This window comes from Thermobia domestica, chromosome 8 (assembly GCF_964235325.1).
Source record: "Thermobia domestica chromosome 8, izTheDome1.hap1.1, whole genome shotgun sequence".
Taxonomy (NCBI): domain Eukaryota; kingdom Metazoa; phylum Arthropoda; class Insecta; order Zygentoma; family Lepismatidae; genus Thermobia; species Thermobia domestica.
In genome coordinates, this window is record NC_137461.1 from 90,177,056 (window position 1) to 90,228,226 (window position 51,171).

Below are 51,171 nucleotides of genomic sequence, written 5' to 3' on the forward strand. Positions count from 1 at the left end.
CCAAACAGGGACAACTCTCGTATCTTGGCTTTCCCAAACAGGAACACATGAGTATCGAATTCAAGACCGTCGCATCTTGGCTTTCCCTCACAGGAACATAGAGGATCAAACCCAGGGTTGTCATATCTTGGCTGAGCTCCCCCCCCCCCTCACGAGCATAACGGCACCCAAACCCAACACCATCGTATCTTGGCTATTCCTCGTAACAACCCTCATAACCTCTGGTGCATGGAGTCCCTGATTCGATCCCAGCTCGCGCCAAGTGAACTTTGTGATGGATAAACACCATATGCGTGGGGTTTCTCGGGGTTCTTCCCTTTCCTCCCACCTTCATTCCACCATTTCATTCATTTCTCACCATCACTCTCCTTAAGCCTAGCCGGTATAATCGTAGGACGTAAAACTGAGATTTCATTTTTTCCCATACATATACTACGAAATGTGTTCTAGACAAGGGGTGACCCACTATTTTAGGTTTGAAAGTTACTTGTCTTATCTGTTTTATTAGCTCGCTTCAGGGAATCATTAAACCATAATAACGATCGATACATACAGCACGACAGACTACGGAGGTCGACTGGTAAATCGCGATTGACACACTGCCCAACCCTGTTTTGGAAATACCGTTCATTACAAAAATCATTACTTCATATCATTTACGAAACTGAAGTAAACTAGATATAAAATGGAGTTAAATAGCAAGCAAAAATACATTCATTCATTAAAAGATAATCTTTATTTAAATCGATTTTCACTCTCACAATTTGTAAGCATACGCCCAAACTCGGATCTTTCATATTCGATTTTCACCTTTACATACAATCTTTGATTTAAAATTACGACAGTGCCACTGCGAGTCTTTATAATTAGATACTGGTGCCTTGCTTTCGTCCGATTCAAAATCATTGAATACTGGCCTCTAAATCTTTTGAGTAGCTTGCTCACATGGCTTAGTTTCTGCTGAAACTCTGTCAAACATTTTGAAGTCAACGTTTTACAAGTTAACGGATTCCGATTCCTTAAGTTATTGTTTCCATCCGTCGTTTCTTGGCTTCCATTTTAAACTTCGCCTGATTTTTCCTCTTTTTCTTTGAATGTCGTTTTGGAACTTCACCATCTCCATCGACTTCAAAACGTTCAGTTTTCACAGTAGTCTTTTCCTTATTTTCTTCATCTTGATTATTTCTGGAAATGAAGACAAACTGTGCGTTATACGGTTTAATGAAAAAAATCACATAAATAATAGTAACATTTATTCCACTAAGTATTCATTATCTTTTCAGAGGTGCTACAGTATTCACTTTATAGACTCTTTAACGTAATAATGGCTTTATTAACATTTTTTTGAATATGAATCTTCTGTAATCTTAGGTGACTTCTGTAATTTGAATTGTTACAGTGCTGAATTGTTGAGAAAAGAAAGATGTTAAAAAGAAATGACTGTATGCTAACAAAAGACTTCATAACCTTCGTCTACGAACTGGCAATATTTCATCGCTTCACGCTAAGCACGATGTGAACTATGACGTCATATTCAGTCAAGAACGAGAGACTGTTGTCACGATAGCGTCATGGAGCAGCAAGTGAACTTTAAATTCTGTTTTAAATTCAGCAGAAGTGAAACCGAAGCCGTGGAAATTACGCAATGAGTGTATGGAAATACTTCATTGTCTCGCGCACAGATATCCAGGTTCTACCTGTATGAACGATTCAAGAGTGGTGTGGAATCAACTGAAAATGAAGCAAGAGCTGGTCGTCAAATTTCAGTGCGTAAGGACTATCTTATCACAAAAGTAAGAAAACGTCTTACAGAAGATCGTTGTGTGACTGAAATTGTTGGCAGAGGAGCTTGGTGTAAGCCGGAAAATTATTCGTTACATCTCAAGACGGAAAAATTTAGGCCAGAAAAACGTCGCATCTCGGTTAGAACCCCATTCGCTGCTCGACCAAGAAAAAAGATCCGCGTTCATTATGCAACTGATCCTTGAAACTGTGCAAAGGAATAGAAACTTTGTAAATTCCATTGTTGCGCACGATAAAACGTGGTGTTTTCGTTATGATCCAACAACAAAATGGCAGAGTACTGACTGGAAGTCACCAGCATCTCCAAAAGGAAGAAGGAAAAAAAATGGTTTCCAAACTTCGAAACTGAAAACAATATTTTATTTTCACGACAGCAAAGGAATATTCATCAACAATTTCTTCCAGGAAGGGACAGGCCATCTAGGGAAATATTAGTTATATTTCGAAGTAGAGTAAACCATTCATCGTTTTCTTACTAATAGGCTTTACATACTTTTTAATTAGTTTACTCTGCTTGTCATTTTACTTACAAGTTTATATAATGCCTGAATACCACTTGCACTTCCGAGCTTTCTATCTTTCCCGAAAGTCTTGGTCACGGAGGAGGGTAGAGTAGAGCTGGAGCATTTTGTCTAAACAAAGATCACACGTCAAATGATGGAAACATGAGGTACAATATAGTGGAGTTAATTTGTGCATTCCTTTGTTTACTGGTGGAAGGTTGCCATGTTGCTTTTTTCATTGTTATGCCAATGCTGTACAAATTTTGAAATTACTGCTTTCCATTCGTCAATTAACTATCCCCTATCTAAATTTTATTATTATTATTATTATTATTATTATTATTAATAATAATAATAATAATAATAATAAATAAATAAATAAATTTTCAAAAACTAGTCTATTTCACTTTTAGCTCTAAATAAAATTGTTAAATCTTCCGTCCTATTAGTTTCATTTAAATGTTTCGATAAACCTGACACCTGTCTTTCCGATTTAGCATCCCTAACGTGTTCCTCCATGTGGACCTTAACTTCTTTGGTTCCTCCCTATGTAACTCTCATGGCAATTACATTTTATTTCATACATACCTGATTTATCATTGGGATCTGAGTAATAGCTCTTAAATTGAGTGATGTTCTTCTCTAATGTTCTTAAATTGGAGGCTTCAAAGTTGTACGGAGAGCTGATGTGTAAAAATCTTCTTACTTTGTCCAAAAATTACTCCGCTTAATCGAAAAAATGTCTTCGATAAAGTAATCCTGAATAAAACTAAACCATTATTTCAGTGCTTAAGTATCAGTGAATAAGCATTTTGAGCACTTAAAAGTATAATATTTAGAATGTACAGTTAAGAAATTACTTACGAAACAAATGGAGCCAATGGAACCTCTGACATAGAAGTTAATCCAATGTAAGCTCTCTTAACCTTTCCACACAGTTTTAAGTGATTTTTGTAAGTCACAAGCGCGTTTGAAATTGCTTGCCAATCTCCGCTATTGCGATCTTTACTATTGTCTTTGAGCCACCGAAGAAAGATCAGCAACTGACCCACCGACATCTCTGTCAATTTCTTTTCCTTGTTTTGAGTGAAATTTTCAAGAGCCTGAAACGGAAAGAAAAGTCATATAGAAAAAAATATATTATGTATACACAACTATAATCATAGTGGTTGTGTAATGCATATTAGTGAATTTTGATTGTGTAATTTTTTTTACTAAGACCAGTCAAACTAAACTGTTGAAGGAAACTAATTATCCTTCATTTTGCACTCCAATATACATGGACTGTAAATAAAGTACGGTAATATAGTGCAAACATGATATTAAACGTACACTGACAATCACATTACAGGCCTTCGATATAATTTCTTGTGTTGTCCTGGACATCGTATACCGCTGCTGAGGTTGTTTCTGTTGATCTCCGCGACAGATCACCCTACGGCGTGTATCAAAAGACAGAATGCCTGGAAATCTGATATGTCAAGAGGGATTCTTTCAACCATGGGTACAGATCAATATCGCACTAGTTCACGTCTGGTGAGCAGTGGATATTCCAAGATCTCCCAATGCCATCTGGTCAATTGAGTCACTGCGCCTTCAACAAAAACGAGCGTTATGATTTCTTCTTGAGGGTGGCACAGTTTGAGGATTAATCCCAACTTTTATGGAAACTTCCCTAATAATCCAGTGAAGATTGATTTCAAGGAAATCTCGTATTAATTCCACTGCTGAGAGGATGGCGCATGAGAGGATGATTCAAATGAAAACAATTAGTTACTTACCAATAAATCCTCCCGTGGGAAAACGTACTGGAACAACAATCTACTTCCGTCTTCAGTGGGAAGAAGGTAACAAGAATAAAAGTGTATGAGAGAAGTATGGTATGGACAAAGGAATACATACTACCAAATAAATATAACGTGAGAGATGGGAACTAAAAAACCCATAGTCAATTGTTGTTCCGATACGTTTGGAGAATATTTAGTTTTCCCACGGGAGAATTTATTGGTAAGTAACTAATTTTTTTGGTAATATTTTAGGACTCTTTACGCAACACTAACTACATCAAAAACGCATAGCACCACAATTCCTCGCTTTACTGTCTGCTTTTTACGCTGCACACCTTGACAATAGTTTCAACTACTAATTTCCAGATCCTTCTCACTCACAATCATGTTTATATTCTTCTCCTGATAATGTTGTCAGTACTTTATTACAACCTATCTATTTAGAAGTGGTGAAATTTGTAGTGGAGATGTTAATATCAAATGGTTAAGTAATCTGCGCAATTATCCAGTTACTGGCTATAGAATAATATAGGTTGAAGTGAAACTTTGAACTGTAAAACATTTTCGCTTTGTTTTTACTATTTACAATTCGTAGAAATCTCCAACAACGTTATTGGGCTCATCACCGGTACAACAAATTGTTCAAATGACTGTTACAATCTTGGCACATTTATTAATAGTTACACAGATTATTTAAGAATGTGTAAGAACTTAAGGTAATCAATAAAAGAGTACAATTACATTGGAAGTGCTGTGTTTATTGATTAGGATATAGATCTGAAAGAATTGCACAAATAGCTTTTCAACTGCAACAACAGGTTTATGTGATAAGCGATAACCCGAACTAGATTAACGGTAACTCTCTACCTTACACAGTATCAGCGGCGTCGCCTTATGCGGTTTACAAGAACACGCGAACCATCAAATAATATCCAGAGTATTATATTATCATTCTGTTGCTTTCTTTTCTTTTTTGTAACATTACAGTCACCAAAATTTTTCTTTAAATTTTAAATACACTGTCTGCTTGGTTTACCCTTGTTTATATGCATTCAATCATCACAACACGTTCACAACAGGGCTGCGAGCGTGAAGGATTATTCTCTGGGTAGCACAAAAGGGAAGTGGGGTGGGAACAGTAGAGCGTAAGAAGTGCGATTTCCTGACGTTCCGAAGATTTGAACGCGCAGTGCTGACAGCCGTTGATGACTAATTTCCAGTAGTGTGATGTTTTAAACAGAATCAAAGAATAAACTTTTGAAATTGAAAATAGAAGAATATGATAGAATATAACCATTCTCTCAAGCAGTTATCTATATGTCTATTTGCATATTTTTTTTAAATAATAAACTAATGGAATAAACAAAAATACGGCTTTCCAAGGTCGTACCGATGGAGTGGAAAGTTTAGACTTTTCCCCCTGAAATTCTTAAATCGACGCAGAATAAAATTACATTTTAATTTGTTTTCAATTATTTATTTGTGTTCAAGTATTTATTTATTTATTTTACTATTATAGTACCATAATCTCCGATTTTTCTTAAATAATCCCCGAGAAATATTTTCTCCCTTACGGGAAAAAAAACACACTAATCCTTCGTTATCTGCGACACACTCAATTGCGCGCCTATCTCGACTTACGCCAACCACGTAAATGGTGAGCTCGTAACTTTGCAGCAATGTACAGGTAGTTCATAGGTAGTTCATGCGTAACTAAGTACGTATTTAAAATAGTTTCTTTTACCAAGTGGAGTAAAAAGCGTTAACAAGCCAGCTTCAACATGATCATAGTAAGTACGATTTTCATATATTTTTGTGTAACGAATTTCTTCGAGAAGTATTTACGGAAGTTTGGAAGAATAACTATTTCTCGTGGATCTGTGGATATGTCATTGTGAACCCCAGGAGTTTAGACTATTTCTTCAGTGCGCCATAAGAATATTCACCCGTGGAAAGAAATATTAATGAACGTGGTTACTTTAAAGTGTTATGAATATATATATATATATATATATATATCACTGGCCAAAATCTATATTCACGCGTTAGTTATAAGTGTAAGGAATATATACATTTGCCTTACAATCGACTTGCAATTCTGAATCAAACAGCCGGTAAGGTAACATTCTTTTTATCATCATATTCCATTCGAAATAATTTAAGATATTTTGATATCTTTATTTACATGTTTCATAACTTGCTGTGAGAATGTAACGTATAATTTGAACGGAAGCAAACAGAAGAAAGGAAGAAAGAAAGAAAAATCTAAACTTACTTTATACTTGATATTACTTCTATTCTAAGTTCCTTTTTCTCCACACTTCAACTTTCTCGGGGTCTTAGATGCGAATTTTTTTCTGCTACCAGGAACCATTAATTTGACATCCTCTATTGTTTTCTTGTTCTGCAAAAAAAGCAACGTCCTCGAATATTCAGGGGTGGACTGGCCTAATCGAGTACCGGCCCGATGGCCGCTGCGCCCTCCTCACATCAGTGCCTTTGCGCCCTCCTCGGAAGGGGCTACGACCCGTCTTAGCCTCGGAAAGGCGCACAGTTTCCTCTCTGAACACATTAAAAAGCTACATAATTATTTCATAAATTCGCTAGCCTTTGGCCAGCTAGGGCTCCATCTTAGACCCCGGTATTTGCTCGGCCTGCGGCCTCTGCCCTTGGTATCCAGTAGAAATTGTTTACATTATTAGATGCAGTATTCTAACAATAATTTCATATTGTGTTTTATTTAACTATTTTATATTGTTCTATAATTACTTCGGGGGTCTAAGACATTACAAAGTTTTGTTGTATTCCATTAGTGTTCTCCATCAAAATGTCACCAGCTATATGTATTTATATAGTTGTAGACGATTTTTTTTTTATCAATGCCAGTGACTATAACTTATTTGTTTTATTATCTTTTATTAAAAAATAACTAAACAGGTCAAAAGCACTTTAGTATAGTATACTATATGCACGAAGGCATCTTTCTGCGACATTTCAGTTGTGGTAAGATGGAAGTGTGCCTCAGCTCCCTAACATTTACATATTTCTGTATATAGCGTTTTACTACTAAAAAGACACATTTTTAGCATTATTTAATTTATAATTATTAAAAGATAAACATTAAAAATAAACCAAGTATGCTGTATCATCAATGAGTTGAAGCCTGACAATACCAAAATTTTCAGATTTTTTGTCGGTTGTTAGGAAAGTTTTTTTTTTTTTAAAATTGTTGGGTCTCCGAGCTTCCCCCTCAACCCACACCCTTGCTAATGTTAGCGTTAAGCACATCTATTTAATACATTAATTATTATAATGTCATAAAATAAGTTTCACACAATAAATGCACCGTAGCTAAAGTAATTAAACGGGCCCACATAAAAATAAAAAATAACGAAGTAAATTTGTTTGCATTATTAATTGTCGAACTTAATATTATTTTGAGTTATTTGAAATTTTATTCAGTAATTTATTGGCAGTGGATTTCTATTGTGATACTTCTGAACTGCCTTAGCCATGAAAGAAGCTAGGAATAAATTTTCCATTTGAAACATTTTTCAAATTGGTTGTTTTATCCAAATGTTTCAGATTTTTTTTTTTTTTTTTTGTTAGAATGTTCGTTTTATTGGTTTACACGAGTATTTGAGTAAAATCACATAACTTAAAGCTTATAAATTTATTGTAAGTTGTTTTTAAAATCAAAACATTTTCCTCGTCCCAAAATTTCAAAATCTGGAGCAGTTCAAAACTTATCACAATAAAAATTTTCGAAAAATGTCAAAATTATCGGATGACGACAATCAATCTTATCTCCTTTTCTAGTTGAAAAATGGAAGATAAAAGCCAAAAAGGAAATTCAGAAAACTTAGGAGCAAAGAAAAGAAAATCAGGCCATGAATATCGTTTGATGAAAGAAGCTAAAAAGCGTGAAGAATGTGCCCTTTCATGCACTAAAATTACTGCATTTTTGGCAAAATCTGAAAATACGTTGGAGAAGGAACCTCAATCTCATACATTCGAGGAACGTGAATTTCAACCTGATGCTGATTTAGAAAACGGTGACGATGGGAAAAAGGCAGTTTCTGTTTCTAAATCCTGCTTGCACGTGGAGGCGGTTCCTGAACTATCGGACTATGGTTCTAAAAAAATGTTGACCGAAATTCAGGATGAAGATTCTTTAGATAACGTTGTGGACGTGGTACAGCCTGTGTCTGAGGAATCTTGATCTGATAAAATGTGTGCAGAAAGTAATAATCAAGATTCTTTAGGGAGACCTAATATTGGTGACTGACTTCTTCAGACCTCCAATTAAAAGTGAGTTAAGCTTCTTTTTTTCTCATCATTCAGTGCTCCCATCAGATGATGAGTTACTTCAAAAAGACTTTCCATTTTCAATAAACATTTTTTTTTATTGAAGGAGAAAATATTAATCGCCAATGGTTGTCGTACAACCGTGGAAATCAGTGTTTGTACTGCAGTGTTTGTCTAGCTTTCATTAACGGAAAATCAGTATTTTGTACAGGTTTTAATGAATGGAGACGTTTAACACAAAGAATTATTGAACACGAGAATTCAAAATCTCATAGTGACTGTGCAAACTCATTTTTAAGATTCGAAAGGAAAAAGACCGTCGAATGCTTGTTGTTTCAAACACAATTAAGTAAAAGACAATCAGAAGTACTAGAGAGGAGATCAGTTGTCATGGCTATAATTGAAGTCATAAAACTGATTGGGAAACAAGGATTGGCATTAAGGAACAAAACTGAAGCTGCTTACAATTTGAATGATCCTACACTAAATCATGGAAATTTCCTAGCAATATTGTTATTATTAGCCCAGCACAATGATAATCTTTATTCTCACATAAAGAAAGTCTCTGAAAAAAAGCGAAGAACTACTGTTGAAGAGGCAAGAAAGTGGTAACAGGAAATTCGGAAGGGGAAGCACTGCTACTTTCTTAAGTAAAACAACTGTGATGAACATTGTTAACTTAATTGCACTTCAAATCAAAACAGCAATTGCCAAAGAAGTTAACCAAGTTGGAGTTTTTTCTGTCATGATGGACACGACCCTCCTAGATGTCTCCTCATATGACCAGTGCTCAATAGTGCTTCGGTATGTGTACAATGGATTTGTTCAGGAAAGAGTTATTGCCCTCAAACATGCGATTTCAACAACAGGAGAGAACCTCTTTCAAACCCTCGAACAGTCTTTGGCTGAAGTAAAAATACCTATCGAAAAATGTATGGCAGACGCTTTTGATGGAGCGTCAAATATGAGCGGATTATATAAAGAGCAAAGCTGAAAGAGATCAATCCGAAACACATTCACATATGGTGCTATTCACATGTGTTGAACTTGGTGATAACTGACACCGTCCAGAGTTTGGGTGTTTGTATATCTTTCTTTGGGCTTCTCCAGGAAATTCAGATATTTTTGAAAGAATCCCAGAAACGACTTGAGGTGTACTTGGAACAAAACCCAAGCGTCCGTCTTGAGGCTATTGGGATAACTCGATGGAGAAGTTGTTGAGTTGATTTTGAGTTTAACGTCCCGTTCAGCAGCGAGGCTATGAGACGTGGACCTACTGATTAACGTGGAATCCGAACCACATGAGCTCCCGCCGTCGATGGAGAAGTAATAGCAGCGCTGCTGTAAAAATATTTGGACACTTTCATTACTAGACACCCGACTCAAAGGATGCCAGACCAAGAAAATCAAAACTAGTATATGTGGAACTCGTAGCAGCTTTAAGTGTGATTGGCAACTCGCAAGAATTCAATTCCAAAGTCAGACATGATGCAATGTCTCTCATTCAAAAGTTGTGCTCCTTTGAGACTATCATTGTGGCTATGATGTTTTTATTGATTTTTCAGCATACCACACCTTTATCAGACTACTTGCAAACCAAAAACTTACACTATGTCCAAGCATGGCGCCTGATATCCTCAACTCAAAATAAGTTGAAAGAAGCTAGGGACCAGTTTGACAAAGTCTACAAAGCAGCAGAACATTTTGCAACAGAAATGTCAAATAGTATTGAAGGACTCATTACAGATGTTCCTAGTCTAGAACACGTTATGATAGAAACAGAATTGCCTGAGGTAAGATGTAGAAAAAGAAAGAAAATGGCAGGGGAATCAGCTTTTGATGAAGTAACTGAAGACAGTAAATACAGATTTGAAGCAACCGTTTTCAACTGTGTTCTAGACCTAATTTCTAACAGCATGCAGGAACGATTTGCTGAAAATCAAAGCTTATACTTAGATTTAGTGTGTTTTGATCCTAAGAAGTTTAAGAGTTTAAGTTTGGCTTCGTTGTCACTGAAAAGAATCACTGAATTAATTCCTGACTGTGAAGAGGGAAGACTTAAAGAAGAACTTTTTTCGTTTTCATCAATGTGGGAAGAGTTTTCAAAATCCTCTTATGAGTACCAAGAAAAGAATCAAGACGCTCTTGAGGTTCGTACGATTGAAGAGGACAAGTTTTCTGAAGATTTCATGGAGAGTGAGGAGGAATATTTGGGGCCGACTGACGATATTGTGGATTTAAGGTCTATAAAATGTGATGGAGTGAAGTGCAATTCTTGCTTTAAGTGCGCCTTCGATGTGATTCTGCAGTACAATATATACTCAAGACTCTACACAGAATTATTCAAAGTTTATAAGTATCTCCTTACATTACCGGCAACACAAGTATCCTGTGAGCGAGCATTTTCAAAGCTAGATACAAAAAAGACAAGACTCCGTTCAAGACTTACAGATGAATATCTGGAATCATTGTTCTTGATGAACTCAGAAAGAGATATTCTGACCAAAATAGACAACAATCTTATTATTGACAAAATATGTGAGAAAAGCAAGGAGATGCGAAGGCTCCTTCAAGCATAAAGGAGTGACTTTACTTTCATTTTCCAGTTTTGTTTTTGAATTTCTTTTTTCGCTAGGTAGGTATATAATTCTAAATTTACTTTTGTTAATTTGTAGTGAATGTTTCATGTATACTTTTTATCAACGGTTTTAAAAATATATGAAAAATAAGTTAGTTATGATGAACATAGCTTTAAAAGGACAGAAGTATGAAAAATAGCATAAGCCCCAAACTTAACTCAAATCTTCAGTTATAATTAGGCTGTTAACAAATGTAGCCGAATAATTTAAACAACTGGTGTGATTATTGTAGTCTCAATTAAAGTGTGCATATTTATATAGGTCTAATATATTTAGTACTCAAAGTCTTTTTGTTTGTTTATGAAAATATTGAATTTGTATAATTCTATCGTGATTAACTGCAATAGCTACTTAATCTTTTGTTGTTTTTTGTGTATTAATTTTCCGGGAGAAGCCCCCTGCACCTCATTTTATTAGGTATTCCATACAAGCGAAAGCCTCGGATGGACGGCGCCCTCCCAGAGTATGTGACCGCGCCCTTTTTACATAGCCAGTCCACCCCTGCGAATATTGCGAACAAATTTTGATGTTTTGAAGGGATTTTATGCTGCTTTAGGTTCGTAGCACTGACCGGAGATCAAAGAGAAAGGTTTTTCCTTTTTCCTTTTCCCCGATCTCGAATTTACTAATTGTTTATCGTCAAAATAAACATATGTGTCGTAATTGAATGCTCCCTTACGTCTGCCATCTACTGAGACAAAACATTTGTTTCTGTGTTTGATTTCTTTTCTGCTAGTAAGGTGCTATTATCTAAGGAGAAATAGTAGAATGAACTTGTGCCTTGCTCCACTAAAAAATTCATCATCTCAAGGATTAATACGACCGACCCTTAATAAACGATACATTTTCATGATATCCCCATGGATGTCACTGGTATACAAATGGTTAAACGATGAGCTACTTACCCTTTGAATTTCGTTCAGACCCGACCATTAGTTACGAAGAAATAAAGTACCACATACACACACAAATACACTTATAAGGAAACTATCAACTCCCATATGCTTACGAAGGGAGCTAAAAATGAATTGATAAAGGAAAGAAGTGCCAGGCAAAAAGGTAGGTTTAATTTTATACATTATAATGTATCCTATAGCAGGGGCGGATCGAGGACCGACTTCTGGGGGGGGGGGGACGGTGGGTTGTCATACTGCTACTTTAAAGAGCTCCAAACTTTTGGATGGATTTTATTTATATATATGAAATAAGAAAGCTTCCTGTTCTGGGCGGGGGGGGGGAATCGCCCCTTCCCCCTGGATCCGCCCCTGACCTATAGTATCTATTAGTAATTACAAACAGAAACAAAACTTATACATTAAACTTCCCGAACGATTTTTTCACCAAGTGAACCACTTTTGATTCAAGCAACTTTTCTGTGTTTTTGCTCTTCTGCTAGATTATTGGTAGAGAAATCTCCCATCGGAAGATCAGAATTTGAGTCCCCGCCATTCCAGCGGCCAGATTTTTGTTATTCCTTGTTCTATAGCTACTGGTAATTACTGACAATAAAATTATTAAATAATTGTACAAACAAACTTACCTCAACCAAATGCTTACGTAGTTCCTTTTCTAGTTCAGATAATACAGTGTGTCCTTCATTTATAATAAATCCATTTTCATACACTTTTTTAAGCAACTCTAAAGCCCGAACACGACGAAATGGTTTCATCTCTGGATCAAATGCAAACTTAATCAACATGGGAGCCAAGAATGCAACACCTTCCCATTCCACACTAAAGGCTTGCTTGAAGAGACGAAAAGGCAAAGGCCAGTCCCTTTTAAAAGTAAAATTTAAAAAGTCAAATTAGTTATAAATTCTAAATTAAGTACATGACAATACTTAAATGCCCTTAATGTCTAATACAGTACAAAAATGCCCTTAAGCATGGTAGTTTGGTAATGACTTAGCTTCTTAGAAATGTAACATTTAGATCATCATTAAGAAGTAAGGGAAATAAATAAATATTTTTTTTATTATCCCTATTTCGAGTGGACATGATTCAAACATTGCTTGTAATTCTCCTATAAAGTAACTTAATAGTACACTAGTACATGTTTTCAATAAAGTGGCAGTATATGCTAATCTCTTGATGAAGTACATATATTATTAGCTACTTTAAATATAATATTTATAAATACGCTTTTTTTTTTGCATTATTTTACAGTCTATTAACTTGATTTACTCAGAAAAGTATTTCGTACTATTACAAATACATTAAGACAGACATAACAGAAATTATAAAAAAAATATAACATTATAAGATCAGAAAACCAATACAGACCCTATCATGATTCAATGATTAATGTTTACGACTTTGATACAGTCTTTTTTATAACTGAACTATAAATCCTGGTCTCTTACAGGCTTCGGTCCTAGAAACGAACATAGAAACTCTTTGGTCTAGGAATTAATTCGTGCGGGTGGACAAGAGATGGCGCAACGAACGGAGCGTCCCACAGTTCCGTGTATCCACACATGTGTTGCAAACCCCTGTCATCGCGTATCGTTCGTAGTATAGGGCAGTGGATTAAAGCGTCAACAACACCAGTTTGTAGTTAAGTGAACATGGCGCAATTTGTGCCTGATAAAGTGTTTTTGCGGGGTGTCCTGCTGCATTACTTTAACATGCAGAAAAGTGCGACTGAAAGTCATCGTATTTTGGTGGAAGTGTATGGTGACCATGCTCTAGCTGAGCGAACGTGTCAGAAGTGGTTTGCACGGTTTAGAAGTGGTGATTTCGGCTTGGCAGGCCAAGAGCGAGCTGGACAGCCAAAAAAATTTCAAGACGAAGAATTGACAGCATTGCTCGAGCAGGATTCGTGTCAAACGCAGGAACAACTTGCAGCAGCATTAGGCGTTGATCAAACAACAGTCTCCAAACGCTTGAAAACCATGGGAATGATTCAAAAGATGTCACATTGGGTTCCACATGAATTGAAAGACAGAGACGTTGAAAGACGAAAAACCATTTGCGAATTGCTGCTTCAACGACAGAGCAGAAAGGGGTTTCTGCATCGAATTATTACGGGTGATGAGAAGTGGATCCATTACGAGAACCCTAAACGAAAAAGGGCCTGGGTGAAACCAGGTGAACCAGGTCCATCACAACCAAAACGAGATATTCACTGTGCAAAGGTTATGCTGTGCATATGGTGGGATATGAAAGATGTGGTGTATTATGAGCTGCTGCAACCGGGTGAAACTATGAATGGAGAACGTTATCGACGACAATTAATGCGTTTGAAGCAAGCTCTGGCCAGAACACGACCAGAATGGGAGAACAGACATGATAAACTTATTGTTCAACATGATAACGCTCGCCCACATGTCGCAAAACCGGTCAAAACCTATTTAGAAAATGTCAGATGGGAAGTTTTACCCCACCCGTCGTATTCACCAGACGTTGCTCCTTCGGACTACTACTTGTTCGATTGCATGAACAACGATTTGATTGGACAGCGGTTTACTTCTTCAGAAGATATCGAAACATGGGTCTCTGACTGGATCGCTTCCAAGGATGAGGACTTCTTTCGCCACGGAATCCGTACATTGCCTGACAGATGGGCGAAAGTGGTGGCTAGCGATGGACAATATTTTTCTTAAGGTATTTATGTATTTTGTGTTTGTACTACAGCTTCAATGTGTGCGTACCAACCGCACGAATTAATTCCTAGACCAAATCCAAAATTACAAGAGTCGAATTCAGGTTCTGGCAAAGTCTTGGCCTATAAAAGTTTGATTATTTAATAAAGAAGAGAGGGTTAATGGTGATGTGACGTGAGTAATAACATTGTCCTCCTAACGACGAAGCCAAGGGTCTGAATTTCTTGCGCAAACAAGATTTACACAGCTAAAACTAACACCGAAAGGTAGTCATAAGTAAATATTAAAAGGGAAGCGACATGAAAAACACTGGAAAAATACAACAAAAGAAGATTGTGATAAAGAGCTAAAATAAGTAGGTAAAGTATTAATAAGCATAAGAAAAGATTAAAATGAAACATGGAACGCATAAAGCAAGAGGAATTATAAAAAACGCAAGAAACAAAGGGTTCAGAGAATCCTGATAACTTAAGCGTCTCGAGAATAACATAGCAAATAAGTTGCAATGTCAGTGTACCCTACGTAAAGGAGTTTGGTGGCGTTATATCTTTTTAATTAATATTGAATTAATTAGTGTTTCCGGTTTCAGTAAAGAGAAATTAGAGTGAAGATGGAATATATTCTTGGGACGCTTAATTGATTGCAGAAAACCTTCATCTATTAACGTTTTTACTCTATAGCGATCACCATTGAGAGCCGAAGTGGTTCATTTCCTGCCACTTTCGGTTTTAATAGAGAAATTAAGAGACGAAATAGAGCTGGGACGAATAATTGATTACAGAAAACCGTTTCTCGCTAACTGTTACAGTTTTTATCCTACGGTGATTAATGATAAAACCGAAAGTGACTGATTTCGCCCTTTTCACTTTGAATAGGAGGTTACGGCAAAAGATAACACTTACTCTTAGAACGCTAAATCGATTCAAAAAATCCGCTTCTCGCTGTCCTTAGCATGTATGCTCTAGGTAGATCAATATAGAAATCGGAAATTGTAGGGGATTTCTACCATTTCCGGTTTGAATATAGCCTCCAAAAACGAACTCGAGTCCTCATTTACAATCCTCTACATGTTGATCAAATTTGCTGATGATTCATTTAGTAGATCTTGAGATATATTGTCTCCCCGATGGAAATATGAATAAGGTAAATTTATAAAGGAGTTTTGGTAAACCAAATTCCTCAAATATAAGTTCGCCCCAAATGCTGTATGATGTTTCAATGTTTCAACATACCGAATATTCAACGGGACGCAATCCGTTTTTACGTAAGTCTAACAGCAAACTCGGTGCAGCAAATAGGAATGAGTTAGATGAGTGTGTCTGCAACAGACTGCATGCACACTCATTTTTACGGCAAGAACAGTGTTATTTCTCAAGTATATATTTATTTTCTAAACAGGATATCCGAGAAATCCCTAACCTTTTTTGGGGAAGGAGCACTTAAATTCAAATGAAGTGTTTGTAATATTAAAGAAGACACCTTGTTACGACTTGCTTTTCTCAACTCGGAACATGAACTACTTGCTTAAACGTACATGCACTAACCCGGTATACTCGTGCATTTTGACACTTTTTGGAGATCTTTGTACTCTTAGCACTAGACCGAGTTTCATATGCATATTGCATATTGATTTTTTTTTTTTTGAGCATGCTGAACAGTTAGTCCTACACGTAATATTGTGTGTGAATATGTTTAAAAAACCTGTTAGCCTCGTATGACCATGTATTGATAATTGTAAATAACATGCTATATACTGGTATCATACTGCAATATTATATATAAACGATGTATCGATGGAAGACGACCTAAATCTGACCCTAAGATTTAGCAAGATTGTTAGCAGTGGAAAGCAAGGATCGAAAGCCACACTAAAACCACAATACATTCCATCCCAAGTACCACACCAAGCGATTACTCATCATACGCTCAAATATCTTACAGACGCAGAAGATCTGGCTTTTTCTGGTTTAAAGATGGGAAGAATTAAAGTCTTAACGCTACTAGAGTAGAGAAGCCTTTCCAACTACACGGAATAAACAACTGCAACAACGCAAGCTAAGTATCTTTGAAATGTGATGCAACATACCACAATCAAATCACATCCTGCCTGTAAGCATGTGCTCACAATGTAAGAAAAACACTGAAAAATCACGGCTCATTTCTCTTCGACCAATTGAACAACTACCTTATTTAGCTAACTTACCTTTTTTGGAAAAAGTTTATGAGAGTGGTTTCATAAAATTGTACAACAGGAAAAATATCTTCATTACTCTTGTCTTCTTCCCTTTTATTAGGCGTACCTTTTTGTTCTTCTTGGTACTTCTTTTTGAGCTGAACAGCGCACTTGATAAGGAATGTACTAGTGTTTATTATTTCCTCTTTCATTTTGATGAAGAGATCAGCAGCTGTCATGAAAAAAACATTACGTTCACAAAATATTCATGGAAAAGTAGTTCATATATGTGGCACACTTAAACTAAAGACTCATTCTGCTGTAGTACAAAATGCAAGTTACATGTAGGAAAATGAATTTGGTAAAATGCAAGGCGATATAACTAACTAACTCTATGGTCTATGCAACCAAGAGATTCAATGCCGCGTTCACAAAAATTCCCCATTGACTTCTATCCTTAGCCAACTTAATCTAGTTTCTACTTTGTATTCCTATTACTGAGAGAAATCTTAATATTGTCCTCCCATCTGCGCCCAGATCTTCTTAATGTTCCTTTCCAGATTAGATTTCCAGTTAAAACTTTGAAAGCGTATCTACTTTCATTCTGGCTACATAACCTGCCCACTTGAGCCTCCTAGATTTGATAACTCTAACAATGCTTGGTAAACGGTGTAAGTTATGTAGTTCTTTATTAAGAAGTTTCGACCATTCCCGTTCCTCTTGTGTCCGAATATTCGCCTCAGGAGGTTTATTCTGAAATACTTCCAGTCTGCGTTCTTCCCTCAAAGTAAGCGACGATGTTTTGCAACCGTACAGTACAGCAGGCATGATTATCATTTTATATATTTTAAGCTTTAAAGTCCTCGACAGAATTCGCGACGACAAAATATTTTGAATTTAATAACAACATGAATTGCCTGCTTTCGGTCAAGATCTAATTTATTCGTGGATATACTTTTGGTATGTAAATATTGAGCCTAGATATTTGAAAATATGCACTTTGAGGAAAATATTATTGATATTTTGATGTATCCATAATTTGCAGTATTTGGATAACGGCGAACTTCCATGTATTTAGTTTTCTCTGCATTTACTTCTAAACCCATATCCCTTCAAGCGTTTAATAAAACTGCTGCATTTCTTTATATTGTTCTCCTATTTACATCATCAGCATATGCATTATCTAGTGAATACCATTCAGCTCTAGGCTCTGGTTAAAATCTTTGATTTTTCTTATAGCGTCCCATACGAAAATGAAAAATCTGTACAGGCACTGGAAACGCATGTCTAGTGCATGTGTTACATTTTTCCAGGTCCTGTTTTATGCATGTTGCATGTTACGTACCTGTTTCATGAAAGAAAACAGGCGTTTCTTGATCTGTAAGCGCATGTATTGAGATCTATTTTGAGGTAAACAGACATACGCTGTACAGTGAGCTCGGTAACATCAATGAACAGCTGCATGTTTAACACCTGACAAGGAATAGCTGAACAAATGTTGAATGACTTCCAGGCTCCATAAACATTCCCTTTACAGAGACTGTTTTTAACGTTAACATATTTGAAATGAACAGGCATTCCACATGCGTTCAAAACATGCATTGCATATTATGTGTTTGATAGCCTGTACACAGACATGTTGCATGTACAATGAATGTTTTTTAAAAGAATATATGCAAATCGACCCCGAAGTATACCTTGAATGGCGTCTGTTCTGCATTGATCGTACATTGGCTGTACATCCTTATTGTTAACAGCAATGTACATGCGATGTACATCTGCATGTTTAACATCTGACAAAGAATAGTTGAGTACGTATTGTACAAACGGCTTCCAGACCCCAAAAACAGGCCCTTTACAGAGGCTGTTTTTAATGTTAACATGTAAGAAATGAACAGACACTGCACATGTGTTTAAACATGCATTGTACAGTATGCGTTTGATAGCCTGTACAGACACGTTACATGTTGCATGTACAATGAATGTATATTTGGAGAATACATGCAATTCGACAGAAAAGGTATAGCTGGATTGATGTTTGTTCTGCATTGATCGTACATTGGCTGTACATTGATATTGTTAACAGCAATGTACAGGCGATGTACAGCTGCATGTTTAACACCTAATAAAAAATGCCTGAACATGTGTTGTATAAGCCCTTTCCAGACTTCCGAAACATTCCCGTTACATTGGATGTTCTTAACGTTAACATGTTTGAAATAAACAAGCATTGTATAGTCACTCAAACCTTGGGTTGTACGCTATGTGTTTAGTAGCCTGTACAGGCGTGTTACATGTTGCAGGTACAGCGAATGTTCCTGTGAAGAATACATGCAATTCGACAGAAAAGTACATCTGGATTGATGTCTGTTTTGCATTGACTATACAAAGCTACTGCTAACAACAATGTACAGGTGACGTACAGCTACACGGTTAATACCCAACAAGGAATAATTAAACATGTGTTGTACAAGCGATTTCCAGACTACCGAAAGATTTCTTGCAGAGAAGCAGATTTTAATGTTAACATTGAACGTACCCACTTCGCTTTGTCAGACCAACAATTGATGAAATACCGCGCCTCCTCCCTCCCCCATGCCGATGGGGCCAAACTTGGATTTGAATGGCTTCTGGATTAGTACTAATCATCTCAGCGATCCCAACAACTATGTATTCGATACTTATCTTGGTCAATTTGAATATTTTATTACCCCTCCCTTAATATCGATGGGGGCTAAACCTGGATTAAATGACTTCGTAATTGTCATTGTTCATCTCAGCGACCCTGAAAACTATTGATTCAACACAAATATTGACCGTTTTCGGTTATTTTACATATAACGCATTATCAATTCCCCATATAGAATATAGAAAATACCCCCTCCTTTCCCTAAAAGAGTGAATTTTTGAAAACACTAGGGGACATATCTGTTTATTTTTAATTACGAACTAATATACCCAATTTCAGCTTAATAAGTTGAATAGCTCGTGAGATACTAATCCTTAGTTAAGAAAAGAAAATCACCACTGCTCCCCCTTAGGGTACGTATTATAATCAAAGTGAATATTATAAATCCTCTGTATAACCCAGATTGGGCCTAACTGTATACCAAAAATTATTTCATTCGGCCTTATCGTTTGGCCGTGATGAGATGACAAATATCGTAACTTTTAATTTTATTAGCCTTCGGCTAGCTGGAGGCTTCGCACACAGACAATGGCGTAGACAGGATTTCATTTCGAGGAGAGCCGGGGGTCTTCTCCCGGAAAAAAATTGACTGAAAACCAATTTTAGGCTTTATTTTAACAACTTTTAAAAATTACGGGGTGTTCAGATCCTTGGATCCTCCCTAGCTACGCCACTTTCCCCAGACACCCGTAATGGCTCGGCCTACGGCCTCACACCTCATAAACCTGTAAATATACTGAATTTCAGTTCAAATGCCAAGTGTCATGTCTCTTACCTTCCAGAATTCTGAGCTATACCGAATTTCAGTTCAAGTAACAGGGGGCAAACCCACCGCTTTTGTTTGTAGCTCGGCCTACGGTCTCGCACCTCATGAACCTGCAACCATACCGAATTTAAGTTGAAATACCAAGTTTTATGACTCTCTTCCCAGATCCCAACGTATAAACATCTTATTTTAATAATTGTATTCCTCCACACATTTTTCTTTCCTTCTAGGTTACATATAGATACAAAAACAGAAATACAGATCTATTTTAAATAAGAGGTTCAAATACCAAATTTCATGTTTCTAACCTTCAGAGATTCCGAAATATCGACGTCATTACAATAATTGCAATCCCTACACTTTTTTTTTTCATCACCTCTTTTCTTCCCCTTTTTACTAAAATATTTTTTTTAAAAACGCTAAAACATGTGTCAAATTATATTTCAAATGAAAAATCCAAATACCAAATTTCAAGTCTTTAACCGGAAGAGATTCGGAGATACGGCCATCTTTTAAAAATTCTTCCCATCCCATTCTCCCTCTTCCCCGTTGAATTTCCAAAAATCCTTCCTTACTGGTACCCTACATCGCATATCTTATGTACTGTCCAAATTTCAAGTTTTTAGCTTAAGTGGTTTGACTCATGCGTTAATCAATCAGTTAGTCAGTCACTCTGAACTTTGTCTTTTGTATATTGAGATATGTGTATATGTTTAAGTCATAGGCGTAACTAGAGGGGGCAATGTTGCCCCCAGAATACCATTACACTACTATATGATCACTGAAAAATTCTTTCAATTCTCAGAAGGGCCATGCCCCCTCAGCTAAATATTCTAGTAATGTTAATGGCTTAAGCCTCCCCTTCAATGAGTTTCTGGCTACGCCACTGACATACAGAGCATGTTCATTAGGGTGCATCGAATTTCCACTTTTTTTGAAATCAGCTTACCCTTAGTGATATTTTTTTGCGAAATGGCCTCCATATAACGTGTAAAAAATTGCAAGTCGATTGGTCAATATCTTTAGGTGCCACCAACGGCCAAAAGTTTTAAAATGTTGTTAAAAATTAAATGTTATTTTAAAAAATGTAAAATATCTAGTTTTATGAAATATGGTTATCCTATGTGGTTTTGTTTCTGTAAAAGGTCAATATTTTACGTGAAAAAAAAATTCAGCTTGATGAGTCAAGTCATTCAGGTGCCACCTGTGGCTTAAAATATGGACAAATGTGTCCCTACTTCTTCATTTTTTAAAATTAAGTTGCATTGTTTGTGATTCATCTGGATCGTTAATTAGATAAGAAAGGTTTTGTTTTACATCTGCAGCTATTTGCTTATTTCCAAACGTTAATGATGGAAATAACCCAGAACTTACCATGAGGAGATGGCTGTAGTTCGAGTTCCGCCCACCCGTATATACTAATGTTGCATATGATAGTGCAAGTCATATTGTTACTCTTTTACCTCAAACTGTTTTTATTTTCTTTTTTGTATTACATTCTGGTATGTTTTTTTCTTGATTGTAGTGTTGATAGGACAAATCTATGTCGTGCTTCTTGCCCACATACCGTTGATGCCGCTTCTGTCCCCAACTTCACCATTCTTTCTACCGCGCTAGTGTGAAAGGGTAAGGATGTAATATATTCATTAGCATTGGAGCCGTCTTTACATTTTCTCTTAGCTTTTGCACGCTGAAGTGTTTTATCAGTGGTGGCTCCGTGAGCGTCATGTTGACCAATTAATCATATCAACATAGTTTGTCGCTTCTAAGTTGATTTCAGGGATGACGAATTCTCGCACCGGTACGCGATCACCAGATTGAGTCGTTTGTCTTGCTTTTAGGACTCGCCCCCAGCCGAGCTCTCGTACGTTAGCATCTTGGTCAGTCAACATTGATAGAAGTAGGTTCTCAGGATGACCGTACCACGCATTTCTACGGACACTGGATCAATTATTTTCCTGTATTTCGCTTCCATGTGGCGAGAAGTCGTGATGAGTTGCCACAAATGACGAGCTTCTTCTGCACACGATGGATTACGGATCACAGCAAACCAGAGTGGCGCGTAGACCATCATGATGTACTGGACGATGGTTTTAAGTTCATTCGTGGGTTCTTTTGTTCCTACGCACAAACGTAAGACTCTATTTGCAGTAATTACCCATCTAGCTTGATGAATTTTACCAGGCTTCATGTGAGCTAACTCAATGGGCCATTCTCCTGAAGAAACCGCTTGGCAGATATTCAGCACATATTTTTGATCCGTGTTTAATGAATCCTCAGTGAAGTTGAGATCCCAGTCTACTGGAACGGGCTGAAAAATCTGGAGTGACAACTCTTCGCAGATTGGAAGTGCTGATCCTATTGGTCCTTTAAATGTATTTGGTCCAATAGATTTGCCGTCTATAAATTCAATCAAATGTCGAAATGGAAGCTCATTCGTGTGTATGATGATTAATTGGTGATATGATTAATTGGTCAACATGACGGTGACGGAGCCAAAACTGACAAAACACTTCAGCGTGCAGAAGCTAAGAGAGTTGAGTTGAGTTGATTTTGAGTTTAACGTCCCTTTTCAGCAGCGAGGCTATATGAAACGTGGACCTACTGATTAACGTGGAATCCGAACCACATGAGCTCCCTCCGGGAATCGAACCCGGGTCTCCCGCGCCAAAGGCGCGTACGCTAACCGCTTAGCCACTGAGGAGCTCCAGAAGCTAAGAGAAAATGTAAAGACGGCTCCAATGGCTAATGAATATATTACATCCTTACCCTTTCACACTAGCGCGGTAGAAAGAATGGTGAAGTTGGGGACAGAAGCGGCATCAACGGTATGTGGGCAAGAAGCACGACATAGATTTGTCCTATCAACACTACAATCAAGAAAAAACATACCAGAATGTAATACAAAAAAGAAAAGAAAAACAGTTTGAGGTAAAAGAGTAACAATATGACTTGCACTATCATATGCAACATTAGTATATACGGGTGGGCGGAACTCGAACTACAGCCACCTCCTCATGGTGAGTTCTGGGTTATTTCCATCTAACGTTTGGAAATAAGCAAATAGCTGCAGATGTAAAACAAAACCTTTCTTATCTAATTAACGATCCAGATGAATCACAAACAATGCAACTTAATTTTAAAAAATGAAGAAGTAGGGACACATTTGTCCATATTTTAAGCCACAGGTGGCACCTGAATGACTTGACTCATCAAGCTGATTTTTTTTTTCACGTAAAATATTGACCTTTTACAGAAACAAAACCACATAGGATAACCATATTTCATAAAACTAGATATTTTACATTTTTTAAAATAACATTTAATTTTTAACAACATTTTAAAACTTTTGGCCGTTGGTGGCACCTAAAGATATTGACCAATCGACTTGCAATTTTTTACACGTTATATGGAGGCCATTTCGCAAAAAAATATCACTAAGGGTAAGCTGATTTCAAAAAAAGTGGAAATTCGATGCACCCTAATGTTCATGTAAAGGAAACATGGATCTTTATAGTAGTTTGTATGTCTTTCATATTGGTAATATTTGCCTGCAAACTGGGGTTGCTAACTGTGAAGGCTATGTTAACTGTGAAGTACAGCCAGAATACATGCACAGGTTTAATCACAAGATGTCAGCAAAAATGTGAACGGAATTACGTAATTTTCTTTATTTAATTCTAACGGCATATAAAATAAAATGACAAAACATAAAATCATAGAAGTAAATGAACATGCAATGCACACGTATCCTGTACAGGTACTGTACACGTTGCCTGTTCAGTGCATGTAAAACGTTAATCAACATGCAATACACAAGTAACCTATACAAGCATTATACACATTGCCTGTTCAGTGCATGTAAAAAATTAAAAAAAAAAAAATAAATAATAATAATCATGCAATGTACATGTACCTGTACAGGCAAAGTACAAACACTTCACAGTTGTTGTGATGGGTGTTGGGTGTTCTAAATGGGTGCTGCATACCTGAAAAGCACGTGTATTTCGTCTTATACATGCAATGTACATGTACTGTTTCTTTCTCTGGACATGTGCATGTATACGAATTTGTGTTTGTGTTTGTGATCCTGAAAACAGCATGTTCCTCACTTGTAAATAAACTGTTTCTTTCGCTGAACACATACTGTACATTGCATGTACAGGTTTCTTGTATGTGCTTGACGCCTGTAAATGCATGTTCTCTGCGTCTATACAGGCACATTAACTGGATAAGTCCAGGCACTGTACAGGTGCTTGTTATTTTCGTATGGGGTACTCCAGAACAAAGTTCAATAATAACGGCGACAACGCATCTCCTTAATTCAGGCCATTCGCGACGTGAAAGCATGTGGACAAGAATTTTCCTACTCGGACTTTACTTTGGGATTCATTTAAACACATTTTAATTAAACTACACTAGCTTTCCCGGAATTCCAAATTCTGTAAGAATGTTGTACAATGTTTCCCTCCTAATTGAGTCATAGGCCTTTTTAAAATCAATATAAATAATTCATGTACCGAGACACTGTTTCTCCATTTTTACGAGTATTTATCGAATGGTAAATATCTTGTCGGTAATTGATCTATTTCGCCTAAATTCGCATTGATAATCTCCAATAATTTCATCTGCGTATGAAGTCAATCTTGCTATTTGAGAAGATTTTATGGGCTGTTGATAGAAGAGAGATGCTACGATAATTATTATAATCCGTTTTGTTACCTTTCTTATGAATTGGAACAATGATTGATTCTTTCCATTTTTGTTGCAATTCCTTCTTGTTCCAAATAAGGAAAATGAGTTTGTATATCTTGTTCCACAATTTTTCCCCTCCAGCTAAAATTAACTCAGCTAGAATTTCGGCTACACCTGGAGTTTTTTTTTTTTTTAATTTCTTTATAGCTATTTCTATTTCTGTTTATATGTGTCCCGATTTTTTTTTCTACCATCTTCAAGTTCATTAACTTGAACTTTCAAAAAATCGTGTTTCTTTGTTCTAAAAGTTATAAAAGCTTCCTGCCTGATGTCAACACAATTTTGTATAGTTATATCGATGGAATTTTGCCATCGCAGTTTTGCCTGTTTTCTGTTAGTTTATTGCAACCCTGGTCGAACCCTGGTTTATTCCTATGTATTTCCGCGTGCCCTAATTTTTCTTTTGGAATATCGATTATGATACACTTCTTCTATCTACTTAAACGTGATACATCTGCGTATGCGTTTTTCCATCTAGTGAGGTCCAAGAGTATTTACAAACGTCGCAAAATTGGAAATTTTTACTTTTCACGATACGGTTTTCGGATGTTGCAAAGTTCATGAGTCTAATGCCGTGATCATTAGTCTTCCTTAGGCAGAATTTCATCCCCTATAATCGGTTTGAAAATATCCTCTCGTCCTACCTTTGCATTGAAATCCCCTAATGAAATGGTATTGCAAAAGTTGGTTACATACCTGTTCTACTTCTTCATAAAATTTATCCTTTATATCGTCATCCTTATCTTCTGCTGGGGCATGTACACTCATGTCCAAAATGATTGTCGCATATCTAAAACTGTCTTCTTGTAAGAATATAATTTGATAATGATTTTGCAGGGTACTTTTAATACTGATACTATGTGTATAATCGGGAAATGTATATTTGTGGTAAATTTCATACGAAAAGAATTATAAATACGAAAATTAGAATGAGTAAAACAAAATGTTGCTAAATGGACAAGGAAGTTTTATTTTCGTTTTATTGTTCTTATTTACTGCTCTTTTGACATGAAATTTGCCACATACATGTCTTTGCCGGTTATACACATACTAACATTATAAGAAATACCGGGAGAATTCGTTATCAAATTATATTCCTACAACAACATATTTATGGACATGTGACAATAATTTTGGACATGAGTGTACATTTTAAACAACAATATCACACCACTGATCCTTAAGAGTAATAAGAGTAACGAATTCAACCCGTTTAATTGCTGACATTATTCGTTTGTGAAAGAAAACCCCTGCTCCTAGTTGGTGATTTTCATTCCCTTTCTCGTTAAAGAACGTAAAATTTCCGGATTTTAATGCTCCCTTTCCTTCCCATCTAACTCCCTATAAAGCGATATAGTATATATATTTAATTTTTTAGTGCACGAAGCAAATTACAGGAACAACTTTAGTTTTAGCAAGAAGCTATTATAATGGAAAAATACGAATTTTACCTGACAATTGGCACTCACATGCTGAATTTGAAGATACTTATAGAATTCCAATGTGCGCGTGTACCTGCATTTCAATACGTACATGTGTACTGAAAAAATTGAAAACTTAAAATTTAGAAGATCATTCCTTGTCCTTTTGATAGTCTGAGCCAGTAAAGACAAACGGATCATTCTCGTTTAACAATCGTGAGGTCGCAGTCAGTAATACTGACTGATATTTCTCCAGGTTTTTTTTCAGTTTCACTACGCGAATACTGAAATAATACCTCCAATAGAAAGATCTCGCCTCTCCAAAATTCCTTTGTATCTTCCACTGTTAATGTTTCCAATGTAAAATGGTCTTCTATTGTATCTTATATACAGCATAAATAAAGAAATAAGCAAGCACAAAAAAGGAGACAAAAATTCTAAAAGAAATCTTTTAAGCAAGACAATTTTTTAAAAAAAATATATGAATTTTACAATACTAGAGAGAGCTATAGTAAAAAAAAAAAAAGTATAGTATAAGATTTGTTTTGCTTATTGTAGTTTTGAATCTCATAGTTCTGTTATCCAGACTAATCATGGCAAGTACACGCACGACAACATGCTAAACACTCAGCTATACGAGAGTCTGCAATTCATCGTGAAACAAAACATAAATCTTATAATAATAACATATTGCATGTTTTACAGTTTAATGCGCACCATCATCTCAGTTCGAAATATTTATCTTATCCACTCTTTAATATTTTATAACTAGTGAAATGACATTGAGCTGCAGGAATACAATATAGATAGTTTTGCTTTATGTGGAATGGTTTATTGTGGCCATGCGGTTGTTTCACAGATGAAAGGATGGGTAGCTTAAGTGTAAATAAACTTTCATTTTTCCAATACTCAGAGGTTCTTAAACAAATATTCAAAAATATATTATTATGAAGCTTTACTTACATACTTCACTCTGGTTTGTCACTTCGTTCAGCAATCTAGCTATGTCAGACATTAATACCTGATTCAATGATGAATATTTCTTCACTTCATACAACTTTCGAAAACAAGACCTAGGATAAAAAGTTGTAGATACATTTAGTTTCTTCTTTATGAACAGTAACAAAACAATAAATATTAGTAGTTTCTTATTACTAAACAGTATTGAATTTGTAGTTACAACTATTCAATCAACTACTGTTAGGAGATTGAAGAGGTATCTTATAAATTAATTCAGAAGGCACTCACTCTGCTGTTCCACTGCTATCTCATGGCTCTGTTCCAGAAAGTATAATGCCCGGTACAGTCGAATTTTACCTAACAACTATTGTTAAGGAATACGGATGAACAATGGGTTTAGTGGGGATAGTGTGGATGAAAATTAGTAACAGAGACAACAACTATATACAAGTGGAGGATCCATGGGATGGGCGATGGGGTAACCACTTCTTACAAAGATATTTTTTCCATCTAACTAGGGAAGTTCGCGGGGTGTTACTCTGACTTCATATCTATACTATGCTCAATCGACTCGCTTTTACATATGAAACAATTACGCAAACGGAGAAATCCTCGATCGCAAGCGTGTTTGAATTACGAGGGTTAAAACTTCACAATTGAACAGATTTTGCAAAAAGTTAGAAGTAACTATTTTTTGAGATACATGCTTCATTTTTGGTATCAGGGGGTTTCGTTGGGTGTCTAGTACAGTGGTGAAGTCAAAACGCACGCATTTTGCAAGAAAAGGGCACTTATTAGGGAGGTGGTGAAGAGTAATAGCGTCTTACATATTGCAAATTGCCTTCTGTTTCGCGTAGACAGAATGATAAAATGTATTTACCACCTCTTTTTGACTGTATTGTCATCCAAGTGTCACTTTCCTGTGTGGCCACGCTCAAACTGAACAATGACATTTGTCTTCGAAACGCTTGGCCGTGGAACTAACGTGAACGGAACTAAGAACCCAGTCGGTTTCTGCTTATGAATTTAGGAAAACGATGTTTCAATATCTCATCACTAGCATTAAAAAGATCAACATACTTTAATGGTGATTGTTGAAAAATAGTGGTCAAACTTTAGGAAATATTTTACGATATTCGGCGATAAATGTAGCGAAAAACAAACAATCGGCTAGCGACGATGTATGCAAGCATTGGTTTTCTCCAGAATAAGAGTCACCTCGTTTGCGACTTTGAGCGCACATTCCCCTCCCCTTAAAAAAAAAAAATCGGTTATTTTGTCGGTTAATTTTTTCCTATATTCCCTGGAGTTTGACCAATATTTTCCCATAATCAGCATTTCAATTTGCTGGAAACTAAAAACACATGACAAGTGATGATGTATTGAAACACCGTCTCCCGCAACACACAAGCATGAGCTGACAGAGTTCGGAGTACCGCTCAGGATAGTTCCACGGCCGACCGCTCTGGCGCTGTGATTGAAGTGCCAATTTCGCGTGATTGACTACAAATGAAATGCCGGTGGTGTAAATTGACATTCACATTTACTGTCATGTCAGAGCCAGCCTCTGGTGAATAATTTATTTGGTTTAACTTCATTTTAACAATAAACTGATATTTGTTTTCCACATATGTTATAGTGTGCAAAGTGCAAAATTGTAGCTGGACAGGTGATCCGAGCAAAACAACACATTGCTAACAGAGCCTTTTGACAAAATATTGGTCTAACTCATACCTACAGAAGGCAAGAACATCACAATATAGATTATCACGAGATTAATTGAATAGCACGATTAAACGAGATTAACTGAATAGCACGATTAACTGAATTAGATGAATAACACGATGTTCTTCATTGAATTTCACACGCCTGGCAAAGCGTTTCGGAGACAAATGTCATTGCTGAATTTGAAAGTGGCCACACAGGAAAGCGATATTTGAATGACAATACAGTCGAATAGGGGTAGCAAATACATTTTATTAGCTTATCGACCCGTTGTGTTAAACAGGAGGCAATTTTTAAGTTGTAAGACGCCATTCCCTTCACCCTCTCTCCAATAATTGCGCTTATCTTGCAAACCATGTATGTTTGGATCTCATCACTGTGTTGGGTACCCAAGGAAATCCCCCAATGCCAAAAAATTAAGCGTGTGTTTCAAAAAATAGTTACTTCAAACGTTCTGCCCTTAACTCAAACACACTTGCGATCAAGGATTTCTCCGCTTCCATAAGTGTTTCGTATGTAAAAACCAGGGTGGATTGATTTAAATCAGTTTGATTTAAATCACGATATAAATCAAGATTTAAATCACTTGATTTTTTTTAATAAAAATCATTGATTTAAATCGAATTTCGAAATTAATTAATTTAAAGTGAAAATAAGTAAAAATCCCGTTTCTGTTCTGTTATTTCGATTATGAAAGTTAATAATCATAATACAATGAGACTGAAATGTACGGTATAGTATGAAAACAAGTGTCATGCAGAGGATGATTGGGGAAAATCCCGTTTTGAACAGGTAACGGAGCAATTCTGCTTTCTTCTTTTCTTAAAATTGGGTTTGGTTTTTAAAATCGTTAACTATTCCGACGGGGAAATCACCATCGACACTTAAGACAAAAATTCTTTTTTGTTCGTGTCTGTTTGTTCCCAGATAATAAAGCGTATTTAGAGGGGTCCTATCCCCTCTCCAAATTTTTCTTTTCTTTTTTTCTTTCTTTTTCTTTATCTTTTTTTTGTTAATTTTATAACTAGGCGAAATTTATGTATTTCATGCCGCTAACTAATTTGAGTTTTTAAAAATAGGCCCCTGCCAAATATCAGTAACTTTTGTGAAAAAAAAAAGTGTCATTTTGATAAACGTTGCTGTACTTTTTCCTTAATGCTTAACCTTTTAAATTATATCAACTATTTTTTGGTAATAGGGTAGAATCTTCATTATTCGATTAAAAAAGTACCAATAAGGCTTTTTACTTCGTTTTCTTCAAGACTGGAGGCATTTTAGAACACGTTACATATGCTTTCACGCCTTTCTGCGTTGAGGCATAATGTGTGATGATGTCATAAATTTAGAAAGATATTTTTTGTTATGCATTATTATTATTTTTTGGCGGGTTACATTTTGCATTCAGAAGACTGAAATTTTGCACAATCGCTCAGTGCATCCCTTAATAATTTTCAGATCTCTGCGTGGAAACAGCGGGGTCCAGAGGGGCAAAAATGTTTTTTTTAAAGGATATTTTTAACAAAAAATAGCTTTCTTCGTGATTTTCCTTGAGTTGATTTTGAGTTTAACGTCCCGTTCAGCAGCGAGGCTATATGAGACGTGGACCTACTGATTAACGTGGAATCCGAACCACATGAGCTTCCGCCGGGAATCGAACCCGGGCCTCCCACGCCAAAGGCGCGTACGCTAACCGCTTAGCCACGGAGGAGCTCTCGTGATTTTCCTGTCTCAGATGGAGACATATGAATGGTACCGTTTGAAAGGCTGTTCTATTCTGAAGAAAATGATGTACGTACTATGCTCCTAGGATAAATAGGGATGTCTCAGGAAACTGTTACCTGAGATCCTGTTTTATACGGGAATGTGGGGTATTTCGGGAATATTATTTTTCGCGGGCTTACTTTTGCACCTACAAAATTGAAATTTTGCACATTTACTCAGTGGCCCTTCAGTATTTTCCAGATTTGTTTCAGGTCTCTGCCTTAAAACATAGGGAGGGGTCTACAGAGGTAAAAAAAAAAAAAAAAAAAAAATTAAATATTTTTAACAGAAAATACCTTTTATTCGTGATTTACCCGCCCCAGAAACATACATGGAGACATTTGAAGGGTACCGTTTGAAAATTTGTTTTATTCTGAAGATGATAATGTACAAATCATGATCCTAGGATAAATAGGGATGTCCGAGGAAATTTTTATATTACATCCGGGTCATCTGGGGCATTGTGGGGATGTTCTCAGCTCATTGTTAAATAGTTTCCTCACCCTTACTACTCAATATAGAAGCTTGAAATTTTGTACACACATTTAGTACAACCCTTAGTGTTTACCAGTTGATTTTGAGATATGTACGTTAACACAGAGGAATCCAGAGGGGATCAATTAAAAAAAAAAAAGACTATTATTCTCAAAATTTCTCGCTTCAGAGACATGATAGGAAAATGTGAACGTTACCGTTTCAAAAGCTGTTCTATTCTAAAGAGAGTGATGTATATACCATTATCCTAGGATAAATAGGGATCATGCTGTAGCTGCTCGACCGAAAGTTTATAATTTACCTTTAAAAAGAGCCATAATTTAAAAGGGTTAAGAAACATTGTTTGGGATTGATATAGGTTAACGATTGGGGATAATTCAAAATTCAAACCCAATACTATCATTTAAAAGGCATAATTAGCATTTAATACTAATTCCTAATGCTTTTTCTTCAGTTCGCGACTTGTATTATAGGAGGAGAAAGATTTGATTTAAATCAAAAAAATCGATTTAAATCAAAAAAATCAACAAAAATGATTTTTTTAAAAAAATTCATGATTTTTTTCCACCCTGGTAAAAACGAGTTGATTGAGCATAGTATCAATATTGTCAGAGTAACACCCCGCGACCTTCTCTAGTAAGATTACACTACTTTTCTAAATATTTATACAAAAATTCTGTTCTAAGATAACACTTGTATATCCTGTATTTCAAACCTATGTTCATCATCCAGAAGATTATCGGCCCCCACCAAACAACCCTCCTAGATCCGTAGTGCTATCTACAGACATATCTACGCCAATAAATAAAGATACCTTGAGGGTTCCAGTGCGGATTTTAACTATACTATATATGATTATCAATATTCTGTGGAAACTTGTATGTATAAAGTTATTACCTATGTATTGGTTTGTGGCCATTGAAATATCCGACTGATATGTGCCATTTGCAGAGAAAAGAAAAGAAGAAAAACTACAACAACTGGAAGTTAAAGTGGTCTCTGGGTGGAAGTACACATGTTTGAAACACGCATTCCATGATTGGATTCCACGACGAATAAGGTCTAGTACCTTGTAAGTTCGATGTAAGTAAGTTCTCATCCATGCGTTGCATCGCCCAGTCAACAGGAAGTTCTTCCCTGTCAAAAAGTGATCGAGATGCCCAAGGAGTAGTCAAGAGAATATGGTGGATGCAGAGAATATGGGAAGAGTCCGCACCACCCTTTGAGTGAAACTTGGGTGTGTATTGTTGTAAGTCAGCGACAAAGGTTCTTTTCGTTCGATAAAATTAGTTTCGTAAATAGCCTCAGAATTGAAGGAGAATTGGACTGGAGAATTAGTAAATTAAAAACAATGCAATTTTTTTTGTACGTTCGAGCTATACCACCGTTGTATGTTTCAGTCATACCACCGTTATTCCCAAAATAAATTTTACCAAACGGAAAGAAGTTCTATCGCTGACTGTACAAAGGTAAGGATGTCTGCTGACTACTGCTGGATGCCTGAGATGTGTTTCACGAAGTTCAGCACTGTAACAATTGCAGTGTTGTTTTTGACCTGATGGAAAAAGACTTGATGGATCACCCCCACCATCATACCACTAACATATTCTGTGAATAGAGGGGGTGGCTTCGGAAACTGTTCTGGACACTGATCATGATCCAATCATTGTGCTGTTGAAAACACGATCCAACCACTGTTCTGATAATTCTACGATTGTTGTAGCAGGCCAATTTTTCATCAGAAGTGACAATATGATTCAGGAAACCTCACGGTTATTCTGTATATTAAGCACCATGGCATGCTTGCCGAAGATATTCGCTTCTTAGTAGACAAACAACTTCCACCCACATCGCAAAGGAAACCACGAATCTTGTGCAAAGCCTCGGCTACCAATTACTACTCCATTCGCCATTTTCTCTTAACTTCGCGCTGTAACATTTCTTCTTGCTTCCCAAAATGAAGCAATCGCTGAAAGAAAGGCGTTTCTCTTTAGATGCAGAGGTCATTTGCGAAGTCAAGCATTGGTTTTCTAGCCACTAGACACGTTCTACAAAGAGAAGCTGTGGAATCTAAAAGGCCGATTACCGAGGTGTGTTACTTTGCACGGCTATTATGCGGAAAAGGACCAATAATATGTGTGAATTTCACTGTTCTACCTCAATTCCTTCACAGTGAGAGCAAAACATATTGATCGACCCTTGTATGCACTAGAAAAACTTAGTTATTTTATCTGAAAATCAGTTGTAACGGATAAATATTTAAACAGCACGTGGATATCACATTAGAAAAAGAATATGCAAAAATCGGAAGTTTACTCATCATTAACATACATATGAATAGTAATTATAAAAGGAAAACAGGTCAATATGTGCGTCACGCTATCCTGGAATGTTATACAACCTTGCTTCAAAGGTCTGTAATATTGGTTGAGAAAAAGACGGTGCACAATAAAAATTCTTTTTACTCAACAGTAAACGTCTCACTATGTCACGTTAATTCCTAATACACAGTCACGCTAACAGATGTCGTTACATGTCTGCCAATAGATGTCGCTGCCTGCGAGATTGTTGTATATAACGAAGCCCTTGAAAAAACTTAAAAGAAATATGATATGGACTTTGGAATGGTTGTTGGGCAAATTAAAAAACAATAAATTTGTTGAACGTAAATAATTAAGCTTTAGCTCCGCAACATCAAGTGTATATAAATATAGAACATAAATTAGTAGCACAAATTCATTCAACTACCCAAAAGGACATACATGTAAACCATTGGGTGGCCTTGTAAGTGAATCAGTAATTGTTGAAAAGGAGTAGGTGTCATATTTAACAATAATGAAACGTATATATTCCCTCTTACAAATAACTTATTATACTTACTTCACTTTGTTAAGAATTTCTTGATGTGATTCCTTGATTGCATACTGAAGACACGAATATAAATGGGGAACAAGTTTCAAGCACACTTCAAGCGCTGGATCATATTGAAGATACACTTCTATCAAATCTAACAGCCTGAAGAAAAAGATGTTAAATAAGCAATTACTCAATATTAACGTATAAATAGAGTATGACAAGAAAGATCTCATTAGACAAAATACTATTTCATATAATAGACTATGAGGAGTTTTATAGTTCTCACAACATGTCGACCGCCAAACAAATTACCGCATATGCTCACTCCACGCATGTTACACTTTGAAAAAATTCGAGTATAATTCAGTAATTGGGTGCTGGTTCTCTGAATTAGGGACAAATAAATTCTCTACAGAAAACCGCATTCAAGTTCATCTACACTTTCATAACATTTTGTGTTGATTTACCTGTCAATAATTCTTAATTTTAAAATTTGTCGAACTGTTTTCACAGGGCCTCTTGTCTTTCTCGGTTGCTTGGAAATTTCTACTGAAGATTTAGATAACATATTCAAACGGAACAATAACATTATTAGCTGTGTAGTGGTAGTGCAAAATGTTAATAATTTATTTAGATATGTGATGAAAACTTTTAGTAGGAATTTATAAGCCACCGAGAAAGATTAGAGGCCTTGTTGAAATAGTCTGGCTACTTTTAAAATTAAAGACATATTTACAGATAAGTCATCATTAAATAGTAATATAAATGCGTCAATTTATTTAATTAAGTAATTACCTTCATAGTCAATGAAAAAAGAACATCTACAGAGCAGCTAAGTATTTTTGCTGGTGGCTGCACATGTTACACACCAATACAGACAACAAACCGTCACACGACTTATTAGTTGATTGATTTATGGTCAATACAACGGAGCTCCCTTACTACAATTTGTGACTTTCTACTTCTTCTTCTTCTATTTCCGTTACCTCTAAAAATTATATTGTCTCACAGGATTTTATTGATTTATTTATACATATATCTGGGCACTACCGGCACATATGGACTTAAGCCTGTCACGTATGAAGAATAACGTCTTTCGGCGAACACACTACCCGGGAAAGGGGAAAAGAAGAAAACGGCCTGGAACATGTATGTTAAGTACTATCCCGGTATCTGCCTGGCGTAAATGAGGAAAGCCCACGAAAAACCTTACTTCGGATGGCCGGCCTGAAAAAGCTGTTACATCTTTTCGACCGAGTCTACCTACCGGGGATAGTAAAAGGGACCGCTAGTACCGAAGGCGAGAGCGTTAGCAAGTACGCTACGCAGGGCCACTGTTGGCTTACAGGAAATAAAGTCCCTAATTATGAGGAATGACGGCAGATGTACTAACATAGGGAGGCTCCTTTCACCTGCAATTCGTGCTCGCTTAACTTGACACTTGCCCACAACACTGGAACTCAAGTTACATCGCCCATCTCAATAGGACTCGGACACAATTCCAGAAGTTCAACCTTGCGAGTTTCAAGATCATCAGTGTACTTCCTATTTAAAATGAAAGTTATCGGAGATCCTAAGCAGCTCAGTGACTAGTATGTTTATAATGTCTGTCGCTTTCTTTCTAAGTAGGAACCTGATTATTTATTAACATATGGAGTAAGGCTGCAGGTATGAGAGCGAAAAACTCAAACCTCTAAATTTCGAGGTTAATTAATAGTGGTATATGCTGGAATATTTTAGAACCCCTAGTTATCAGCAGTATTTTTACGACTTATAAACAGGTTACAATTTTGGATCGGATTAAGATACTTTGATGTTAATTACGTACTTCATTTCTGATATACAAATCATACATCAACATTGTTATGTTAATATTTATTATGTACTTCTAGTCATCTTTACATAAAACCATATACATTACTTTTTTATTTCTTTTTTTTTAATTTTTTAAAAAAATGTATTTAATATACAACACAACAGGCTTAATACCCAATTACAGTGTTGTGTACATACAGCAAATGTTACATATATAAATTTCTTAATTATTTCTACAGAAAATTTCTTGTTTCACATATGATCTGAACCTGTTTTCTGAAGGACTAAATACATCCACTTTATCAAGCTTATTTACAATATCATTGTATAATTTACACAGCCTCCACATGGGGGAATTATATAATATATTGCTCCTGGCTTTTGCACAATAAAATGTCCCTGTATTCTCTACTCTGGTTTTGCAAATGGGAATCCGCAATGATATTTTCGAGACCAACTCCATACAATCAATCTTATTATTTAATAACTTGTATAAGAATAACAAGTCTAACATCCACCTTCTTTTTTCTAGAGTTTGAAAATTAAAGTTGTTTACTAGATCATTGTAGGGAAAATATTTGGGATAATAGTTAGTTCTTTTGTATGTAAGCATTTTCAAGAATTTTGTTTGGATGTTTTCTATTTCTTGAGAGTATTTTTTATTATTGGGGGTCCATACAGTAGAACAATATTCTAATTTTGATCTAACATATGTAAAATAAAGTGTTGTAAACGTTGTCTCACTGAAGATGTGGTTTCTCACTCTCACTCTCACACACACACACACACACACACACACACACACACACACACACACACACACACACACACACACACACACACACACACACACACACACACACACACACACACACACACACACACACACACACACACACACACACACACACACACACACACACACACACACACACACACACACACACACACACACACACACACACACACACACACACACACACACACAAAAAGGACAAAGGTTTTTATTACGAATTTTTAAGTTACACATTTGTTTATTATTAACTTTCCACATACAGTGAGTATGGGACTCCACTGTGAATAGTGGATGGGTATTTAGGATCAATGTTTTACAACAGTAAATAATTACTTAGAAAAATAATTCTGTTTGAGCACGGACGACGAACATTTTGTGAACAAGCCGAAGAAGAAGAAGAAAAAAATATAATACAATATTAAGTTCATATCTACATTCAGGGATGAATTCAGGGGGTAACCCGGGGGGAATCTCCCCCCGGAAGAAAATTTAATCCCCTCGGACAAACTCCCAAAATTTCAGTCACAAAATGTAGAAATTACTTCACCCAATTATTTGCTTTTCTTTCCGTGCACGTGCAGACGAAATCCGATCTCTCAATATATGTACATATAAATGACGCAGACACATTCTATATAAACATGTAACATCTAAGATAGAATACCAAATAGTCAATAAAACCTGTATTTCTTAACGCTATGACCGACGCTAGAACATGAAATTGCCAACTGTTGAAGAAAGGTTTGTATTTTAGTAGGTACTATACTCTCGCCCTATATTGTATATTAGTAGGTAGCACTAACACAGATTAAGATAGGGAAGATCTTTCGATCATTCCATATGATCTCTGATGTCAGCAGACTTCAGTTCTTGAATATGTACAGTTCTTGCATTATTTGAAATAGAGCGCCTAAATCCCATTTCTCGCATCGGAAGTAACAGACGTAAATGTGTTTGACGATTGTTAAAGTAAACACACCTTTCTTTAATTAAAAATAAGTCAGTTAAAGGGTGAGGTTCAGAGGGCGTCATTTAGAGGGATCAGGGAGGAACAGTTATCCCTCCTGGGTTAGAGATTTATATAGAATTTATCAATATAATAGTAGTATATAAGTGAAAGATTGCTATTGAAGGTTACGAAGATCCTGCTCACTGCCGTGCCATGGGGGAGGGGCAAGCGGGGCGATGGCCCCGGGCGCCGAAGTAAGGGGCGCAAAATTCGGGAGGGAAAAAGAAAAGAAGGAAAGAAAAGAGAGGAATAAAACACATGTGCATATGTGGACATATGCACATATATAAAAAAGTACTAAAAAGTGCTCAAAATCAAGGAAGAGCAGGGTTTACTTTTTAAAATTTACTCACCTTTTGCAGCTGGTCTGTCGACCTCACTCATATGTACGGAGGTGCCGTCGTATACTTTCGCCCCAAGCGCTGATTTTCCACGACACGGCACTAATCTACTGAAGATTTCGTAAACTAAACTATTGATGTGTATGCAGTGAAGAAACCAAGGCTAATATGTTTGATGTAGAATCAGAAGTGTGAGAAAGAATGATAACTTTTTGTTAAGATATTCCTATGTATGTTTGTTTTAGGACAAAAAATATTTGAGTTAACTTAAATCTTTTTAAAAACTTCTACATTAGTAACAAACAGTAACTACTGAATATAGGAAATAATAACAAAAATAGCTACTGTAAATAGGAGTTAAAGTTTAGTCTAAAATATTTTTGCCAGTTTTTATTTAATGTTGTAGATAAAATTAAACGTTTTTTTTTTTTTAAATATAATCTCACATTGAATATTTATCAACATTTAGTCTCAATATTAGGTAAGATGTGCATGTCAATGGAATTGTTAAATATGCTGCTTTCTTGCAAAAATACAGAAAAAACAACCCTCCCCCCGAGGAGTTCACATTCCCCCTCCCCCCGGGTGAAAATGTCTGAATTCAACACTGAAAATCTAGGAAAACATCTTTTGTATTGCTGCCAGGTGATAAATATAGCTCTTGTTAAGCAAAAGTTTATATAAATTAGGTGTATATGATCAAGCAAGTGTGAATACAGAAGCTCTTTTTAGAATTAGGAAAGCCTTTATTATTTGTATAGTTTAAATAGTCAAATCGTAACAAAATAAACAGCGGTTTGCGATAAGAACTTGAATAGTCAGTTTTGAAAGAAATTGATAAGAATTAAATCACAGCACGTTGATAAACGCAGGACAGGTTTTACAATCGCAATCATACATTTTCCATACCACTGGTCGAATGCCACGCATTAACAGCTAGTCTGGTATGTATGAACATCTATCACTAACTATTGTGTCATCGCCTAACATACATTTTTTTAGAAGCTCAGCTGAATCCGTAATGTTGCCTGAGCAGGTTTCAATTGAACACACTTTGTAGTAAGAAAATAAAGTAACATACCATAGCGTATTTGGATTTTATTAAAACTAATTATTTCTAAGTATTGAATATCACTGACATATCTGTCAAGGCCAACAGACCTTTGAAGTTATAAACTTAGTCACCAAATTTTACATAGTTGTTTTGCTCAAAAAACTGATGAATTTGACTTCATTTGGAAACTATAAAAACTACCTGACCTTACAATGTACTACACAAGTACTGATGAAAATACACGAATTCATGTATTAATATAACGACCTGTGTTTCTTCTTCAAATCACCATAATAATTTAAAGTTGGTAGTTCCTGTATCTGTTAGAATTTTGAGACGTGTGTAAAATGGCTGAAAAATTTTACAAGTTCAATATGATTTATATATATGAGTACTGCGAGATTACAATTTAACGATTATCCAATTTCACACCGTCTTAAAAAGCTTGATAATATTAGATTCTTTAGCTCTAATTAAGTAGGATTCGTATATAGGTCTTTCAGTTTGCGAAGTAGACTTACGAAGTTCATTGTGTTTTTATTAGGACTTCTATTGATATATTTTGTAACGTATTGAGAGATCCAATAGTCTTTGCAGCTTTCAACTGAAGTCAAGTTCATTATATTTTGATTGAAGAAATTAACAGGGAGAATATGTAAATATTTGCTCAGTCTACAACTTCGAAATTACTATGCCCTTTACAAAGATGTTAGTGATTTTCAAGACATCGAAATAACTGATCTTTTAATCAATTTCAAACAAGTTATGGTTTGTTACTTTTCTCATTATTTTAGAAAGAAAGTATGTTTCCACGAAACAGAAAGAATCTTGCAAAAATTTTAAGTGCAAGAAAGCGATTTAACTTGGTCTCAAGCTTAACAAAATTTCCTGAAGGGCACTTTTGGAACAATGCGGAAGGATTAAACATTTGCATGAATTAGTGTGAATCTACCATTTAAGGTGTGAGGAAAGCACTTAACTCGGTCCTGACATGAACATTTATTTAGGAACAGTTGTGTGAAGAATTTATATATATATATATATATATATACACAACGAAGTATCTATTTAAGGTAGAAAAAAGAGAGAAAGAGAAAGAAATAATCTTCGTAAAAATTAATATCATACAAAGAATATCAGCATTCATAGAAAACTTATAAGTAAACACCATAAAACAACGGAATACTGCATTTACAACTAAGTACGTTGCAAAAAGCAGCAAATACACCCGAACATCAATTTATAATGTGATTAAACTCTTTTGACAAAAAACATTCATATATTACTGACACTGCCAAATGCGAATTAAACAACATTTTCTGTAATTTCAAGTTTGCCTAGTAAGTCGATTTAAAAAAATTTCTTCTCAAATACCGTAGCTATCATGAACAAGGAATCTTACCAATACACGAGATTACGTGCTCACACATCACACTTAAATACAGATCAACCTGCCTGCACAATTGAAGTCAACGAACTCACCAACAATTACAAAAACGACGTGAAACAAGTGACTGAACAATTCATAGAATGAAATGTAACTTTTCGGAATTAGATTAACCATCGTCGGAAATTTATTCTATTCTAATAATACTGCTGAAATTTGTATTTTACTTTAAAAAATACTGTCACAAAACCTTTGTCTTTCCGTTTACGTGTATTAAATAATACAGTAACCTCCCTACTTACGTAACTGACGCGTTCCGCAACCTTTACCTTAACTATTTGTAAATTGTTTATTTGTAACTTCACAGGAAATTGCAATATTATTTATTATTATACGTATATATCTTATATTCACTGTGTTAATTTATAAAGAAACATCATGCAACAGCATCCGGGAATAAGCAGACAAATTTCATGCATATGTTTAGGACCGCAATACGAGAAAAAAGTTTAACTGCGACTTAGGTTTGAAACACCTAATTACAGAGATGGAGTCAATTTAGGGTAATTAGTGGAACTTGTTGTAGAGTAGTTACTCACAAGATAAAACAGGCGACAAACTTCGCATTGCAAATTTACCGTGTGACTCTGTTGGAACGAGGAAGTGTAACAATGACTGTTTATCACTTCGCAACGATGTGTAACAAGTGAAACAGTATGATCATACCACCCTCTGACCAATTCTACTAATTGCCGTAAATCGAACCCATCTCGTAATTAGGCGTTTCTGACCAAAGTAGTTGATATATGGCGGGTGGGTGTGTAAAGTGCGTTATGTCAAAAATTAGTATTTCGGAGAAGTCGCATTTGAGGGTTCAGACATAAGTCCAAAATCCGGTTTTGGGAAAATTATTAACTGTTTAGCATTTCATGTTAATAAGACTGTGTTTTGGATTTATGTCTGAAACCTAAAACCGGATTTTGGATTTATGTCTGAGCTTTCAAATGCGATTTCTGTAGAACACTGATTTTTGACTTAACGCGTTTTAGACATCCACCCGCCATATATGTATAGCCTGTAATGAGGTTCTGAACACGTATGTGAAGTTTGTTGGTTTATTCCCAAAACATCCGTATGTTACGCATGTCGTTGCATCCTGCAAAAAATGTCAAAGATGTTCGTACGCGCTAGAGGTTGTAATATTCGAGATTTACTATGTAACTGCGAATGAACGTAAGTCGTGTAGTATGTAAGTCAGAGGGTTACTGCAACAGTATTGTAAAGAATTTATTTACATACCTTATAATGAACTCCATACGCACTATGACACTTTTAGACTGTTTTCGCTCCCTCTCTCGAGACTGTTTCGATTTCTTATGCATTCTTTCCGTTTTTTCTTTATCCATTTCATCCAAGTCTACGAATTCCTGAAAAATTACATTCAAATTGTTCAATTTTTCCTTTCAGTTATAATGACTCTCTCTAAACTATGTTTTCACTCACAGTTTGGCTAACAACCATACAGTTAAAAATACAATTATTAAGCTAACGTAAGCCGACTGAAGAGTCATCTATAAATAAACAAACCGTAAAGACACTTGCTCTTCCGCATCTGTACGGAAGAAGCACAATGAGCGTAACGTGAAAGCCCGTACTGAAAGCCTCACGATGTTAGTGTTTATTATTGCAGGTGTCTGGGTATATAGTTATCACCATGTAGTTACTCTCCATCTACCCTCGTTTTGACAATGTTGACGTCAGCATAAAATTCCATGGCTAATCTAATTCTTTGAACAAATCCATAACAGGAAACAGAAGAACAAGGTCAGTGTCTCTTGCATCTATTTTATGGTTATTAGCGAAAACAAAAAGGAAACCATTGAGATCGCTGTCTTCATGCACCAACAATTGTTATTACGTAACCATACTTGGAGTCCTTCCGTTAGCTTTACTAAGTTAGCATGTACTGAAAACATCGGCTAAAAGTCACTAGAAAGGAACTTTATTTATTTTTGATAATGAGTTCCATACTTTCAATTAGCAATCAGTTTTCATTAACTCTGCATTAACCTTCTACCACTACATGCTAATTAACATTAAAAATAAAGAAAGAAATAAACAACAGACATTTGTAAAGTTAGTTAAACATTAGAAACTGACATACGGTATCTGACAGCGTAGCAGAAATTCCACGAGCATCTCGTATAGTAATACGGAAATTTTCGTCAACCGTTTCTTCCATGTTTTCTTCCAGTGGATCGTTATCAACATTATTATAGGAACTTTCAGCATTACTTTCTTCCTCATCACTATTATTCTCATCTCCTTTCGTATCCATAGCTTCTGATTCACTTTCTTCGTCCTCGCCTCGCAGAGCATCCTTACCTGATTTTGGATTTAGGATCTAGAAAGAAAACGTCATTAAGTGTGTTTCAAATTTACGAAATCACAACGGATCTATAATTACACTGAATTTAACAAGTTAGTAAATTAACTTAACAGAACAATAATATTTACGCATCATCTTTAATGAACAAACATTATTGTACTTATCGCTCCTGATCGATTCTTTGACGGCTGGATAGATTAGATTTTAGCGTCCCTTTCAGCAGCGATGCTATATGGGACATGACCTATAGCTTAACGTGGAATCTGAACCCCATGAGCTCCCGTCGGGAATCGAAGCCGACTCTCCTGCGCCTAAGAAGCGTACTCCTATTCTTTGAGTTATTGGGCAACTCTCCGTAATGAGAAAGATACATATATATATATATATATATATATATATATATATATATATATAATTAAAGCTGGAATAAACGAAGAATTCCATTTCCAGAGATTTGTTAGTTGCAAATAACTTAAGAAGCTGTCTACTGTCTTCGTCTCGAGGTATACTAAATGTGATCATCTCTATTACTGTCAATATTACTGCGTAAGTTTCTGTTTCTGTCTTCTTGTCGACATATTCATAACCTATTCCATCTACTGTCTAAATGCTCAACATACAAAATTGAAATGTAGTTTAGTTTAAGTGTTTCAAGGGTTTAACTTTTCACTTCCGTTCCTCCATTACGAGAATACAATTAAATTTGTTTACTTGAAAAGTACCCTATTTTGAAATTAGTTTTTTTTTTCCTGTTCGTTTCCTGTGTATACACTACATCAATGGTTCTCAACCTAATTCCTATCACAACCCTCATTTTATCACATTCTCTTGCCAGCGACCCCCTTATAATTTCTGGTTTGTAATAAGCTTATGTGGGATTTTTAATATATCTATTACGGAAATCTCATGATATCCATCTATATCTATAGTAGTAGAATCCATTTCTTGTTTATAGTGGATACATTCATTTCCCTTAAAGCGAATGGATTAAAACCAAATTTGGTCAGTGCATTCATATTACAAATATCGAATTCTATCCGTCATACTGTTTCAGAATGGAGGCCGTTTGAAAATTTTAAAACTTCGTAACTCCGTTAACTTTGGGTCATATAATAAAAAAATAAAGTGATTTCTAATTTTGGTTTAAAAATTTGGACAGTTGCTAAAAAAAAGTGATTGAGTATTTTAAATGATTTGATCATGTGCGTCACGAAGATTCAACCGGACATTGCCGCACTAGTGAAATCACATCATGCTCAGGTATCTCATTAACTTTCAATTTTAATCGTATATCAATATGCAGGTTTTGTTGCATTTGTATTTTTCTGATAATTCAATATGCAGTTCTCATTAGTTTCATATTGCACTTCTTGCATTTAAATTGATTTCTAAACAACTCTGCACCTGTTTAAAATGTTTAGTAGACCTATTTTTTGTTGTTCTTAACAGCATGTTTAAAAATAAAAATATGCCTATCAGAACAAAACTCAAAATAATATTTAAAAATATTTTAAATATTAGATTCTAATTACATTTCTCTCTTCCCCTTATCTCCTCATGAAACCCTCTCGCGATTCCCAGGTTGAGAAACCCTGCACTACATTATATTCTTGCTGTGTGCATTAATTTTACCCTATTATACTTAATATTTACGTCCTTCGGCGTTTTATTCTTGCCAAATGAGTGAAACCTCAAGTTTATTAATTAAGACTTTTTATTTCAACATTTCTAGTGTTTTAACAAAAGAGACACTGACCAAAGCTTAAAAATTTTACTTTATTTTAAATTATAATTTGTAACTGTTTCGGATATATCTAGCCTATCCTTCTTCAGACACGATCGAAATTAATGAAAATACAGACATATTATATAAATGTTGTTATAAACAGAGTTTTTTTCTCTGTGTCTGAAGAAGGATATGACTAGATATCCGAAACAGTTACAAATTATAATTTAAAATAAAGTTAAAATTTTAAGCTTTGGGTTCAGTGTCTCTTTTGTAAAATCAATTAATCCAAAGCCATGAATAGTCTTACTATTTCTAGTGTAAATAAATGTCAAAAGCATTTTTAATTACAATGAGAACAAATAATTTAAATAATGTTATCTATTCGTAGATATAAAATAATATAACAGAGTGTAACCATACTTATATTACGCTAATTTCGGTATCTTAGTATTTTCAATTAAATTATATATAACCTGAGATTCGAAAATTAGCGTACGTATGGGTGGGAAATGAGAACACATCGATCGGTTCCCCGATATTAATTTTAGTGGTTTCGTAATTCCACACTGAAATATAGAAAGGATACGTAATCTATTATCGCTACTAACAAGCAATACTATGAAAATAAATCTCTGAATAGTAGTAGTAGGATTTGAGTTCATAAAATAATACTCGTACAACCGATCTCCTTTAGAAATTCAAACAGTATATTTAAACTTTCAAGAACCCAATAATCAACATATATTCAACAATTGAACAATCAGTATTTCATTATGATCTTCGTAATAGTGGAAAAAGAATTTCAATAGATTCAATCTTAGACTATTATCCAATTAGCAGCGTAACTTATTTGCCTCAGTACCAGCTAACTTGTTCTAACTAGTCACGCCGATTGGTAATAATGCAGGAATCTAATTCAGTTTAGAAAAAAGGTTGAAAAGTTATAGGCAAAGTGCCTAAAACTAACAAAATGGCAAAGGGGCCTTTAAATGTAAGAATAATATAATGAAGGAAGGAAAAGCATGAAACTTACGTACCTCGCTGCCTTATTAAGCCAATCCGTGCTATCGAATAGAACAAATAGCCGACATGAGGTTACAGCACTCCACTTTAAACTTCATGATTATATTCGAATTTTAAACTTTAACAAAATTATACTTCGAATATCACTCGTAGATTATGTATATAGAATAACTTTTGATACAATAACTCGATCACAAATTATGATAATAGTAGCGAAACAACCATTATACTTCCTCCCTCGGACGTTCCAGCACAACTATGGCCACCTATAGAGATAGCTCATCCGTCGTGCTAGTACGTCCCACCAGAGGGCATAACCAACAAAAACAAAAGAATAGGCAATAACGAAAAAGCTTTTTCGGTACAAAATAATATAATATAAATTATTCCTAGAGACACCTTTTCTATAAATATTTAATAACCAGTGACATAAAATCCATAAAATCTATGGATTATATGTTACAAGAGAAAAACACGATCGCTCACCTGACGGGGATTCGAACTTAGATCTGCTTGTCGCATAGTGGTCTAATAACTTAGCTAACAGGGCCAATACGTCTCTGGGTTTTTGATGTTTTTTTTTATCAAATTTTCGAAAATACAAAGAAAGTTCCACAAATCCGTGCATTTTCTCTTCTATAGTTGTCTAAGCGATGTAATCTTAAAAAAAAGTCAGTATACAAAAAAAAAAAAAAAAAAAAAAAAAAAAAAAATAAATAAATAAAAAATCAATTTCAAGACCTATTTTATTATATTTAAATTTTTAGAATTTTCTACAAGTCCTCATTCTATTTAAGGACTGACGTCCCTAGTTAAATGCATGTAGACACGAATAAGAAGACAATCAAGCCTCTATTTTCGGCAAATTAGATATAAAATTTCTGCCTCTTAACAATACTTTTATTTTAATAGGAGTGATTAATTTATTTGGATACGTAACTCAGTATCCTTTCCATACTCGTTAGCTCGATGCCTATGTGAAACTTGCGTTCCATACAATTTAATTATGTTCACTTTCAGATATCATTACTAACCTATTTTTATAAAAAAAAAAAAAAAAAAAAAAAAAAAAAAAAAAAAAAAAAAAAAAAAAAAAAAAACAGGACATTGAACCAATCACGGAAAGATCAGGAAGAAGACATCGTTGAGGTAGTTTAGTCAAATACAATGCAGTGAAAATAATCATTATTTGTTAGTTTGGAGTTTAAAATGGAATCCGAACCGCCAGTACTTTCCTCAAGAACTGAATCCAGTTCACCGCATCAAGAAACTTATCTGTCTTACACAATGAAAATAAACGGAAATTGAAGGATAAGAGGTCTAGTAAAATTACAGAGGTAATTCAAAGGATATGAAATGTTAAGGGCTGCAAAAAATCATCATAGTTTTTTTTAAAAATAATTTTCGTTGATTTTTTTTATAGTTAGACGTATTTTCTTTCGTAATACGAATTGTAAACTGATTCTTAAAAAAATGTAAATGACCTTCTTTTAATGGGTAAACTTCCTAATTCAGGTTGAATTTACCTTATTATCCTTGTCTGATTTTTATTTAGGTATTTATTTACATATTTGTAACTTTTAGGCATCTCTTTCAGGTCAGAATAGAAAGGAATCAAAAATGTGAAAAGGAGTTCGGCACGAACTCATTTGAAGATATTAACATGAACTTCTTTTATTTATCCGGTGGATCTGAGAAAAGGAAAAAAAAAAAAAATGTCCAGCCGCGAGAGAGGACGACAGCCACCTCACATTTGACCTATCAGAAATCGGAACATGAACTCAAAAGAATTGACGTCCTACATTTGTCTCCAATAACACGGAAAGGAACATTATCGAATCCTTCTTGATTAGGATCAAAAATCCAAAACTTAATGTAGACACGGGTAATTTAGATCACCCATGGAAAGCATAATTACTAACTAAATAGAAGCATAAAAGAATACAAATTAAGTTTATTTATTTTACAATGTTCACTTCACACATATTAGATTTAGTAATTTTATGTTACAAGAAAACTATATTATAAATAACTTGCAATAATGATCCACACGCATATTTGAATGTCTTCTATTCGCTCATTGACGTTTACTGACAAAAATTCATTAGAAAATTACCTTTGGTGGGTTATAAGAAGGAATTTGTACATAAATAAAACGGACAAATATTAAAATAATTACAAAAAATGAAATGAAATCTTTGAGTTTTACGTCCCACGGTTATGCCGGTTAGGCTAAAGGAGACGGTGATGATGAGTAATGAATGAAAATGGTGGAATGAAGAAAGTGGGAGGAAACGGGAGAACCCCGAGAAAACCCACGCACACGATGTTTGTCCACCACAAAATTCACTTGGCGGGGGCTGGGATCGAACCCGGAACCCCAAGCACCAGAGGTGAACGCTGAAATAATTACAAGTAACAATATCTCATTCAGAATGGATTTTTAGTGCGAAGTGTCTGATGGAACTACATTCAATTTTCTTAGATAATGGATTAACAAAATATTAGCCTTATAGTAAATATGTTGAGTGTTTGTTCGCAATACTTGGATCCGTTTCTCTTTTACAGGGCAAGAAACAGTACAGGATGTCAAATTAATGTTTCCCAGCTAACAGAAAATGTTTGCATTTAACTGTAACCTGAGAAAGTTGAAATACAAAGAAAAACGAACTCATGAAGGAAGTAAGTACCGGGTACAAAGGTAGGCTTAGTTTTATATATATATATATATATATATATATATATATATAATGTACCCTGTAGCATTTACCATTAATTAAAGATATAAACAAAACTTCAATTTGCTGCTTGCCAAACAGTTTTTTTAAGCAGCTGAACCACTTATGAGTCAAATAGTATCTCTGTATTTTTGGTCTTCTGGAAGACTGTCGGTAGAGCCATCTCTCAGCAAACGAAAGATCTGGATTCGAGTTCCCGGCACTCCAGCTCCCAAACGTTTCTGTTATTCAATCCCTGTCCTATGTCTACTGGTAGTTAGTGAAAATAAAATATTTACATAATAGTAAGAAGAAACTTACCTGAACCAAATATTTACTTAGCACCGATTCTAGTTCAGATAATATGGCGTCTCTTTTGTTTGTAATACATCTATTTTCATACACTTTCTTAAGCAGCTCTAAAGCCTGAATACGACGAAATGGTCTTATCTCCGGATCAAATGCAAACTTAATTAATATCAGAGCCAAGAACACAGCACCTTCCCATTCCATGCTAAAGGCATGCTCAATGAATTGGAAAGGCAAACGGCAGTCCCTATTGAAAGCAAAATTTAAAAAGTTAAATTAGTTGTAACATCCTAAATTAAGTGCATCAGAATACTTTACATGCTCCTAAAAATAGTGGTTTGGGATGATTTAGCTTCTTAGACATACAAGATCATTAAACTTAGTGGTAAATAATAAATACATTAAAAATAAGAAAAGAAAAAAGAAAAAGAAAGAAAAAATTAAATTTCCTTTATTGGATTCCATGTCTACGTCACCAGCAATAAATAAATGAAAGGAAGAAAAGAAAAAATTGTTATAATCCTTATTTCTCAGAGGATATGATTCAAACATTGCTTGTATTGACTCTATAAAAGTAACTCAAAAGTAAATGTTTTCAATAAAGTAGTAAGTACTTTCTAATCTCTTGATAAAGTAAATCCATTATTAACTACTTTAAAATATCAATACTTATAAATACGCTGTTTCGCATTATCTCTACAGACTATTAACCTGATTCACTCGGAATTGTTAGTATTACAAATACACTTAGACAAGTGATACACAGAAATAATAATAAAAAATACGAACTTGATATACAAAATCAGAAAACCAACACAGAGTCTATCATGATTCGATGTTTAATGTTCGCGATTTTGGTACTGCCCATCAATTACAATTGAATTATCAATCCAGTCTAATCCAGGTCTAGAAACGAACATAGAAACTCCATACAACACAAGAGACGAATCCAGGTTCTGGCAAGGCCTCTGCCTATAAGCGTTTGATTACTTTGATAAAGGGGACGGGGTTAATAGTGAACTGACATGAGTAATGACACTGTTACCGAAACGAAAGACGCCAAAGGTCTGAATTTCTTTGCGCACACAACAAGTTTTACACAACTAAAACTAACTCCGACAGGTAAAGTAAATATTAAATAGGAAAGCACATGAAAAACTAGGATAAAATATAACCACCAAAAGATAACGGGAAAAAAGTTAAAATAAGTAGATAAAAGTATTAATAAGCTTTAAAAAGCAGTAAAATGAAACATAGAACGCTTAAAGCAAGAACAATGACAAAATAATTAAAAAGATGGCTCAGCGAACTTAAACGTCTCGAGAATAACACAATAAATAACAAGTAACATGCCAATGTATACACCAAGTGAAGGTTTTGAATAACGTGATATTTTTCAATGAATATTGAAATCGTATATATATATTATAATATATATAACACATAACGTGCATTGTTCACATATGTTCTCAGAATACTAATCATGCTACCAAAATGTTATATAAACCTCTACTAAATTAATGGATAAACTTAGCAAAAAATCTAGGGGAATGTTTTCACTTAATTCTCTTCCCTAATAATGAATAACATCAAATAATTGAATACATTAAAAGAGGAACTGAGCAAAGGCTCCTCTGCGGAGAAAGTACAGAGGTGGAGTCCCAACAGAATTATTGTACTGGATTTCAGTTTAGTCGAACTTCAGCGACAGGCAAATTTGTTGGGGTTATTTCATCGTGGGGAGATCAGTCTTTTCAGAAAATTGGTCAGGTTCTGGTCGATTTAAAGCATTTATGGTTTACATTACCGTGCGTAAAAAGAATGAAAAAAAGGGGATGCGTGAGGACGTCAGCGAGCGACAGACAGAAGGGCCTAAATATTTCCTATCCCTAATACAATTAACTGACTTTAAGAAGGAACAAAGATTCGCAACTCTTAAAGAAAAAAGAGGAAAAGGGAAGCAAATAAAAACTCTGAATTGCAATAAAAACTATAAATTTACTATTTGATATTTTTAAGTTATTCGTCAACCTCTTTAAGACAGAAGAGGAAATATTCTGTTCTCATTAAAAAGGTGCCAGTGCGCCGTACCATTGCTTACCGCCAGAAATAAAACTATAGGGCCTCTTGAAACTTGGCTTTTTCGCGATTTAAGACAGCCGTACTCTGAAACTATGCACTTTTCGCCATAGGTCTATATAAACTTTTTCTCTTATTTTGATGTGAGGAATCACTTCTTAAAGTGTGTCGGTATAGTTCATTAACATCCTGTGTATATATATATAGATTCTAGAAGAAAGTTATATGAAAATTTCGTAACCCAGGTCATATTATGTCTTCTTCAAAAAATTATAGCA

At 35.3% G+C, this 51,171-nt stretch overlaps 1 protein-coding gene across 1 annotated transcript; it reads right to left on the reverse strand.

Moving 5' to 3' along the window:
* Window positions 1-717: 717 nt before the first annotated feature.
* LOC145693067 (uncharacterized) lies at window positions 718-49,059 on the reverse strand (the record flags this gene model as incomplete). The annotated part of the gene is given in 9 exon segments (XM_081768737.1): window positions 718-1,185; window positions 3,171-3,409; window positions 12,581-12,815; window positions 16,848-17,049; window positions 27,412-27,521; window positions 34,270-34,404; window positions 41,947-42,074; window positions 42,812-43,051; window positions 48,827-49,059. Coding segments are annotated over 9 exon segments (1,688 nt in total), but the record flags the coding sequence as incomplete, so codon positions are not given.
* Window positions 49,060-51,171: the final 2,112 nt, after the last annotated feature.